We start from the raw sequence: 72,089 nt of genomic DNA, 5'->3' as shown, positions 1-72,089 counted from the left end.
TGAAAACTATCCTTGAATGTGACTTTAGAGACCTAAAGTTGTCCAGCATCTCTAGAAATCTGGCCATTCAGTCTCTGAATATATATGATTGAATGAGAAAATTTAGACCCATATGTCTCTTTAAAAATAAGGACTTTTGTTTCCTGGTTCTCTGCTGAGACTATCTTCAATTTCAGTATCTGTATACCTCCTGCCTCTCTCTTGCTTCCTGTTCACAGTTTTTTTTTTTTAGGACAGAAGTACTTGGTGCACCCCTAGGTTGTAAAGCAGTCCCACACCTGCTGGAGAAAACAATGAGATGCATAAAGCACATGGCTACGCAGACCACCTTCAGTATCTTGAAAATCAAAGTCATCTTCCTGGAAGAAAGAAGAAAAGTAATTATCCACATGCCTGTGCCATTAAATGTGTCAGGGTGAAGATACCCTTGCACTGGGCAGAAATAATCTAATGCAGCAAATTCATCTCCCCACCTTGTGTAGCATGGTACAGCACTGCACATAACTTCCATGCTTCGAGCTAGATGCTATGTACTTGCAGATCATGATACCAGGATATCAGATACTACACAAATGTATTTATACTCTACCCAGATCATGGATACTTTAGGTGTTAGGAAAGTGAATATATGCACCCAGCATCTCCATTTATTGAGTTTATGGAACAAGTCAAACTGGTTGTGTATGTCTGTGTTCCCCTAAGCAGAGCCAAGGTTTTTGTGGCTTTTCTCTATCAGTTACTTAAATCTCTGAAAGAATCACTGCATTTAATAACCATTAGATGCTACAAACCTCTCGATTTTCATTTTGACTGTCTTCCACATTGGGCAGTTAGAATGATTTAATTGTGCATGTGTCATCACAATTACAATCTTTCTCTAAGCTTTTAATTAACACAAATACAATTGCTGATAGTGCATTTATTTTCATTTTACTACAAGTGATGCACATGCTTTTCTGAGTGACCTAGAAAATTTAACGAAACAGATAAGTTTCATAGTTTTAAACCAATCGAATTGTTCTGCAGCTAGATGGGTTTATTTTAAATAGATTTAAAGCAAATTTTACTTTCATGTAACAATTTACTTCAGATAACAACTGCAAATAAATACACAGTCCACAGCTCATTCCCAACAGAATTTCTGTTTAACCAATATCTGATTAAGAAGTTCCAGTTCTGCTAAAAATTGCTAAGTACCTCTGATGAGTGTCTGCCTCGTATACTGGGAATATAACCCTTGGCACTAGCACAGAAATAAACATCTGTTCAGTTTTGACACAAGCACAACCACAATGTTTGTTAGTGTCACTTTTAAAGGCACAATAATGCCAGTCTTGCTTCAGTATTCTGAATTAGCTTGCAATCCTCTGAGCTTCACAGGGATCTAACCATGGGCAGAAAATGGAAGTGAAGATCATCTTTCATCGCGCTAAGTCAGTCTTTGAATAAGGTTTGCAGATTGCAATGTTGCATAAAGTATTGTTCCAATAACACATGAGATTGTAAATGATACCCCACTAGACACTGATGAAAACACTTCCCATAGCTTTCAGTGACTGTACTTCTATGTAAAACATTCTAATAATTTCTTTATTTTTGACTGAATAAAAGCATTGCTGATGTGTTGAATCATTAATTAACTAGCTAGCTAAAACAGACCTAAAATTGCTTATGATTTATCCTTATTTTTTACTGATTCAACTTTAAAGACTGCACCTATACTTTTTGCACTGGAAGGGAGGTAACATGAGATCTGCTATTCAGGAAGGGTAAAAATCCACACTGAAAGTAAAAATGAAACAGTATTATGCAGAATTACCTTAATTAAGATCGTAGGACGCTCATAATTTATTGAGAAGGGACAACAGATCATCTGAACTGCTTATTGTTTTGAATGAGGCTAACTTGTTCAAAATGTTACTCCTGTGCTGGGTTCATCCCACTATGTTTAGCTAGAACGATTCTTCTGAAAGAACAAACAGTGTTGTCTAAGGAAAAGAAGAGATGGAACTGGCAGTATCACTCTCGGTAATTGATTTTTGTGGTTTATTCACCATCACAAGAGGTTATGCTTAATTTTTCCGTTTGAATTTGATTTTTCAGTTATTTGTTTCATTATGCCTTTCTTCACTAGATTGAAGAGCTGCTTAGAGTCTTGTAGTTTCTCCCTGTAAAAAAAAAAAAAAGATAAACAAACCCCCAACAAAATCAAACCTTCTAAGCAAATATCTTTATGAATCCTTAAAATTTTCATGGAATCATTTTGGTTGGAAAAGACCTTTAAGATCATCAATTTAAGAAGGACATTGAGTCTCTTGAACATGTCCAGAGAAGGGCAACGAAGCTGGTGAGAGGCATCGAGCACAAGCCCTATGAGGAGAGGCTGAGGGAGCTGGGGGTGTTTAGCCTGAAGAAGAGGAGGCTCAGGTGAGACCTTATTGCTCTCTACAACTACCTGAAACGAGGAAAGACAGGTGGGGGTTGGTCTCTTCCCCCAAGCAACCAGCACCAGAACAAGAGGACACAGTCTCAAGCTGTTCCAGGGGAAGTTTAGTCTCGAGGTGGGGAGAAAGTTCTTCACAGAAAGAGTTGTTGGCCATTGGAATGGGCTGCCCAGGGATGGGGGTGGAGTCACCGTCCCTAGAGGTGTTCAAAAAAGGATTGGATGTGGCACTTGAAGCCATAGTTTAGTAGTTATGAAGTGTTGGGTGACAGGTTGGACTTGATGATCTTTCAGGTATTTTCCAACCTTATTGATTCTATGATTAAGACCAACTATTATCTAACAACCAAGTTTGACACTAAACCATGTCCCTTAGCAACACATCTATGCATCTTTCAAAAACATTTCCAGTGATAGAGATTCAACCACCTTCCTGGGGAGCCTGTTCCAGTGTTTAATAATCCTTTCAGTGAAGAAGTTTCTTCTAATATCCAACCTAAACCACCCCTGGCACGACTTAAGGCCATTACCAGGTAGGACATAACCTGCAACATTAAAGTTGTAAGTACTTTCTCCAATCCTTCATTAATTTTCTTATGTTGTTCCAAGCATTGTCTTCTTTCTACCACCCTGCCATGCTTATGGAAATGAGGAGTAGATATAATTTCATCTGTCAGCTCACTACAATTCTCATTTTGCAGAAATGATGCTGCATAACAGCACGCTGCTTTGCAGGACAAAGAATACTGTTCTTGTCATAGATCTATTACTTTGCATTTGCTATGCTGAAACATGCTTAAGCATACTTCATTTGTCAAGCACCACAGAGCAGTTTTTCTGATTGCTCTCCTTATCAGCATTTAGCACTTTGTCGGCTCTCTGTCATCTGCAAATATTATTGGACTGTCTTTATGTGCTTATCATCAGTGAGGTACTGAGAGCTTTTAGTCTCTTACCAGGCACTGTAAATGCTAGAAATACATCTATTTTATGATGATTCCCCCTTGAGGATGTAATTTTGTCATCAGTTAATTGTATAAATTTTAATCCACTACATTTATGCTCCATGGATGTTGTCTACTCCTCATTATTCATCAGGCTGTTGCACAGCATGCAGATGAATGTCTTGGTTCAGCCTATATTGTGTCTTTATCATGTCTTTATCCACTGTAACTGAAACCTCCTGTAAGGACATTACATTTGTTCAACAAGATCTTGTTTCTTGATCTTGATCTTGTTTCCATAGACTGTGCTGACTTAGGTTCTTAATTCTTAATTTTTTTATGAGATAATTTCAATTGTTTATACTTTTACAGGCCTAATGGCTGGACCAACAGGCTTACAGACTGCCCACCTGATGAATTAGTAGAGCTAACAAGCATGGACCATTCCAGCTTCAACTGCTTCAAGAGCAGGATCTGGGTTTTCTCAGTAGAGTTCCAGAGCAGCAGTCATTATTCCTCAGGCCGAGACCCATTTGGGCAGCAGAGCACATTCCTTCATTGTCTCAGTTTGGCACATAGATGTCTGGGGAGTGATGGCTGCTTGGGAGTCATTTGAATGCTCAGGAGCCTGACAGGTGCTTGGAATCTTGTGTTGGATGCCTGAGAGCTTGAGTTCTCCCTCCTTTCCTGAGAAAAGGTACTGGCCCAAATGGAAGAAATTCATGGGTCAGCCTGGATCAGAACTGTTGAGTAAGCTGCTACTTCTGGCCACTAGCTTGCCCAATACTCCAGAATTTACTAAAAACATGCATCAGAAAAATCCTCAGCCAGTGCTTTTCTTATCATGGATAAAACTGTCTGGGTTTCCTTAGTTTATATTATTTCTCCACCATCCACACAACCAATTAAAGCCTTCCTTAATTATTAATAAACTGAAAACTACTACAGTATTCATATTTAATATAATATCTCTATTCATCTTTCCAAGTACTAATCAGGAATATTTATTAAACAATACATAGTTTGATATTTAATGATGGTTTTGGTATTTGTTCTTAATTCAGGCACTCTGGCTTTTTTTCTGCTTTCAGCTACTATGCTTTTCTTATATTGTTGACTGTTGATGGCTCTTAATTTTTTGGCCATTTAAGAGTACTTTATATTTATATTTAGTCTTAATTAGGAGTTAAAATACCAGGCAGTATATTGTGATTCTGAGACAATTATAGTAATCACAAACAAGTTTACTTATCCTAACTCTTCTAAAGCACATTTTACATCAGTTAAAATGAAAATCTTCCTTCACAGCAGCAGCAGAGGTTTTGTTAAATCTTTCTTTATCAATAATAATAATAAAAATGTCTTTCAAATCCTTTGTTGATTAAGCAAAACATTGTCTTTTAAAGCTTTTAAGTTGCTTCTTTTTCAAATCTTCACATGACTAATTTCAGAGACCATTGATAACAGAAATGCCCTTGAATTAAAACAGTTACTATAGAAGCTAAAATAAGAGTCTACATGATTTTTATAATCCAGTGATGTTAGCTACTTTTGAAAGTAAGTTTTGGTTTTGTTTTTTGTTTTTGTTTTTAGGTAGAGCTTGAAATAAACCAATAGGTACAGTTGTAGGTTGTATCTATACAAAATTATAGAAAACATAGGTTATATGAAGACCTTAAAACAAAAAAGAAACTAGAACCTTTCCACAAGAACTTTCTGTAGTAAAGAGTCCAATTCAGCAAATTCTTCTATTCCCATCTGAGAGGAGATACCAAAATAAAAATCCTGCCACTTAGCAGTCCAAAGGCAGAGTTACATACCTGTAGTCCCTGCAGTTTGTTTTTCGCTTGATTTGATTCTAGGCTCTTAGTGTCTCTTAAAATACAAGGGTTAACCGAAAAGTCATCTGCTCGTGTATAAACAGAATCTGAATCCACTGGTGACCACTGGACACTCAGTAACCAGCCCTAGTGCCCTCAGTGCTTGTGGAGTGGCTCTCCTTCTAACATCCCATACCTGTGCAGTTTCATCATAGCAAGCAGACACCAATCTGAGAGTTGCATTAATAATACATGAAGTTCTGTCACAGTCCCTAAGATAATTATTTCCTATACATTTGCTGTTGCTCTCATAAATTCAGCTGGCCACCTTATTCTACCTGCCGGGAGATGCTGTCCTATAGAGAGACCATTGCAAAGCCCACATGTATGCGAAGCAGCCACCTGGCTCCCCATATAAAAGTGATGCATGGACATTACTGCGTGTCATTGCAGCCAGGAGCTCAAACTAGGGAAGGAAAACAACTTTCTAAGCTTGAAAACAATTTACCCTTGCCATACTGAGCAGAGACCCTTTCAATGTGCCAGTGAGGACATTAAGGTGCTCTTGCTGACTTCTAGGCAGAGACTCCAACAGCAATCAGGTAGCAGACATGGAGTGACACAAAGAAGGAAAATGGGGTCCAAGCAGTACTTGGGATGGGAGGCTCCAAACTATATCCTCTCAGGCTCAAGCTGCCCTTAGTAACAACCAGGCTGATGTTAGGACTCTACAAAAAAGATAGGAAAGAGCTTGTGAAAATTGGAAGTATTTTATGCTGCTTGAAATATAAAGAAAAAAAAAAGATGCCAAAACTCAAAAAACTTGTAATCCCAGTATGAAGTGTACTAGTTAAAGCTGTTCCCATAAGCTTCTTTCCAGACCCAGCACTTTCACAGTAATAATTTTATAGTCCCTCTCTCTGACTTATAAATTCATAGGGTTATTTTCTATTTTACTAAAAAGTTTTCTCACTTGACTCCAGATAGCTGCAGTACAAGACAGTGATCATGGTTAGAAAATGGCTTAATAACACCCCTGCCTTTTCCCAGTGTCTGTCAAATGGCTCCTTACCACATGCTCCCGCTGTGGTTGTGGCTGCCTAATTAAGATTCTGTGCAGCTCTTTGAGAGTGAAACATGTTTATCTTCAGATGACATGTACTCTATTTTAATGTTTTGTCTCACTCTGCTATTTACTAAATGTTGCATCTCCAGTGCTATATATAGTTGCTAACAGTCTCATAATACTTAATGAGCATATTCACTTAACCTGATCTCTACATTTTTTTCTTGGAAACTGCTAGGAGGGTATTTCATTGTTGTAGCTACATCTAGCAAATGTGCTCCTGTATGTAACTTCTCGCTGAGAGAAAAAGCTATGGAAGATGTCTTATCAGATGTAGTTTTCCATGAAGTATCCTGAGCAATTGCTCAGACACGAGGGAAAAGGTTATGATGCTTCTACTACAGGAGCTTTTTGCTACAAAGAAAATAAGACAAGCCTGGAAAACAACAGATCCACGCTTTGCTGTGCTAATAACTGTATGTTGTGGTTTGCCTGTAAGTATGAGCAGTGATCTGTGGGGAATTGTGCCTCTGTTTAACACATAATACCTTCGAATGACAGAATTATGGATTGTTATCTCTGCCCTCTGCACCCAATCTTTCTTGTCTTGAACTTCAACAATTTACTGTTGTAAGGTTTATTGCTACAGAATAAGATCACCGACATCTTTCATGTGTCATGCAAGAAGTCAGGGCTTTTCAATCACCAGTTCTCCATAAACTGTAGCATCTCCAAACTTCAACAGCTGGAACTTATTTCTTACAAAATACATATTTAAAGAAAGCATACTTCATAAAGGATGGTTGTAGCCTCAAGTGGGTTGGTCTCTTCTCCCAAGCAACCAGCACCAGAACAAGAGGACACAGGCTCAAGCTGCACCAGGGGAAGTTTAGGCTCAAGGTGAGGAAAACATTCTTCACAGAGAGAGTTGTTAGCCATTGGAATGGGCTGGCCAGGGAGGTGGTGGAGTCACCATCCCTGGAGGTGTTCAAGAGGGGATTGAACATGGCACTTGGTGCCATGGTCTAGTAGTCATGAGGTCTTGGGTGACAGGTTGAACTTGATGATCTTTGAGGTCTTTTCCAACCTTGTTGATTCTATGATTAATTGTCATGCCATGTAGTATATGGGTAATTGTCTTAGTATCATAGTATCAGTCAGGGTTGGAAGGGATCACAAGGATCATCTAGTTCCAACCCCCCTGCCATGGGCAGGGACACCTCACACTAGATCAGGCTGGCCAGAGCCTCATCCAGCCTGGTCTTAAACACCTCCAGGGACGGGGCCTCAACCACCTCCCTGGACAACCCATTCCAGGGCTTCACCACTCTCATGGTGAAGAACTCCCTCCTCACATCCAGCCTGAATCTCCCCACCTCCAGCTTCATTCCATTCCCCCTAGTCCTATCACTACCTGATATCCTGAGAAGTCCCTCCCCAGCCTTCTTGTAGGCCCCCTTCAGATACTGGAAGGCCACAATTAGGTTAGGGGGGGCTGAAAGGGACTGCAAAAGATCATCTAGTCTAACACCCCTGCCAGTGCAGGATCACCAAACCAGATGACACAGGAATGCATCCAGGCAGGTTTTGAACATCTCCAGAGAATACAATAGAATAAACCAGGTTGGAAGAGACCTTCAAGATCATCGTGTCCAACCTATCATCCAACACCACCTAATCAACTAACCCATGTAACCAAGCACCCTGTCAAGTCTCCTCCTGAACACCTCCAGTGATGGCGATTCCACCACCTCCCCAGGCAGTCCATTCCAATGGGCAATCACTTTCTCTGTGTAAAACTTTCTCCTGACCTCCAGCCTGAACTTCCCCTGGTGCAGCCTGAGACTGTGTCCTCTTGTTCTGGTGCTGGCTGCCTGGGAGAAGAGACCATCATCCACCTGTTTACAACCCACATTCAGGTAGTTGTAGAGAGCAATAAGGTCACCCCGAGTCTCCTCCTCTCCAGGATAAGCAGCCCCAGCTCCCTCAGTCTCTCCTCATAGGGCTTGTGTTCCAAGCCCCTCACCAACTTCGTTGTCCTTCTCTGGACTCGTTCCAGCAAGTCAACATCCTTCCTAAACTGAGGGGCCCAGAACTGGACACAGGACTCAAGGTGTGGCCTAACCAGTGCAGTGTACAGGGGCAGAATGACCTCCCTGCTCCTGCTGGCCACACTGTTCTTAATGCAGGCCAGGATGCCATTGGCCCTCCTGGCTGCCTGGGCACACTGCAGGCTCATGTTCATCCTACCATCAACCAGCACCCCCAGGTCCCTCTCTGCCTGGCTGCTCTCCAGCCACTCTGACCCCAGCCTGTAGCACTGCATGGTGTTGTTGTGGCCAATGTGCAGAACCCGGCACTTGGATGTGTTATACCTCATGCCGTTGGATTCTGCCCATCTGTCCAGCCTGTCGAGGTCTCTCTGCAGAGCCTCTCTACCCTCCAGCAGATCAACTCCTGTCTCCAGCTTTGTGTCATCAGCAAATTTACTGATGATCTCAAACTGATGGTCACCTCAAAGCAGCCTTTTCTCCAGACTGAGCAGCCCCAACTCTTTCAGTCTGTCTTCATAGGAGAGGTGCTCCAGCCCTCTGATCATCCTCGTGGCCCTTCTGTGGACACATTCCAGCACCTCCACATCCCTCTTGTAATAGGGGCTCCAGAACTGGACACAGTACTCCAGGTGGGGTCTCACCAGGGCTGAGTAGAGGGGGGGAATCACCTCCCTTGACCTGCTGGCCACACTTCTCCTGATGGAGCTCAGGATCTGATTGGCTTTGTGGGCTGCAAGTGCACATTGAAAGCTCATGTTGAGTTTTTTGTCCACCAGCACCCCCAAGTTTCTCTCCTCAGGGCTAATCTCCAGCCAGTCCCTGCCCAGCCTGTATTTGTGCCTGGGATTGCCTCGACCCAGATGCAGGACCCTGCACTTGCTCTTATTGAACTTCATGAGGTTGGCTTGTGCCCACCTCTCCAGCCTGTCAAGGTCCCTCTGGATGGCCTCCCTTCACTCCAGCATGTCTGCTGCACCACACAGCTTGGTGTTTCTTTTCTGTAACTAATAGAGATCAAGAGATTTGGTTACAGTCCAGACCCCTGGCAGTATGATTTCACTCACCTCTGAGTTTGCTTTTCTTCATTTTTTTTCCCCCAGAAAAAAAAAAAAAAAGGCTAAAATATTGCTGGATTTGTAATTATATAATTGTAACTAAATAAAAAAATATTTCAGAGAAGAGATAAAAATACATATCCTGAATCTGGTACCTTGAAGACACAGTAAATAATTTACAGGTTTGTCTACCAGATTTAAACACAAATAAATTATCAATGACATATTAATAATAAAAATGAGGAAATAACATCTGTTTGGGAAAGGTCTATATTGTATTGCTGTCTTCAACTACCTGAAGGGAGCTTGTAGTCAGGTGGAGTTTGGTCTCTTCTCCCAGGCCACCAGCACCAGAACAAGAGGACACAGTCTCAAGCTGCACCAGGGGAGGCTTAGGCTGGATGTTAGGAGGAAGTTCTTCACAGAAAGAGGCCATTGGAATGGGCTTCCCAGGGAGGTGGTGGAGTCACCATCACTGGAGGTGTTTAGGAAGAGACTGGATGGGGCGCTTGGTGCTGATTAGATAGTGTTGGATGATAGGTTGGACTCAATGATCTCAAAGGTCTTTTCCAATCTGGTTCGGTTCGGTTCTATTCTATTCTATTCTATTCTATTCTATTCTATTCTATTCTATTCTATTCTATTCTATTCTATTCTATTCTATTCTATTCTATTCTATTCTATTCTATTCTATTCTATTCTATTCTATTGTATTCCACATCCAAGTGCCGGGTTCTGCACATTGGCCACAACAACCCCATGCAGAGCTACAGGCTGGGGTCAGAGTGGCTGGAGAGCAGCCAGGCAGAGAGGGACCTGGGGGTGCTGGTTGATGGTAGGATGAACATGAGCCTGCAGTGTGCCCAGGCAGCCAGGAGGGCCAATGGCATCCTGGCCTGCATTAAGAACAGTGTGGCCAGCAGGAGCAGGGAGGTCATTCTGCCCCTGTACACTGCACTGGTTAGGCCACACCTTGAGTCCTGTGTCCAGTTCTGGGCCCCTCAGTTTAGGAAGGATGTTGACTCGCTGGAATGAGTCCAGAGAAGGACAACGAAGTTAGTGAGGGGCTTGGAACACAAGCCCTATGAGGAGAGACTGAGGGAGCTGGGACTGCTTAGCCTGGAGAGGAGGAGACTCGGGGTGACCTTATTGCTCTCTACAACTACCTGAATGTGGGTTGTAAACAGGCAGAGGTTGGTCTCTTCTCCCAGGCAGCCAGCACCAGAACAAGAGGACACAGTCTCAGGCTGTGCCAGGGGAGGTTCAGGCTGGAGGTCAGGAGGAAGTTTTACACAGAGAGAGTGATTGCCCACTGGAATGGGCTGCCCGGGGAGGTGGTGGAGTCGCCGTCACTGGAGGTGTTCAGGAGGAGACTTGACAGGGTGCTTGGTTACATGGGTTAGTTGATTAGGTGGTGTTGGGTGATAGGTTGGACGCGATGATCTTGAAGGTCTCTTCCAACCTGGTCTATTCTATTCTATTCTATTCTATTCTATTCTATTCTATTCTATTCTATTCTATTCTATTCTATTCTACTCTACTCTACTCTACTCTACTCTACTCTACTCTATTCTATTCTATTCTATTCTATTCTATTCTATTCTATTCTATTCTATTCTATTCTATTCTATTCTATTCTTTCAAATGCAGCTAGCTAGATGACAGCTAGTTTCTTTCCAGTATTATTGCTTGCCAGGAATAATCAGATAATACTGAATAACTCAGAGGACTCTTTAGTCTGTAATTCTACAGGACTGCTTTGTGCTTATGCAGTGCCTGTTCTCCTCTATTACTCTTTTACTCCATTACACTCTATTACAGAGTAATAAACACTCTCTCCTCTCCAGTTATGGGGTGTGTTTAGCTCTGTAGACGTGTCGACTCCAGTAGCCCTGCAGCATTATCTTTCTTCTAGCTGTCTACTGTTAGGATACAATTAAAATATGATCATTAATTGAGTAAGAACCTTGCTGAAACATATAAATGTTATAAAAATATATAGAAAGTTGCATATGAATTATATATACATATTACAAATATAACTTTGCCTGAGAAATTCAATTATTTGACTGTATAGTGTGACTCACTGTGATTTTTAATCTAGCTTTTATAGGAAGAGGTGGCTTAATGCAGAGAGTACTGTGTGGGAGTGAATGACACTAGGAGAGACTGAAAATTTGAGATACAGTTCATGAGAGGAAATGACTGTTCAGTGCTATATTTCATCCAATTACCTGGCCAGGGCCATTCATTTATTTATTTAAGAACTTGAAAACCAGCTGAGATTCCAACTAAAATTAAAAATCAACTGAAGTGCTTTTCTTTATGTTTGGGGGTTTATTTTTTTTGAGATTTTGTTGTTGTTGTTGTTTGCCAGTAAAGCAGGATTTGCTCTGTAGTGAAATGCTGCTCACAGCTTTAGTACTTTTAAAATGCAATCCGTGCTACATTTAACAGGCTCATTATGGGAAGCCTTGACATTATGACACTTAGCCCTATTAATGTTCAAGGATCAATGAAATAGAACCAGTCTTTCCACATATATGTGATCAACAATTGCAAACAAGGCAAATAAGGGAAGTTTTAGCATTAAGTGTTCAGTTGTAACTGAAGAATGTACATTTGGATCACATTGCTGTGACGTAGCTAGGATGCAGAAAGGCAAGTCAACAAACTACTATCTGTAACTGTGCTGGTACCAAGCTTAGACATTGCTCAGGTGTTCACAGTCCTCAATGATCAAAATAATGACTACAAAACCTAGGCACATGATAATGAATTAAGGATACTTTTGTGGTCTTGATTCAACATTTTTCATTGACAGCAGAGAACCTCACACATATGAGCTCATGTGCTTTCAGTTGCTTAGTGAGAGAAACAGGTGGAAAGGACAGCATGAAAGATTGCTATGGATGGTAGTGTAAGTATCATTTTATCTTTCTGGGGCTGAAAACTTACGTCAAGCTATAAAAGTTTCCAAAGGATACAAAAGTACCCACCAGAATTCTGGCAATGTCTTAAAATCTGTCAGTTAATTGGGAAGATGTTATGAGTGACAGCATAAGCTCAGCGGATATTTGTGGTCAGTGTTTTGTGTTAAAATTTCTGTTGTTGGCAACAACATTTTCTTCACTTTCAGACAATTAATCACTTGAAAACAGTAACAGTAACAGTAGCAACATCTCTTTGTAATACAGAGATGACATATATACAATTTACAAGGTCATTTTCCATCACCACTATGCATTAATTATGGTCAGAAACTGTTTGTCTTCAGAAAACAGATTTATTATAGCTCAGACACTAAAAAACTGCATGCAAAGAGAGCGGCAGTGTTCTACACAAGCTGGTCTCTTAGGCTTTGCTGCGAGGTGAGATGTGAAGAATGAGCTTTGTAGCTGATTTTGGCATGTTGAATTCTCTAGTTCTCAGACCTTTTACTGACATTGCTTGCTATTGTTCAGCTTTAGATCATTCTTACAATATTCACAAAGAGCTTGGTATTACGAGCAGTCAGTGTGCAGGACTACATCTGTACTAATCTGGCTAGATGATATGAACTAGAGACAAAGTGCAAACTATGTCTGGGCATTCCCTTTTGGATAGTTGTCCCTAAGGTAAATTCCTCATGTGAGTAGTGGGGTTCTCAGTATTAGTAGCGTGTAAATCTAGCTTCACAGGCTAACTTTGCTTAATTGATAGTTTGGATATAATGCTAATGGCCTTCAGGAAAGCTTCATATGAGGAGGACTTCAACACAACTCTGGTGCTTATGACAAGGCTGTGTTTCCAAGAATAGAATAAAATGGAATTGAATAGAATAGAATAAACCAGGTTGGAAGAGACCTTCAAGATCATTGTGTCCAACCCATCAACCAATCCAACCCACCTAAACAACTAAACAATGGCACCAAGCACCCCATCAAGTCTCCTCCTGAACACCTCCAATGATGGTGACTCCACCACCTCCCTGGGCAGCCCATTCCAATGGGCAATCACTCTCTCTGTGAAGAACTTCTTCCTAACATCCAGCCTAAACCTCCCCTGGCTCAGCCTGAAACTGTGTCCTCTTGTTCTTGTTCTGGTGCTGGCTGCCTGGGAGAAGAGACCAACATCCGCCTGTCTACAACCTCCCTTCAGAAACACTTGCAGCTTGTGATCAGAGACTAGGGCACTTCCATAGATTTACAGGATGATTTGAAGGGACCACACTAGTCCATCCATTCCATCCTCCTGCTCAACACAAGTCCACTTCCCCCTCCTTCTTCCATTTTATCAGGTATTCTCTTAATCCTATGAAATACTTAGTGAAAGGCTTACATTCTGCTATACAAGTAGAATGAGCCTATCACATCAGGGACTTCATCTTGTCATTCTGGATCCGAGTTTAGTATAATATGACAGTAAAGGATTCACAGAAGCACAATGAAAAGCTGACTCTAATGAGACATGAGATCATTGCATGGAACAAAGCACAAGACTATTTTTAAATGCTTTCCCCCCATTCACACCAACTCAACAGGCAAATTTTTTTTTAAACATTTCTGTATTTACTCATTTAAATTTTTTTTTTTCACCAATCACATGCATGGCAAAAGCTAAACAACATGAAATAAACTATGGAAATGTCATAATTTCTTTTAATAGTGGAACTATAATAATATTGATTATGCAGTGCAAATCTTCTGTTAAAAGCATTTTGAGATAACTACCTGTGAGGGACAGGGTGTGTGCTTTTTAGTCTTTAGCATGGATGACAGATTTTTGTGTTACATTTAGAACTTATAAGAAAGGATAGCTGGAAAAGAAGAATTTGAGACAGGAGGGAAGTAGGAAATAAGATGGGTGCTTTTAGACTTTCTTTAGAAGTAAGACAAAAAACAAGCCCACAAGAAGAGTGATCTAACTGAAAAAGAAAGAAATATATATATAAAAATATTATTTTCTTAATCAAAAGTGCAAGTACTGAAATACTCAATAACTAAGGACTTCACAGCTGGTCTTCCTTGTTCTCTGAGAAATCCTTACCAAATCACTTGGATGTATGCATCTTGAGATAGTGAGTTTGTTGGTATGAGAGCACGAGTGACTAAAATTCCCACTCCCATTTCCTACTACTTATATTCCTTACAGTGGAGTCTTTCCACGTGTCTCATCACTTCATTCCTTTCAAAAGTGTCTTCCAGGTGGATGGAAGGTCTTTGTGTGCTCAAAGATAGTTGCTGCACTGATTTCACTTAAGTCGTAGAAACACAGAATAAGGAAGGTCAGGAGGGGCCTCTGTAAATCGCCTCGTGATCTACACAAGTCTCAGGTTGTATCAGGTTATTCAGGGCTTTTTCAGCTGGCTTTTTGAGAACAGCAAGGAAGGAAATTCCACAGCTTCCATGGTCAGCCTCTTGCAGTGAATGATTATGGGTTTTTGTATTACTCACCATCCCATTCCAAACTTCTTTTGTTTTCTTAACCTTGTTGCAGGACAAACATTAATCTTTAGTAAATCACCTTTTAGAAAAATTATAGAAAACAGAGGAATGCACCTTTTCTCAAACCCTGGGTAGAGATTTGCAGCTAATATTTCTGTTTTTACTGACAAAGCAGCTGTTGGGATACATGGCTTAATTCTTTCCAGTGTTTCTTAGAGCCTTTTTACTAATAGCGCAGCGTCCAGTCGAGTCGCCATCTGGTGGACAAGCGGTGGAATTGCACTCTTTGATCTCTAAAATTAATTCTGTAAATATTCTAATTGGGCTCAAATTGTACATACGAATCCAATTATGGGATATATATCACAATTGTGTGCTAGAATCTGTATATAAACAGTGCTTAATTGGTTCTTAATAAGTTTAATAATTAATAAAAATTAAATTTGATATTTAAATTTCATATTTAATAACCTCTCCATCACATCAATGTAGCTCATTTTTTTGCCAGGTTTGGCTTCTGAGTAGATTCAGTGTGGTTTCCTGGACTAAGCAGTTCCATCAACTGTGTGGTTTGAAGTCAGTCAGACCATAGAGGAGCTGGAGGCAGACCTTCTGGTATCTTAAAATATATTTGAGCTATATTCAAATATAGTTCTTAGATCATGAAGGACTATCTCTTGTGGGAAGAACCCCACATTAGAGCAAGGAAAGAGTTTGAGGAGTCCTCCCACTGAGAGGAAGGAGCATCAGAGACAATGTGTGATGAACTAATCTCAGCTCCCATTTCCTGTCCATGCGCAGAGGAGAAGGTAGAGAATTTGTGAGTAAATTTAACCCTAGGAAAAAGAGAGGGGTGGGTGGAAAGTGCTTTTTAAGATTTGGTTTTATTTCTCACTATCCTATTGTGATTTGATTGGTAATAAATTAAACTAATTTCTGTTTTATCTGTAATGGTAACTGGTGAGTGACCTCAATCCATGAGCCTTTCCTTATATTTTTCCTCTATGCTGTCCAGCTGAGGAAGAGAGTGCTGTCCAACTTTGGTAGGTTCCTGGCATCCAGCCAGGGTCAACTCACCACAATATGCTAATAAAGTGTTTCCCATACTAATGTATTCAAAACTGGGATTATCTTTTAGGTCATTAAGTGTCTCATGAAACTTCACTAATGTAACTGCAGAGACCAGATTGATGTTTTTATGCAGTTTGTTATGCAGTACATGTTAAATCTAGTAAGATTTTCTTCTGGCACACTGCTCTTGGGCCTATTGGACACACACATATGGCAAGGATTTGGAGGAAGAAAGCTATATAATTTGGTAGCACCTACACTGAGGAATCAACTGGTACAATTTATAACATGTTCAAGAAGGGATTGGATGTGGCACTTGGTGCCATGATCTCGTAGTCATGAGGTCTTAGGTGACAGGTTGGACTTGATGATCATTGAGGTCTTTTCCAGCCTTGTTGATTCTATAATTCTATGTTTGCTGTGAAAATCTTATCCTTTCCCTACTTTTGTGTAAAGTGATGGCATGGCCCTGAGTTCTGGCTCCTGAAGAGTATCCTTGGTGCAGGAAGTGGAGGGAGAAACACAGCTCCTTTCCAAAAAAGCCTTGCAGTGCAAACATGTAGGTATATTGAAGGCAGTACCTGGCAATTTTGCCCTATCTCAGACATTACCATGGGGAGAATTCAGTGCATCCAGCTGTCACTACAGCCAGGCTACATGAATTTCCAAAATTGACTAAAAGTATAGCTGTGGGAAATCTGATTGGTTCTACCCATGACAGTGTATTTCTGTTATGCTTTCAGTACATCTGTCACAAGCCACCTACATCTCTAGTTTATCAACATATTTTATAACTCTGGTTTACCAACGTATTTTATACAGGGTCATAGAGCTACCTCATAGAACTTCAGGACAGCACTGGCAGATATTCCCACGCTGACTTCTTAAAATGTATTTTTTTCAATGAGACAACCTGAATGTCAGCCCAGCCCAGGCTGGATGTCCTGAATAAACAATAGTCAACCTTATTGATTCTATGATTCTATGAACAAAACACATTCAATTTTTAACATTTGGTTATCTACCAATTGGTCAAATTAATCCTTTTAAATAATAACCATAATAGAAATACAATGTTTTATGAATTATCAACATAATAAATCCTCAGGATCTCACGATCCTCAGGATCCTCAGGATCTCAGGTAGTGATAGGACGAGGGGGAATGGAATGAAGCTGGAGGTGGGGAGATTCAGGCTAGATGTGAGGAAGAGGTTCTTCACCATGAGAGTGGTGAAGCCCTGGAATGGGTTGTCCAGGGAGGTGGTTGGGGTGCCGTCCCTGGAGGTGTTTAAGACCAGGCTGGATGAGGCTCTGGCCACGCTGATCTAGTGTGGGGTGTCCCTGCCCATGGCAGGGGGGTTGGAACTAAATGATCCTTGTGGTTCCTTCCAACCCTGAATGATACTATGATAGTATATTGTTCTAATTTTATAAATTGAAATATTTAAAATATCTACTAGTAGTTTACTTCTCAAAGTCTATATCTATGCACACATTTTTACACATGCAGGCCCAGGCAATATGAGGGGTTTTAATTAATTGTTGATCCCTCACATTTGAAAATTGGAAGACACTAAGTATTGTTTTGTTCTGTAAAAACCTTTATAACTGTCAGCCTAGTAAGGCCATTTGATATCTTTTGTGGTATAGGGTGACTCTCAATGTCACAAAATTTGTCTTACTATCACTTATCCATCACTACACCAGTCAAATCATTCTCAAGGCAAGAGAACATAAGGAGCATCTTGAGTGTGATTGCACTGAAAAAATATGAGGCTGTTTACTTCTATGCAGCCTATCAGCAGTCTGTAGGAAGTACTTCATTTCCAGACAAAAACAATCAAACAAAACCCCCAATCAAACAAACAAAAAACCCCAAACCAACCAACCAAACCCACCAACCAAACATAAATTATTTTTCTGATATCATCTTTCTCTCTGCCATTAATGAAGCGGAATAGTGAGCCAAGCAGAAAATGGATCACCATACAAACTATGTGAGAGCAAAACTGAAGCACAAATAAATATTGATTATGATTTTGCATACAAATCAACCTCTATGCTGCTGTTACAATACTACATTTTTTTTACCAATTCATAGGCTGATATTTATATCATTTCACTGAAGGAATATTTGTCCCAAATACTTTTTACCAAAATAAAACTCAGTAATCAAGCATAGGATTTATTATTGCTACTTATCCACGTTTTATACAAAGTTTCATCTCTAAATTCTACTCTGGATTCTTTCTCAAATGCAGTAAGCTTCTCAATCAGATTTATTCTGTCTCTGTTAAACCCAATTAAAATTAATAGAAGAATATTTCACATTAAATTTTGTAATGCATCTCTCACAGGTGAACTACTTCAGATTTTTCTCTTTTCCTTTGTGTGTTAAGGTCTTGATATAAGGCACTATGAGAAGGCTTTTGTTAGCAATCTGGGCTAGACCTGCACAGATTTGGGTGCAGGACCTAACTTTAGCTCAGCCTCAATTTAGGTGTCTGGACATTCAGCAGGGGATAATCTTTCAACCAGTACCACACTTGCAGATATTTGTGAGCTTTGGGCTCAAGGTTTAATAACTAAGCAGAACAGGAGAGTAGAATGGTGAAGCAGAAAGTGATCTCATCCCTTAGGCTGTGAACTAGTCAGAGTTAATTGCCATCTTCGAGAAAACCACAGAAGATATGCAGTGCCTTGCAGATGAACAGGTGACAGGTCTGAGATATACCATTAACTTCAAGGTTTATAAACATCTCTGCACAGTCTCAGAAACTCAGAGTGACCTTGATCTTCAGTTTGTGCTTGTATAGAGCTTGATCACACAGGAAGGACCTTAGACATACTGGCTAACAGATACTGGTTGTTACCATAGCAAATGAAACAGATGAAAACAATGGACCAGGAACTTTGCTCAGGCTGTATAGGTAACTATGCAATAGGTAAACAATTTTAGAACCTGTAAGATATATGAGGTTTCTTCATCCCAATAGGATTAAGATGCTGCCATCCCAATTGTCCACAAGTACTTTAACGATAAACCTGGCCAATTACAAATAGATTGACATCAGCACCTCTTGCCCCCCTCCACTGTCACAATGTTTGCCAATATGGATCTCCCTGTCTGTCTGCCTGCAGTTTCGGTTGCTACTTCTATTCACAGAAGTAGTGTTTAAATCACTGAACCAAAACCAGCCACCAATTATGATGGGTGTTTTAAGTGAATGGTAGCAAAAAAACAACCCTTGCTCTAAAGAGCATATGAAATGAACAGTAAAAATGGACAGAAGAGGTAGAGAAAAGACAGGGTTTAAATGCCACCATTCCCATTTTACAGAAAAAAAAAGTAAACAAAAAGTTGTCATAGATCTGGGATTGAGAGATGAATCTCCTGGATTAAACTTCTATTATTTGTCAATTTAATAGCAGATTAATTTTCTGCCTTTCCATTCTGCCAACACCATTTTAGGTTGCTGTCTGTAGAACTCTGTGAGAAGTGAATCTCAAAGCAATGCAGTTAATATTTTTATGGGTGTATATTCATGTGCCTGTTTTCCATGGATCTTATTGCCTACTTCCTAGTTAATATTTTTCCCTGTAGTTTCCTAGAATTAACAAACATCTTATTTGCTCTTAAGAAATAACAAACAGCACAAAGTACAAATTTTAATGTGAGATGGTGCAGGAAAACAAGCACAGTCATCTTTACAGTCAAAAGAAGTACAGTTTTGGATAGATTATAGACATCTATAAAATACATTTCTTATATTTTAGGGTTTTTTTCCCCAAATGCACCTTCCATTGGGACTCTCCTGGCATTGGCAATTTTGTCTTTTATTTTTTAGAGCAATTTGGTTTGCTTCTTTATAGGATGTACAACAAAGATTTCTCTGAGTTCAGATGAATTATAGTTATGTGTCTCTTGATAAAAGCTTCATACATGTAGGATAAGACTGGATCCTCAGAACAGCAACCTTTTGGTTAGACTTTGTTATAGTTCCACACATCTGATGTTAGAAATAGAAATAGAAGTAACCAGGTTGAAAGAGACCTTTGAGATCCTCGAGTTCAACCTATCATCCAACCCTATTTAATCAACTAAAGCATGGCACAGAGCACCCCATCCAGTCTCACCCTAAACACCTCTAGTGATGGTGACTCCACCACCTCCTTGGGCAGCCCGTTCCAATGGCCAATCACTCTTTGTATGAAGAACTTCTTCCTAACATCCAGCCTAAACCTCCCCTGGCACAGCATGAGACTGTGTCTTCTTGTTCTGGTGATGGTTGTCTGGGAGAAGATAACAACCCCCACCTGGCTACAACCTCCCTTCAGGTCTCCTCTGAGCCTCCTCTTCTCCAGGCTAAGCAACCCCAGCTCCCTCAGCCTCTCCTCATAGGGCTTGTGCTGCAAATCCCGTTGTTTACATACCTGCAGGATACTCCACACTTCATAATCCCTGCCTCCGGTGATGATGCTTTCAGATGGATGCCACAAGTGCCTGTCCTGCTGATATGCTACTACCTCCTGAGATGACCTCAGTAAAAGCAGAGACAGTTAGTTGATAACAGTGTAGCTTGGTAAAAGAATATGAGTGTAGCTTTATTCTTGACCTGTGTTTTGGATCTCTCAATCTTGCACCTGCCTGCACAAACCTGTTTGCTTTTCTTGGCTGACTGACTCTTGTGCAGAACAGGTGAATATCTAAGGATGACTCTCTGGAGCCACTGATGTTCTTGAAATTAGTTCCCCATGAGAAGTATATTTCTGGCATATAGTAGGCTTGGTTTTCTCTACCTGCTGGTAATGATATGGCCTAAAAGGAAAACATTTTAACACCTAAGAAGATGAACTAACCTGCATATGATATTTTTTCCCTTTCCAACCCTCGCCCCCTGCCCTGTTTCCCATGAGGTACAAAAAAATTTTGCTTTCTTTTTAACAGTTTCCAGTGAGGATACAGAAACAAATCCACTCTTTGTGTCTGTGAGCAAGACAGCAGCAACAATAAACAACTTCATCCCAGATACGAAGTCTGCTGCCTGGGAGACCAAACTGGGACTTACTGATTCCATTAATTTCCCTGCCTAGGTTCTCCCACCTTAGTAAGGTAGGACAACCTGGATCTCTACAGCAATCAAGTGTAAACGAAGCCAAATCAGGCATTTCTTTTTCATTTTCTTAAAATGAGCAATAGTATGGTTTTCCTAGTGTTAGTCTGAGCTGCAAAATCTTTTCCTAGAGAAAAATTAAGTAGGGCTCTCTATAGCCTTCACAATAATTGGAAATAAATTATTCCTTTGTGTAAAGGACAATAAAGGCCTAATTACATTTAACCATACTGATTTTATTTAGCCATTCCTTGAGACAGACACTCAAAATAGCATAGAATAGCTTTGAAATTCAGACAATATCCATTCTGTACAAGTTGTCTTAGGGGATTTCACTGAGTTTTGGCTCCAAAGGAATGCACCTATGAAATAACAATCCCATGGCAGATTTGGCCCTTTGGTTCTTTCCTGGCTATTTTTAGCTTTTAGCTGTGTTAGTTTCCTTTTTGGGTGCTGTTTTCTTTTTGTATTTGCATTTTCAAACAGCAAGGAAGTGAAGACATTATGCTATTTTTAATTCCTTGCACTTCAGACATCCCACTCATTCCAGCATCTTCTGATAATAAAGTAACCTGCAGCTCTTTTTGGTGCAGAGGATGCTGCTTGGAGGATCTGCTGAGACTGAATCTCTGTTTGGAAGAAACAATTATTTTACAATTGAGATTTGTGAAAGCATATAGCATGTATCCTTTTCCTCTTTCTCATGCACATACATATCATCTGTCCCTTCTTTGACCCCTAGCTCTTTGACACAAAACTAGTGTTTATACCTAAAGAATATCATCTCTGTTTCAGCCACAGGGAATTTGAGATTTCATTTGCTCTGCTTTCAGCACTCTTCCTCTGAGATGTCAGAAGGTAAGCCATTCCAGCAAAAGGCTTGTACTGAGCCCACACAGAAGAGTCAGAAATAGGTGAAAGTTCATACTGCAGTGCTTTAGCATTTGTGTCTCTGAATAGGGAAAAACTTACCAAAGCAAAGCAGGAAATTAATGGGGTAGCTGGTTATTTCCAACAATTACACAACCTGTGAACTGAAGTTAATTATTGTCTTTTGAACTAGTTCCTCTTTCTGATGAGCTCTTCCAAAATGCCAGTTGATCTGTTAACTGACATTATATGGAGGTGAAATGTTTCTGTAGAGGACTATACTGATAAATAGAGTGGGAGAAAAACAGATTAACAACGAGGGTAAAACCAGTTTCGACCCTCTGCAGTTTTGATAGAGACACACAAATTTATTCTTCAGATGAGTGAGCAGTCATGTTTGCCGATTCTAAGAAGTAGTTGCTTTCTTAGCTGTCCTAATAAACTTCAGTAAAAATTTCCTTGTGGATAGGTGAAAAGTGGAGAAATTTGAAATACACATATGTTAATGAGTCTCATTAGAAATTCTTTGCACATGCAGCAATTAAATCACTTGTAGTTGCCTTGATGAAAGTTTAAAAGACTGTCCTTATTACAGTAGTTTTAAATTGCTCTTTACTGTAGAAATGACACAGCTTCTTTTGACAAATTGCCTTTTGATAAAAATGCAATTTGGTAAATGGAATAAGATCAGGCATACTAGGAAAAGAAGGCAGACTGGATATAACAAAAAGTCACATTTTTGGACATTTGAAACATTTCTACTTGAAAAAAACATGGACTGAAGAAAGAATAAAATTTTACTAACCTCTGTAATGCAAATTAGAGATTAAATCATGCATCAAGAAACATTTCCCTGGTTGTGGGCAATTATGGCAATTTTGGCAGATGTTCTGGAGACTGAGAATTCAATTTTATTGTCTATTGCTTGCCATTTACAAGATTCCATAAAAGCAATAATTAAATACACAGAAACAGTCTTACTAGTTTGCTTGAATAACAGATAAACTCTTTTCCTCAGTTTGCTTTCTTCAGACTGCAACACATTATATAATGATCTACTTACGTAAGATTTCGTCCATGTACTTTGTTTTGCATATATATTTGCTTAAAGAGTTGTTTCAGTAGGAACATGTTCATGATGCAAGGATACACATTATTTTTGAGGTTTATGTCAATTATTCAGTAGCCTTGGAAGGACCAGAAATTGCAATACTTCAAGTATGGGCAGAGTCCAACATGATGACATTCAACAAGTCCAAGTGCCAGGTGCTGCACTTTGGCCACAACAACCCCATGCAGAGTTACAGGCTGGGGTCAGAGTGGCTGGAGAGCAGCCAGGCAGAAAGGGACCTCGGGGTACTGATTGACAGCTGGCTGAACATGAGCCAGCAGTGTACCCAGGTGGCCAAGATGGCAAATGGCATCCTGGCCTGCATCAAGAATAGTGTGGCCAACAGGAGCAGAGAAGTCATTGTTCCCCTGTACTCAGCACTGGTTAGGCCACACCTTGAGTACTATGTCCAGTTCTGGACCCCTCAATTTAAGAAGGACATTGAGACTCTTGAACATGTCTAGAGAAGGGCAATGAGGCTGGTGAGAGGCCTCCAGCACAAGCCCTATGAGGAGAGGCTGAGGGAGCTGGGATTGTTTAGCCTGGAGAAGAGGAGGCTCAGGGGAGACCTTATTGCTCTCTACAACTACCTGAAGGGTGGTTGTGGCCAGGAGGGGGTTGGTCTCTTCTCTCTATCAACCAGCACCATAACAAGAGGACACAGTCTCAAGCTGTGCCAGGGGAAGTTTAGGCTCTAGGTGAGGAGAAAGTTCTTCATAGAGAGAGTCGTTCGCCATTGGAATGTGCTGCCCAGGGAGGTGGTGGAGTCACAGTCCCTGGAGGTGTTCAAGAGGGGATTGGACGTGGCACTTGCTACCATGGTTTAGCAGTCATGAAGTGTTGGGTGACAGGTTGGACTTGATGATCTTTGAGGTCTTTTCCAACCTTATTGATTCTATGATTCTAAGTAAACACAATGATGACATCATGTTCTTACAACATAAAACATGATGAAGCATGTCATTAATCCATCCAGGCATCTCACATTTTGAGGTCACCAAACGAAATTCCTAAATTTTGTCATTAGTGACTCAAATCACCTGTGAGATGGTGAAATACAGGGCTTTTTAAAATTAGTATCTCTAAAGAGCATTAGGATCACAAAAGTGAATGGTATATTTCTGGGTAAGGTTGGGTGGCTATATGCAGGCCTGATCTGCATATATACCATTGTATATTGTCAATATATTCAGTGTGAAAGATAATTGAGGCACTCAGAGTGTAATTTTTGCATGTGGAATGGGACATCCAGCTGCAATAAGTTACAAGAGACAAATGCTGCACTCAAACTCAATAAAAGCTCTGAATCCTGAATTGTAGAAATGTATTTAAGAGCATAAGGAAAATTGATGGTTGGAAGATTACAAGCCTTCAGATTAATGCAGAAAAATTATTTATTAGATGAGGCTGTTTCAGAGAGATGTCTTTATAGGTGAACACTGATTTTTGCTGTAAATTTTTGTTGTCATACACACGTTACAACTTTGCAGAAGGGCCAGAGGAGCAAGAGGCTGTGCCAAAATACTGGGCTATTACATCGCTCACAGATGCAAAGTAATTAAGTACATGTGTTGGTTTGAACACTAAGACTAAAACAAGCAAAATGTATTTACAGCCTTGCCAAGACAGTATTAGGAGCCATATTAAACATTTCACAGGAATGACTGAGAATCTGAAGGACCAGAGATATTAAAACAGATGAGATGAAGACAAAGGAAGGATTGGTTCAGAAATTAAGCCTTCTTGAGGTAGCAGTATGTGGTGCATCTCTCTGAACCAGTGGAAACAATCAATTCATTGATTCACAGGTAGGCATATGTAGTCTGGCAGGGTTTTCATCACCATGCCTATTTATATAGAATGTATGATATGAAGGTGAAAGAAACAAACACACCTGTTGCTTTGGGAATGACTCTCCTTTATGTAATGTACTTTTTCCTTGTCTCACTATATGATTTTAAGTGGTTTAAACCACAATTTATTAGTCTACAGAGAAAATGCTGCAGGGCAGCTTTCAAGTTTCTAAAGCAGTAAAAGTTAAAAATCACTGAAAGAGATATTCTGGATTTCTCCAAGTCAATCTTGGTTGAACATAAGGTGTGTCATAGGGAGGGCAGTTCTAAAGACCTTGCAGATTCCTACATTCCTTCTTTACACGAACAGCAGTTTATTCTTAAAATATTTTTGCATAGATAAAGCACCACTTGAATAATGATCTCTCCAAGATTACAAATTCATACAGTAAGGAAATAGCTCCCTTGAAAAGATGAGCAAAGCACCTGTACATTTTCTATGGACAAATCCATTATCCTTCCTCTTACCCTTCATAACAGACACATGCACAAAAGATTAGATGAAAACTGTAGCTGAATGCTTAGAGATTATTTTTCTCTTTCCTAGCCATTTTCATCAATGAGAGCTGAAATCATAGTTTATAGTTCCAAAGTTCCACTTGGATCTCCTACAAAACAGTAATTCAATTCCATGACTCTAAGTATGATGAAGATAAGAAATATTATTCCTTTAAACTACTAATTTTGCAATCCTATATGGCCACATAAAATAAATTGCCAAGTGTAAGTTGTAAAAAAAAATTCTCTCTCAGTCTTCAGGTACAGAGATTACTATTTTAAGACTACCAAAGTAGGAGGTTCTGGTCCTTCTCCTTTAGTTTTATTGGTTTAAGGTACTTGAATTCCAGAGCTACTTTAATGTAGTGCAGGAGAGACCTGCACTTGGCAACAAATACAATTCAGTTGCTTTGTTTCTAGGGAGAGAAGAAAACACTTTCTTGGCTTTTAATTAATTAATTAATTATTTTTCTGAAATAGGGCAGATAAACTTGTCAGGAATAAGTGGAGCTGTGACGTTACTATCATTACACACTAAGCCATTGAGAGGCTGCTGCTGACCACAACATTTGTCCATAAATGTGTGTCTGCATTCTTGTAGTTTCATGTTAACTTTTTGAAATGATAAACCCAAGAGGTGAAAAGACAATTCCAGATCAATTCAGATAAAAGTCACATTAAAGCAAAAGCAGAAATTTCTACAGATCAGTAATTTTGGATTTTGATGACTTCCTGCAATGTCTGGAGATTCACTGAAGAAGCTCAGAAAGATCATGCTAGAGGAGACAGACTTCAAAGGCAGGAGCAATAGGTGATGCATGTCTGGGTTATCAAGGGATTACACATGCTGTCAGGTTGCTAGTTATCACATCCGAGCGTGGTATCAGTCAATAAAATTAGACACAGCTCCTTAAGTTCAATTACTTTACATTTTGAAGCCTAGCTGTAAGGAAGGGAACATAATGGATAAAAAAAAGGCAGTGCTTTGCTTTGAGGGCAAACAAAAGCAGATCTAAACCACTCTAGTATGACCTGTCTAAAAGTGTTTTCCCTATGCATCAAATTATTACACTAAGAATATTTGATAGTTTTGTCCTGCCCACAAGGGCAAAACCTCATTTTACTTGTGTTAGACATTTCAATTTTATCTGAAGCAATACGTGATGAATTGTATTGAAGTACTGTGTATAGTCTGACTATTTTTTATTTGAAGGGGAAATTAGAATGAGTTTTCTTACATAATAAATGATCTTTTTTTCTTTTGTTAGCTTTACAATGGAACATCTCTCTCAGGCAGTACAATCTATAACCTTTTTTTCAGATACATTATTTATGATCACTGTAAAAGTGTGCTTCATTTTTCTCGTACAGAGTTCCAAAGCATGAATACATATTATTCCCATTGCTGACTTATAACAGTTCTTAGGTCAGAGGTGAACACTCAGATGCTTTTAGAAGCAGTGCCTGGAAGGCCTCTTTTGAACCTTAGTCAGTAGGTCAGACAAAATCAGCAAAGAAAATGCAAATGGAAAAGATTTATGCTCAGACCAGAAATGTAATGGTAGAGTGATGATCAGTAGCGAAACTAGAAGGAAATATGCAGGACTAGTTCTTCAGTCTGAGGAAAGATAGATTTTTTTGCCACTCAAAATTCAGACCAAAGTTCTTTTGAAGTTTTGTAATTCTGTGTAGTTTACCCATTACACAATTCATCACTTAAAGGCTAGAACTGAATATCTTAAGAACCATTGGAAAAGCCTTTTTATTTTGCTACTGACTTACCTAGCATACAGAGCTAAACCTTGTCAACGAATTTTTAATTTGCTTTCTTTATTTTCTGCCCTGTCATCTCACAGTAAACCAGGAGACACAATCTGTAGGAAGCTATCACTGTTCTCACTCTGGACAAGAGGTAGCATGGAAATCTAATGTTCTCCAGCAGTTAGCCTAACATATTCTTCAGATCTGTGTATAACTCAAAGACTTACTGACCTGGCCCATCTCAAACTTCAGTAAGACACCCTCAGGTATGGCTCCTTTTTCATGCTTTCTTTTATATCCTGTTTCTCCAGCCACATCCCTGTTTTGGATGTAGAACTATTAATTAAAGTATGCTATTTTTTCAGGGTTGTTTTACCAGCTTAGCATTGATGTCAAATACTTTCTAGAACATTCTTTCATTGCTTTCCCTGCACAGGGTCATCCAGACACTGCATCATCTATTTCTGGTCAAAAAAAGTCTTGGTAGAATCGTGTACTGTTGAGGCACCAGAGCTGGCTGTCTTTCAAATGAGTTTAAAGAGGATTGGAAGTGTCTTGAATCATATTTGAATATATATCCTGGACTTTGTTATTCTTGGTGTGTTGGTTAGTTGAGTGGCTTTTTATTGTTTTCCCCTGGATCTCATTTTAGCAGCAACAAGTCTTGTCATTAGTTAGAAACATTTGGATAATAGGTATTCCTTTGTGAAGGGAGAAAACGATCTGACGTTATGAAGACAATTATACTAACAATGGCAGGTAGAACACAGTCCTGCTTCTCCAGCCACATCCCTGGAACTAGCTGGCCAGAAAGAGCTCTCTTCTCCAACTTGTCCCTGGCACCAGGCCCCTTGCACCAGGTCGCAGCATGGCAAGTGCTCGTAGCGTGGCACCAAAACCAAAGGTTCCCAGGCATGAAGGAGTACAATAAACATACATGTTCCTAAACAAAACTTGAACCTAGCTCCCGGAGCAGAACCCATGAGCATATCACCTCATTTATCTGAAGCATTTCTTAACCTTATCTTTTACTGAGGAGTGAAAGGGGAACTGGCACACTATGATAAACAAGTAGTAGGACCACAGGTGAAAAATACCCTGAGAGGAAGACACTTACTTCATCCCCAATGACTACCCAAACAACCACTGGAAGGCGGAACCTGAGTGGAGAATGGGAGGATATATACATTAACGAGTTCCTGTAAATAATTTGCATTAATTATGACTATTCTCAGAAAACTAATGAATATGTATGTTTTGATCACATAAATATCTGTGTGTACTGGTATAGGTTGTACAGGTTTGGTGGAAAGTTTCCCCCTGTACCCAGTGCTGTAATAAACATATCTGCTTCATAAGTCTCTAGAGCTGTGGGGTTCATTTCTGCATATCAGTAGGAATGGTTGAAGATCAGTATTTGGAAAATTATAGAACCCAAGAGCAGTATATTGGACCTACTAACAAGAGTAGGTATTCCCTGGAGTCTCAGGCAGGTGTCAAATATACTCACAATGCTGGTTCCAGTTGTGGATAATCCTCCTAGTGTCTCCGTTTCTCAAGGAACCCTTCTGGACTGCACAGTGTGGTCCACACGTGTGGGGAGAGAAAATCCCAGGAAGAGCCTTCTGCGCTATCAAACCCATTTTATATCAGCTCATGGCCCAAATGTCCTGTGTCTCTAATGCTACAGATCATATTCCACATGCCCGAAAAAGGGTAAGAAACTGACCAGCATCAGGTTCTGTATTGTGCTGGCCTGGGGCTCTGTCCTGACATATGACTTGGGGGAAGGGGCCCAGATGCCAGCTGACACATCCTTGAAAAGGTGGAGCTGCCTTCCTCCTTACCCCTCTTCCCACACTTCTGGATCTTCGCCCCCTTCCCAATTCCACAGGGTGGGGAGGGGTTTTGGATGCATTGCCACACTGCTGTAGGAAATCTTTGGCATACTCTGGTGGAAATAACTTTTTCAAACACAGAAATCATCAGTTGTTTGAACAATGCTGTACCTAATGAGATCAATGCCTTCACAACACTTGCTCCTCCAGAGTCCTGTCAGACTGCCTCCAAATTTGGGATGGTACTCTCCAAAGTGAGAAAGTGGGCATAGTGAAATGCATGGGAACTCTATGCTAGGAATGTTAACACACATAGCACAATACAAACCACTTTGATCTGATAATCACATCTGGAGGCCTGCTGAGCAACTGCAGACTGAAAATACTCTTAGTCGTTGTAGTGAGAATATCAGTTACCCTCAAAATACAGATTGAGAATATTGAATTTTTAAAAGGGTAAATTGCAAAATTATTAATGGATTAATTGCATAGATTTAGACATATAAATACACTCTCTTCAATAGATATTCCATATCACCTAATTGTACTGAAACATGCTTTGACAGAATCTTTTAAGGTATTTTTTTTTCCAAACCAGAAGTTTAAAGTAGAACAGCTAGTCTTACATTTTGAATTGTGGGGGTCCAAGACCCAAGAAGCATTGATTATTTTCATCTAAAGGTAAGATTTCAATGCTCCAGCTTCAGGTCTACTGGTATCACAGTTTATGAAGGAAACTTACATTTGTGATAATAGATCTGTTAGATTCAGTACTGCTTTCATTTGTAACTGTGGTAAAATTGTGATGAATGAAATTACAGAAGAGTAATTTATACCTGTTAGTATTTAGTAATTATTAATAATTATCCTACTAATAATATCTTATGGGTCATAGTAAAACATTCTACCTTTACGAAAAGAAAGTGTTATTAGTTCCAAGATGGTCTTAATAATAAATTATAATTCAGCCTGCTTCTATAAATTGCAATAAGCTTGGAGAGGATGGATCAGAAATTATTTAATATTTACAACAAAACTGTAATTAGGCTCTTGCATTGTAGGCGTATTGAGATTGATAGCCTCAGTGGAATACTTCAAAGGAAACAATATCTCACACACTCCTTCTGTTGACAAGAGTACAGGTTATGTCCAAACAATCAAAGCACTCATATCTTAGTAAGATGGCATTCTATTCCACCCAGTTTATTTTTACTTACATGTGCAGCAACCCCAAATACTTATCATGGGCTATATCTTATTTCAGGCTGCAAAAATATTCTGAATCAAATAGTAATTGATGTCTCTTGGTCTTGGCTTCATTTCAGTTGCCAGATCAGTGTAGACAGATTTCTTTAATAATGGTTTTTCTTTAACAGCTTCTAACAGCTCCTATTTTGTTCCATGTACATTTCCTCCTTTGTGCCTCCTCTTTTATCTATTGAATGTCTCCTAGTCATGAAGCAGCATATCATTCAGGCCATGTATTATTATTCATTTTTCTTTTGGCACAGTGCAGAAAGCCAACATGACAATAAAATATTACAGCAAGCATTCATCTTCAAACCTGTCTGTTTAAAGTAGGGATCACTAGTGTACATGCTTACTTTAACTATGCAGCATCTGTTTTCTGGCTTCATAACACAACTTCCTAGGGTAGTGCAACTCAGTTGTTCTCTTTTCTCTGTAGCTTCCTATTACAGTACCAATTAGCAGCTTAATTAAGTAAATAACAAAAACCTGAAAGACTTGAATAAATAAATTTCTACATCTAAACAGAGTAGTCCATTACTTCTAATGAAACAGAAGTGTAAGTTATAGATTCTTTTGATTTCACATACTTTACTGTAATTTTGATCTGTTGCTTAAATAAAATGTCTTCTTTCACAGTAAAAAAAAAAGAAAATAAAGGAATTTACCAAATTTTGAAGATTAATAAAACACAAAGCTTGTAAGCACAAGTTACAAAAATATAAGGCAGTTTCTGTGTTACATTTTGCTGAAGATAATGCATCATTTGGCTAAGTTTTGGATGTAGAACTATTAATTAAAGTATGCTATTTTTCAGGATTGTGTTACCAGCTTAGAATTGAAATCAAGTATTTTCTAGCACATTCTTTCATCGCTTTCCCTGCACAGGGTCATCCAGACACTGCATCATCTATTTCTGGTCAAAAAAAGTCTTGGTAGAATTGTGTACTGTTGAGGCACCAGATCTGGCTGTCTTTCAAATGAGTTTAAAGAGTTTTGGAAGTGTCTTGAATCATATTTGAATATATATCCTGGACTTTGTTATTCTTGGTGTGTTGGTTAGTTGAGTGGCTTTTTATTGTTTTCCCCTGGATCTCATTTTAGCAGCAACAAGTCTTGTCATGAGTTAGAAACATTTGGATAATAGGTATTTCTTTGTGAAGGGAGCAAACGATCTGACTTTATGAAGAAAATTATACTAACAATGGCAGGTAGAACACAGTCCTCCAGCCTGTAGTTCACTTGCATGTGCATACATAAGCTTTCTGAGAAATATCACTATGTATAAAGCTACTTACAAAATTGTGAGTCCCATTTCTATTCCAGATATTTCTACCCACTCAACCGTGGAAATTTGCTTCTGTATTAAAAGGAAGGTTTTTGCATTGTGAAATAATCTGCAAATTGATCCTACAAGAACCACTTATCTGTGTAGATGCTTTAATTTAAGTAGGTGCTTTAAATTACTAAAAGATATTGTAACAATTCATTACATATTAAGACAATTCAAAATCAATATGCAACTACACAAATAATCAAATGGAAAATTATTGATTGCTGAAGGAAGAAAAAAAACCCCAAAACACAACTGTTTTACAGACCTATGCTCTGCTGAGACTTTAGTTAGCACCAGAGAAAGCCAATCAACTTCAAAGTAGATTTTACATTTCTGTAACACTGAAAGCCAGTACAGCTTTAAGAGATCCATTGAAGCATGAGTCCCTTTAAAAGTTAAAGACATTTAGGCAGACAAAGTTTGCTCAAACGCAGGCTGATATATTTCAACAGGTTGGGGAAAATATAGGGCTATTTTCTAATATCCAGCCATAATCAAGGAAGTTATGGCAAATTTGCTCAAGTTTCACTGTAAATTTTAATGAATCACTTCAAAAACTGTAACAGTTAAGGTGAAAGCCAACAGAAAAAGTCACTAGATCTTGAAAGCAGTTGCTTTATCAAATAGTGGAAAACTGTAATATGATGAAAGTATTTTCAAGAAAAAGGAATATGTAACCTTGCTCCCAAATAAGCACCATGCAGTAGCTGAGAGTCATAAGACAGTTAAAAGTATTAAAAAGCAAACCAGGGCAATATCCATAAATACCAACCACAGTTTCACCTGCAAACTGGAAACCACATTGCAGTGAGCAAAAATGACAACGTAAAGGGAATACTGATTGCTGATAGGAAGGATATCACTTTGCTGATGCTGGAAATCTTGTGATCTTAACAGATAACAGAGAAAATATTTCCATAGATGGTGTTGGGTGATAGGTTGCACTTGATGATCTCAGAGGTCTTTTCCAACCTGGTTAATTCTATTCTGTTCTGTTCTGTTCTAGTCTAGTGTAGTCTAGTCTAGTCTAGTCTGATTCTACTCTATCATTCAAGTAATTGAACATGCTAACTGGAAGATTGCATCAGAAATATCCTGTGAAATGCTTAAGGTAGTCACATTCAGAAATACTTATATATTTATGATCCCACATCTATTCCAGTTCTGCTTTTCTACTCATCAATCTTACATAAACAATCTTCTTATTATGATCACGCTGATTGATTAAGAGTTTCCTTAAAGGAGTATATTGAGTATATTAAATTCCATACATCTTGAACTAGTGAAGAACAATGATGAATATTGGATTCTTCAATTTACACAACAGTTTCATAGTTTCATAGTTTCATTCAGGGTTGGAAGGGACCACAAGGATCATCTAGTTCCAACCCCCCTGCCATGGGCAGGGACACCCCACACTAGATCAGGCTGGACAGAGCCTCATCCAGCCTGCTCTTAAACACCCCCAGGGACGGGGGCTCGACCACCTTCCTGGACAACCCATTCCAGGGTCTCACCACTCTCATGGTGAAGAACCTCCTCCTCACATCTATAGTTTCATATACTGCCTAAAATATTTGGATTTATGTTCCTTACATGATCTCTCTGAATAATTTTATTAAACTGCATTTCTTGGTATTATTGACCAGACTGTAGGTGTTAATTTTGAGGGAAAAAACCAGCAAAAAGCTTCTGCACAACCTTGCTCCCCTCATCTAGATCAAATCATACAGAGTGGCAAATATGGAGCAATTAATTTTGATTGTTTTAATTCATTTGGAAAAGATTGATTGGGTTGTCATAGGACAGTAAAACTCTAGGATGGATTATAAGGTGCTTTTGTCTCCAAAATTATTAACAACAATGCCTGGAATTAAAATGTTAAAGATTATGTACTATTGCTACCTGGAAAGGGGAGATGCAAGTGTAATGTGCCACTATACAAAAATTGTTTAAAGGATGGCAGAAAAAGGAAAAAATTCAAAAGTATGGATCAAATAGGATCTGTTGGGAGCAAAAGCATATTAGAGAGATTGGTAAGAGCCACCTTCCTGCCTAACTTTAGATTTAGTTCTGTTTTTCTGCTCTAGAGGGATGGAAGTGTGGTAGATAATTAAGTCTATGAGATCAGAGTGATATATCCATCAGGGATAATATTATTATGTGACACATTCACTTCCCAGATACAGTTTGATAAATGAACATGAGTAGTAGTGCTAGTGCCCAGTAATTCTCAGATGAGTTAGCTAAAAGTTTTCTTTATCAAATAGTCAGCAAACGAGTCAGAAGAGATGATGGTATATTGAGTCTAGCTTTAGAAAGAAATGAACAAATTATCGAGGATCGATGATACAAAATTGGAAAAACACAATCACAAGGAGTTTTAAGTAAAGCATCAAGTAAAACTAGATTTGCAACTAGAGTTCTGATTCTGGAAGAATAAACCTGAATACATTTAAATGGCAAAGCTAGTGAAACCAGCCAGATCAAGATACTTAGGTACTTGAGTATATAAAACATTGGGAATTTCACCAAAACAAAAGTGGAAAACCTGTTTGAAATAAGGGGAAAACATTGTCTGAAATCTATATTCCAAAAAGGGAAATTGTAAGAAAGTGACAGCTGTAATGCCTCAATGATTGTATTAAGATTGAAATCTTAAAGTCAAAAGCAAGAGGAGTCATTTGCAAGAAAACCAATCACAAGGGAAGTCCAATAAATACTTCTGAAAAGAGTTAGACTAAAGTTTCAGAAGTTATTCAGACAAATTACAAATGTATGAGAAAAATACAATACTCTAAAGTTAAGATGGAAGAGAACTAACTTTAGCATGGTCTCAAACCTGAGCACATGCAAAGATTTTAGCAGAGTAGCTCCCCATCTTCTGCAGCTAAATTTGAGAAAACAGGTCACTGCTCAGTCCTTACAGGGGACTTGGGACATCATCATCATCTACCTTTCAGTCCACATTCCTTGGAGCAGTACCTTCATGTGTCATCCCACAAAATTCTAGGACTTCTCTTTATTCCTGTATGTCTTCTCTTAGCTTTGAAACTAAGCTAATCTGCTACACATGCTCTGGCTAACTACATACCCAAATGTTTAGACCTTACATGTGTTTTCTACTCTGAATTTACAGTCTACAAACTTGACTTCTGCTGTGATGTGTTAGCGTTTGATTTGATAGGAAACCATTTGCTTATATAAACCATTTGCATATATAAACCATTTGCTTATTTACTGCTTGGTGTTGTAATGTAGGAAATGGCAAATTTGAAGAGAAATACCTCCTCTTGTAGCATTAGTGGAGAAATTGATGCAGGTACATGCCTTTAAATATATATACGTATTTTAAATGATGTAATTAATTTCTTAGGAAGAAAATTGGAAATAGGCTGTTTATGGTATGGATGAAGTTTGGTGTTTACAATGCACTGGAGGCGGAGTATGGAACTGGCTGGAAAAACCATGGATATGCCTACTTCAATTTAGGGAAGAGGTAACTCCTCATGTGTGACTGAAATCACAAGATCTGAAATAATTTTAGAATCTGTAACTCCTCTCACAGCTTGTTTCTCTCTTCCTTGTTACATAACAATTCTCATTTCTTTGTATAACAGAATAGAGTCTCTGTAGGCATATACCAGAGGAAATTCACATGCCTCTTTGCTCTGAAATCTTTTGGAAAGTCTTAGAAACAGAAGTCCCTTAAATTAATCTCTACATGCAGAGGGAACACATCTTTTTGGTAGCAGTAGAAGTCTTAAACCCAGGATGTGAAGAATTTAATCTATTTGCTATGGTAGTTTAGCTCTGGCCTAGGGGCCATATGCCCACCAAGGCTGCTCTACCACTCCCCTTCTTAAATGGACAGGGGAGAGGGAAAAAAATATACAAAAGCCAGTAATAAGATAGAAGCAATTTAACAACAATAATAAGCAAAATCAATAGACTGCAAGGAAGTGAAAGCAGAGAGAGAGATGTTAATCTCTACTTCCCATCAGCAGGATGATGGTCAGTCTCAGGAAGCAGGGCGCTCTAAGCTTGATGGCTGCTTAGGAGGATAGATGCCAGGGACTAATCCCTCTACTTCCTTCTTTCACTTCATTCTTATATGTGAGCTGACATCATATGCCATGGAATACCCCTTTGGTCCATCTGGGTCATCTGGCTCAGCTGTGTTCCCTCCCAAGATCTTGCCAACTCTTGGGGGGCGGGGGGGGGGGGAATGTTGAAAAGACATAGCCTGAATACTTACCCAACAGTAGCCAAAACACTGCCGTGTTATCAACTGCTGCTGCAAGATACAGCGCTAGAAGGATGCTTTGAGAACTAACTCCAGCTCAGCCAAACCCATTACCCTTACTCTCATGCTTGTAACTGCTATTTTTCCACATTAATTTCTGAAGGTAAAGCTGTATCTTTTCTGAGAATATCCAGGACCACAGTTACAATATATCACTTATTGTTGTGCTAATGCAGTTGTTTGTAATAGGAACTTCCTTTCCCATACTATTGCCAGCTAAGAACTTGTCTGAACTGCTCTTTGACTCATAAAGTATGGTTCAGTGGTATCATTATGACACCCATAAATCCAGTCACTTGAAAAGAGGGCAATTAATAATGTGCCCTTATATTGTCAACAACAATACTTGTCAACATCCTTTTTTCCTTCTTCCTTTTATTTTTTTTTTCCCAACTGCACTTCATAAATCATCTTTCGTAGCAACTGTCCTGATAATACTTGCAGGAAAAAAATATTCTATAGAAATGCCTTTCTCTCTCAAATAGAGATGGCAGGATAAAATTCTGGCCAGAAAATTGTTTAGATGGACTAATTCCAGATTAGAAAGAAATTAAATGGAGTGGCTGTATTTGGTTGAGTGGATGAATCTTGGGAATATGTACAAGGACTGTATGCATTTATTTCTTTTTATGTTCTTTGTCAGAAAGCAGGTTGTTTCATGGGGAGATTCTGAAAGGATGAAGCACGGTTTCTGTGACAAATACGTGACAGAAATCCTTAAATTAAACACTTATCTCATCCCTTTATTCAGCTGAGTATAATTGCAATATTTCTATTAATAACGAATCTACTGCAATTCAGTGTTATATGAAGCCAAACTGATGCTACCTTTGATAAATATTCATTAAAAATGGAGATAAAGATATGTGCTGAAACAGTTTTCTTGTAAAGTAGCCAAGAATTGTCTGACTTATAATAAATGTCTTCAGCTGTGTTTTGAAATATTACTTTATAATAGTTTAATCAATTTCTAAAGGGGAAAATTTACTCTTGACTTAATGATATAATGGCTCAAAGAAAACCTGGTCAGAGAAGATGAAGCTTTATTTTAATCTTAAATTATACCCTTTTAAGTAAATACAAATCCTTTTATTGAGATAAAATAGCAAATGAAATAATCTTTCTGGAACCCTTCCTGGATTTAAAGGCAGAATATTGATATACACTGTCTTACTCTGCAATCAATATTCAGCTATCGTTTTCTTGATCTTTTTCAGAAACTCCTAGAAGAAATTATTTCCTTTAATCTTCACGTAAAGATCTTTTATTATACATGATATATTATATAATCTGAAAAGACATGTAACATTCTTAAATAATGCATTCTTAAATAATACACTTAGAGATATTACTAGATGTTTTACCCATGTACTTGCTTGAAAATTCTCAGGGGGCTGTCAGCCCATGGCTTGGACAGCAGCACTCTGAGCGGGGTTAGGAACTGGCTGGATGGCCGAACCCAGAGAGTAGTGGTGAATGGTGTCACATCCGGCTGTCGGCCAGTCAGTAGTGGAGTCCCCCAGGGATCAGTGCTGGGCCCCATGCTCTTTAACATCTTTATTGATGATCTGGATGAGGGCATTGAGTCTATCATCAGTAAATTTGCTGATGACACCAAGCTGGGGACAGGAGTTGATCTGCTAGAGGGTTGAAAGGCTTTGCAGAGAGACCTCGACAGTCTGGACAGATGGGCAGAGTCCAACGACATGAGATTTAACACATCCAAGTGCCGGGTTCTGCACATTGGCCACAACAACCCCATGCAGAGCTACAGGCTGGGGTCAGAGTGGCTGGAGAGCAGCCAGGCAGAGAGGGACCTGGGGGTGCTGGTTGATGGTAGGATGAACATGAGCCTGCAGTGTGCCCAGGTGGCCAGGAGGGCCAATGGCATCCTGGCCTGCATTAAGAACAGTGTGGCCAGCAGGAGAAGGGAGGTCATTCTGCCCCTGTACACTGCACTGGTTAGGCCACACCTTGAGTACTGTGTCCAGTTCTGGGCCCCTCACTTTAGGAAGGATGTTGACTTGCTGGAACGAGTCCAGAGAAGGGCAACGAAATTAGTGAGGGGCTTGGAACACAAGCCCTATGAGGAGAGACTGAGGGAGCTGGGGCTGCTTAGCCTGGAGAGGAGGAGACTCAGGGGTGACCTTATTGCTCTCAACAACTACCTGAAGGGTGGTTGTAAACAGGCAGAGGTTGGTCTCTTCTCCCAGGCAGCCAGCACCAGAACAAGAGGACACAGTCTCAGGCTATGCCAGGGGAAGTTCAGGCTGGAGGTCAGGAGGAAGTTTTACACAGAGAGTGATTGCCCATTGGAATGGACTGCCCGGGGAGGTGGTGGAGTCGCCATCACTGGAGGTGTTCAGGAGGAGACTTGGCAGGGTGCTTGGTTACATGGGTTAGTTGATTAGGTGGTGTTGGGTGATAGGTTGGACGCGATGATCTTGAAGGTCTCTTCCAACCTGGTCTATTCTATTCTATTCTATTCTATTCTATTCTATTCTATTCTATTCTATTCTATTAACAGAACTTGAGATGTTTTGGAAGCTATTATTCCCGGTGACTCCATGGAGTCAGAATCTTCTGGTGTGGCAGGAATTAAGTGACAATTCGAGTAGAGAATAGGGAAGTTATTCAACCATTGTACTGAATCCGATTAATTCTGACAGAAAATAAGGTAGTGTGAAGACTTTTCTATATGTACAGTATTGTCTGATAAAGAAAAAGAAAAATCCATATGAAGGTAGCCTATGATTTTAGAATATTAGATCAGATATCATAGAATCACAGAATCAATAAGGTTGGAATAGACCGCAATGATCATCTATCCAAACTTGTCAACCAATACCTCATGACTATTAAAACTATGGCTTCAAGTGACACATTCAATCCTTTTTTGAACACCTCCAGGGATGGTGACTCCACCACCTCTCCGAGCAGCCCATTCCAATGGTTAACAACTCTCTCTGTGAAGAACTTTCTCCTCACTTCAAGCCTAAATTTCCCCTGGCACAGCTTGAGACTGTGTCCTCTTGTTCTGGTGCCTCCCTTCAGGCAGTTGTAGACAGCAATAAGGTCTCCCCTGAGCCTCCTCTTCTCCAGGCTAAACAATCACAGCACCCTCAGCCTCTCCTCGTAAGGCTTGTGCTTGAGGCCTCTCACCAGCCTCGTTGCCCTTCTCTGGACACATTCAAGAGTCTCAATGTCCTTCTTAAATTGAGGGGCCCAGAACCGGACACAGTACTCAAGGTGTGGCCTAACCAGTGCTGAGTACAGGGGCACAATGACTTCTCTGCTCCTGCTGGCCACACTATTCTCAATGCAGGTGAGGATGCCATTGGCCCTCCTGGCCACCTGGGCACACTGCTGGCTCATGTTCAGCCAGCTGTCAATCAGTACCCCCAGGTCCCTTTCTGTTTGGCAGCTCTCCAGCCACTCTGACCCCAGCCTGTAACTCTGCATGGGGTTGTTGTGGCCAAAGTGCAGCATCCAGCACAAGTAGTTGCAGAGCTTGTGTTTACCATTTTGTTGCTGCTGTTCTTTTAGTTTGTCTTATTCAGTTTATTTTGGGGTTTTTTTGGGTATTGTGTTTGTTTTGTTTTGGTTTTGGGGTTTTGTGCTTTGTTTTGGTTTGGGTTTTTTTTTGGGGGGGGGGGGGGGGGGCTTGGGGTGGTGATGTCTTTCAAAGCCTTCTTTCTTAAAATAAATGAAGTTGATTTCCATATTTTATGGAAGCAACACAGATTCATTATTCTTCATTTCTAGTGGTCCAGAACTGACAGACAAAATAAATTCTGCTGTACGTTGCTTTGATGCAATAATGCAGTTTTGTTTCCTATCTGTTTTGAAACTATGATTTCCAACACAAAGAAATGTGAAGATACACATGGACTAAAGAGACAAAGGAATGAGAACTGGTCATGTTTGTGGCCCAGAATAAATGAAATACTGAAACACGTCATTTTACACTGTAAAGTTAGTTAAAAAAGAAACCCATGTCTGCTGTTAATAAAAAGGAGGATTTCTAACTTTGACAGATACAGACTTCATGGTCTGCAAAACTTCATAGTACAGAGCTCCTAGGCCTTTTAAATTCTGTTTCTACTGGGATACCTTGCCTCTTCTCTCCAATCACTTCTATTCGTCTATTGCCAGCTCTCCCTCTCAATGGGGACATGATATCCTTGCAAGATGTAGCTCCATGACAGAATGGGGAATGTGGTAGTTTTAGGCTGTGCCTAGAAAATTTTCCACAGATCTTGAACTGAAAGTGATAGAATATAAATAAACTACCATTGGATGTAAAAAGGAAAATAGTGATAAGGTCCAAATAAATCCATTGGACAGGTATCTAACATAAAGTTAGTTTTGTACACTAACACTTTTTTTTTTGACTCCTTTGTGCTGGTGGATAGCTTTTCTGACCTTGGCTGCATTGCTTTGTTGTGGCTAAGTACTAACAAGTGACTTCCTGCTTTTCTCCTTTCTTCTCTTGTATCACAGTATCACAGTATAACTTAGGTTGGAAAGGACCTCGAGGATCATCGAGTCCAACCTATCAACACAGACCCCATGACTAGACCATGGCATCAAGTGCCACATCCAATCTCCTCTTGTCCCACGTACATGGGGGAGGGAAGGGAGGAGGGAGGAGGATGGTGTTGGTAACTCCCTGTTTTTGTTCAGGGGGGTTCTTGTGTTGTTTATAAATTGTAAATATATGTAAATATTGTCTATTCTGTACATGTTCATTGCATTTCATATTTCTAGATTGTGGTTTTGCTTGCAAATATAGCTTCATTTTATTTTCAGCTGAGCTCGTCTGGCAATTTTATGTTGGGGGGTAATCTCAACCCACCACAGGGAACTGTGTGACTCAGAGCTGTAGAAAATTCATACTGATTTCATACTTAGGCATGAACATTACTGTTTGTTTTTTATTCTTTTTTTTGTTTTCTTCTGTGATTATATTATCTTGAGGCTGACAAAGAAACCCAGAGTCATGGTGGGCGATGTGTTATACTGTCTTCATATTTTAAATGATGAAAGTAAGTTTGTATTACCAGCTTCTTACCAACTCAGGTTGGTGGAACTTTACTGCTTCCATCTTTTATCTTTCCTAGAGAATGAGGCATATAACTTTTTTACTTCACACACAGGGAAAAAGTCGATGTAAATCTGGGTGGAAAATGAGGCTTTTGTAACTTTTAACTCTGCATGTGGTTGTTTTGCTATAAGAGTCATCGTGATAAACATAAAAATAAAACTATTATAAATCAAGAAAAGAGCAAGTTTTGCCATCTTTAGCTTGACTACAACATGTCCTGAGGATGTAGGCTTACAAAAAGAAAATCTCAATTTTTATTTTTGTTTTTAGAGTTTATGTAAGCTGTAAAATAATTAGCTCTAGTGCAAAGACATCATGGATTTAGAAACAGCTTGTGGGAAATCAGTAAAATTCTGTATTTTATTTCCTGTTTGAACATGGTATAGAGCGTGATTCAACAGAAAATACCACTATAGCCATTTGATGAGTATTTGATATGCCCTTGGAGCTATGCATCCCAGTACTTCATCACAGCTAAGACAAGAAGCAATCCTTGCTGTCCTTCTGTAGTCTTTAATGACTCAATTGAAGACAAGAACAGGATCTGTGTTTCAAAAGCTGGTGACAAGGACAAAGGCAGATTGGAGATTGAATTGATTTCATCCTGGAAAGATCAATATAATTACTGCTTCCTCTGGTGATCTCTACTACATGGCAACAAAATACATTGAATTGACTGAACTTCTGAACAGACTAATTCTTAAGGCACAAATTATGCCTGGTGGAAAATGAGACCTCTTATGCTACAGATAGCTCTGGAAGAGATACAGTTATATCTCTCTTTATGCAATTAAAACATTTCTAGCATTTACCTGTGTACAAATTTCAAAAGCACCCTGTGGTGGGTTGAAAATTGCCCCCCCCAACATTAAATTTGCAAGACTAGCTCATTTGGAAGCAAATGAAAGCTATTGAATAGAATAGAATAAACCAGGTTGGAAGAGACCTTCAAGATCATCGTGTCCAACCTATCATTTACAAGCAAAACTACAATCTACAATGGAATGCAATGAATATGTACAAAACATACAGCATTTAAAATATTTATAGGTATTTACAATTAATAAACAGCACAAGGATCCCCCTGGCCAAAGACCAGAGGAAGCTACTAGAGTTTCCCTCCCTGTTCCCCCTTACCCTTCCTGTACACAAAAGGGACAAGAGAAAGGACAGAGAAGATTGAACTTAGCAAAAACAATGCAGCTAAGCTCAAGTAGAAGCCAGCAGAAGCACAAAGTTAGTATCTCCCAGACAGAGGAAACAAGAAGAGAGAGAGTTTGTTTTGGTACAACTAATTTAAGTCCCTTATCTCTCCAATGGGATTGTTTAGGACTATCATTATTTTCCTTTTTATGCCAAATAGAGATTTATTTACATTTTACTACTTTCTGTTCAAGATCTGTGAAAAATTTTGAAAGGCATAGCCTAGAACTAACACACCCCTCAACCTCAATGAAAACATCTGTGAATGGATTCATTCTGAGTAGTTACAGTGAGTTCTTAAACTGTAATGCATCTCCAAATAAACTGCTCTGCAAAACTAGCTGTGTTTCTCAGTAAAAGCTGAAAAGCATGTTGTGAAAGTATTTATATCTAGTCAGAGTTTCACATGTGATTTTACACAAGAACAAAAACCCACCAGGCAGTGCAGAACTAGTTATTCTATTTTTAGGCAGAGGTGAACATGACCTTGAAAATCCAATCTGAATTTGGATTAAGAAGAAAGATCTTCAGATTTTGGGTCATGAAGAAGATATGGAAAATGATGGAGTTCAAAAGATCAGTTTCCCATGATAGGTATTTTCAAAGCTTTAGCTTTACTTTTAATTATGAAACTCAGTCCTACTGCTTCAAACTGACTGTTGCTTTGCATTGGTTTTGCTTGTTATTATTGCTGCTTAAGAAGAATGGAATAATAATTTTAACTGTTGTGAACCAGGCAAGTTGTTTTATATTAAATTTATTTCACTCCTTCCACTCCCATCTTTCATTCTTTCAAATATGATATGATGTTTCACATAGCTTATATATTTTATCTACTTTCTGTCCTCAGATACTGTGCTGTTTCTTTTCTTCTTTTTCTTGTCTGTGTCTCTGTTTACCTGTTAATCCTGTTACATGCTACAAGAAATAATGAGATGCAGATAAACCTTCTGAATGTGGTTATTCTAAATGTCACACTCTGGCAGAACTCATACACCCATGCCCTTATGGGGGATCAACTTGTTGATAAACTTTAGCAGGGCATCTGTTATAGCTGCACTGAGACAGATGAGAAGTGCAGCGCCCAGGCTGTCCTTCCTGAGTGTCCCTTGTACTGTGTCCCAGGACCCTATACTTTATCTGTTCCTAGTTTGACCTCTTTTTCTTACATTTTTTTCCCCTCTAAGGCACAAATAAGTGAAATATCACAAAAATGCCTTTTAAGACCCCCTTGTTCTGCTTAACACCTGAACACAAAGAGTCAAATAAGAGTAAAAATTCTATCATAGGACAAGAGAGGATAATACAACAAATGTTCTGCTTCTCCTTGGCACCAGGATTTTGCTGTGCCTGTTTCCTCAGAACAAAGCAAGCGCCTATCACGATAGGGTCATTAACAGCCTGCCATCCGCTGAAGCCAGACTAGCCATGAATGACCGTGTGGCATTCCTGCCGGCAACCTTCCGTGCCTGGTGCTTGAGTGCCCCAAAGCCTCTAATACACAGCAGCAGCACTCCCCGCTGGGGTACAACCAGCTGTGAGCACTGATGGTACCCTGACACACACACAGCCTGCCCGGATAGCCACATCACCTGCCTGCCTACAGTGCCCCAGGGACACATCTTTCACAGAGCTGCAGGGATGAGCTGTCCTCTCCCAGCACAGCAACGTCTGCCTGCAGACACCACCGCTGGCCAGCATGAATTCAGATGCACCCCATATTCTTGGGATTATAAATGCAGCAAGTGAGTATACTGGACTAAAGTGATTTGCAGTGAGTAATCCAGCAAATCTGATTTTTATAAGCATCTGTTAAAAGGTCTGTTGCTCTAGCGAGTTCTGGAGTCCTCTCCCAACCTTGTGAGCAAAGCCAGCATGTTGCTGAAGTTCTCTTTTCTCTTTACAGTTTGAATTACTGTTTGTTGATTCTGGGATTTTTTGCTAATATTGTTTAAATTGCTACATGTTCCTGCTGGTGAGATACCTTCTCCATGACCAAATATTTTGAACCAGTAAATAGTTTTTATTAATCTTTTCTGTGGGATTTTTTATTAATAAAGCTATTAATATTTTATTAATAATCCCACCTATTAATAACCATAACAGAGCCCCACTCAGCCTAGCCTTAAGAACTTCAAGGGATGGGACTTCCACCACCTTCCTGGGCAACCTGATCTAGTGTCCCACCAACCTGATGGCGAAGAACTTTTTCCTAACACCCAATCTAAGCAAAACTTCTTGATTTGCTCCATTGCCTCTAGTCCTGTCACTTCCTGACATCCTAAAAGGTTCCTCACCAGTTTCCTGTTGGTCCCCTGGAAGGCCACAATAAGGTCTCATTGGAGCCTTCTCTTCTCCAGACTGAACAACCCCAACTCTCTCAATCTGACTCCATAGAAGAGATGCTCCAGCCCTCTGATCATCCTCGTGGCTCTTCTCTGGACACATTCCAACATGTCCATATCTTTCTTGTAATAGGGGCTCCAGAACTGGATGAAGTACTCAAAGTGGGATCTCACCAGAGTGGAGTAGAGGGGGAGAATCACCTCCCTCAGCCTGCTGGCTATGCTTCTCTTGATGCAGACCAGGTTATGATTGGCTTTCTGGGCTGCAAGTGTGTACTGATGGCTCATATTGAGATTCTTGTCCACCTCTGCCCCCAAGTCCTTTTCTTCAAGGCTGCACTCAAGCCAGTCACTGCCCAGCCTATATAATTGCTTGGGATTGCCCTGATGTAGGTCAAGATGTATGACCTTGCTCTTGGTCTTGTTGAACTTCATGAGATTGATTTGGGCCTGTAGTATTTATAAACAAAAACCTTCACACATTTATAAACATTAATGAGATCACCCCACAGTCTCTGCTTCTTCAAGCTAAACAAATGCAGCTCCCTCAGCCTTTCCTCATAAAGAAGATGTTCCACACATGATTTCTGCCAGGTCCTGCATAAAAAGCAGAAAATCTCAAGAAGAGGTTCCAGATTTTACAGCACTTGTGGTGCTGGACCCCATCTCTGGACCAGCTTCCACAATGCAGATGACGGGATGTGAAATAAGACTGAGGTGTAGAAGAGATGTTTCTATGCTGCTCAGAGAGCCTGTGTGGCACAGAGAGTTTTTCATCTCTCAGAGTCTTTTCATTTCAGCTCAGTAACCTGTGGTGCTTGCCATTTGCCTCTCATTGCTATTGTCATACTGAAAGACCCCCATGAGGAATGAATCTGACAATATGTTGTCAGTCTCTGATGCCTCCAAGATGACAAATTCAAAAGAAGCTTTGTTTGTTTACACAGAATTAACAGATTGGCATGAATCATATACATGAATCATATGGTGTTCTCCCTCTTTTTGTGCATTAACTGATTGTGAAATCTGCAGTTAGGAGGTTCAGTATTGATTACTTTCTCTCCATTGTGATTTTAACATGCTGGCAGTTTAACATGGAATTTCCTGCATTGCCTTAGCACTCCTCCTCTGTCAGAAGGAGGCAGTTCTAAAGGGTTAAGATGCGCCCAGCCACAACTTGTAGATTTGCCTTATAGTATTCAAGGCATTATGTAGGTATCATATGCTTGCAAGTGAGACATCAAAGCATGTATTCCTGAAACCTGACAGCAGTCATTTTTCTAATCTTGAATGACACTGCTTTTAAGATCCCACATTCCAGTATTCCAGTATCAAGCTATTCCTGTGCTTAAAAAGCTTTGCCTGTTTTCTGCTTTACTGCATTTTAATCCTCTTGCTTCTTGCTATATCCAGAGTGGCTATGGAGATAGCACACTCATTCCTTTTCCTAGTCAGTTTTTATGTACTTGTCCTTTGCAACTCACACTAACCCACCTAATGCCTTTACCTTTTCCTCTAGGATTGTGTATTTTGACCAGACTTGATGATTACTAGGCTTTACTCCCTGCTGTCTTGCACCTTTGCTTTAAAGGCAGGCTCTGAAACTGACAGATGAAGCTGGCCAAATATAAAATCCCACCTCAGAAGTCTCTCATATAATACATCATTTTTTTCAGCAATGTGTTCCTTATGTCTCCAACTCAAGCTATGATCCCCTCACTGCTAGGGTGACACAGAAGGAGAGAGGGGCCACAAAACAGGGAGGCAAGAATGCTGCAATAAAAGTAATATGCTTTTTTGAGAGTGGGAGCACAGTCAGGGTGTGATAAATGGATACAGGCTATGATGTCAGTCCAGCAGGACTAAAAGCATTCTGCTGCCATCTAGTATTTTGTATTAGTAGAAGTACTGCTCTTTGGAAAAGCACTGATAAGAAGAATAGCATTCAATAAGAGACTGCCAGCTCTAAATGTGTGACATCTGGCACGTGCTTCACATGCCAGAAATGGAAGAACAAATCATGCAAGCCAATGTCTCAGTGTGGGATACAGGGAAAGGAAAATCAGAAACTTCTGTATGGAAATTAGATCCATAACATAGCAGTGTTTCTGTGAATGGTAATATGGCTTTCCTAACTTGTTCTAGAGCTGTAAGCATAGGGGAGTAGATAATTGCTTACTGCACTATCTTTAGAGAAATGCAATATCAAGAGCATAGATTATCTAGTCCATGAATTTTTCTCAGGTAAAAAGCCTCTCATTAACACATCATGGATAGTGATGTGGCTAATCTTACTAGCTATAGAGGAAAAAAAAAAACAAACAACCCCCCAAAAGCCCCCCAAACCAAAACTAAACCAGTTAATAAACTCTCTTCCTCACTTTAGTAGTCACTGAACACCTCCTTGAAGACACTTTATTCTATCACATTTGTACTACCCAGAAACATGCATTGCCTGTCAAAATATAAATGTTGTAGTTTCAGGCTGTACCTTTAAAATTTTTCACAGATCTTGAACAGAAAGTAATAAAATGTAAATAAATCTCAATAAACAAGTATCTCTCTCCTTTTGTCCATGGGCAGAGATGGATACCAATCCTTATGCCAATAGGGCAACATTTTTTTAAAACAATTTTACTTCACCAAATTTCTTTAATGCTGTTTAAGTATGATTCAGCAGACTCATGAATTATGTCCTACCATGATGCACTTTCTTGGGTCTTCTAAAATGGACTGGTTTTGTCTTATGAGGGGCAGCTGAAGTATCATAGTATCATAGTATCATTCAGGGTTGGAAGGGACCACATGGATCATCTAGTTCCAACCCCCCTGCCATGGGCAGGGACACCCCACGCTAGATCAGCCTGGCCAGAGCCTCATCCAGCCTGGGCTTAAACACCTCCAGGGACAGGGCCCCAACCACCTTCCTGGACAACCCATTCCAGGGTTTCACCACTCTCATGGTGAAGAACCTCCTCCTCACATCTAGTCTGAATCTCCCCACCTCCAGCTTCATTCCATTCCCCCTAGTCCTATCACTACCTGAGATCCTGAGAAGTCCTTCCCCAGCCTTCCTGTAGGCCCCCTTCAGATACTGGAAGGCCACAATTAGGTCACCTTGGAGCCTTCACTTCTGCAGACTGAACAGTCCCAACTCCTTCAGTCTGTCCTCATAGGAGAGGTGCTCCAGTCCTCTGATCATCCTTGTGGCCCTTCTCTGGACATGTTCCAGCTCAAGGAATGGGGATTGTTTAGCCTGGAGAAAAAGAGGCTGTGGAGAGACCTTATTGCTCTTCATAACTACCAGAAAGGAGGTTGAAGTGAGGTTGATGTCAATCTCTTCTCCCTAGTAACAAGTGATAGGATGAGAGGAAATGGTATGGGGAGGTTTAGGTTGTATATCAGAAGAAAATTCCTCACTGAAAACTGTAATCATCTCCCCAGGGATGTGGCTGAATCTTTATCCCTTCAGGTCATCAAAAGACACATAGGTGTGATGCTAAAGGGCATGATGTAACACTAGACTTGGTAGAGTTATATGGTAATTGGACTTGATCTTAAAAGTCTTTTCCAACCAACATGGTTCTACGATTCTAAAATTAGTGTTCCTCAGGTAGCACTTCTGTGTTACCCTGAACACTTAACATGGAACCAAGAGTCCTAAATATTACTTTTAGAATCCTAAAAACCAATATAAGCATTCATCCTCTAAACCATCAGTATGGAGAATTGCTGTGCTTTTCTACATCTGCTTCTCTGCAATTAATAAAGGCAAAACCCCTCACATATATCTGAGGGACATGATGAGGGTATGTAAGCGTACTGTAAACTATAAATTTCTTCCCTGAAACTTAACATTTATGAGACCCCTACATTACTTAACACAGCAATTACACAGCTCTTCACACCATTTTTTATCTGTCTTGTGGCTACATGACCAACCCCAAATGTCTGGCAGTCTACCACATGAAAGTCCTTCATCATGATATTTTTTACAGATGCTTGTTGCTATTCCATTAACCTTGATATATACACTTAGAGTCAAAGATAAGGTGAGATATGCCTGAGTGGATGAACAAACACAAATCCTAGTGAGAGATGTTTTTTTTGTAGCTTTTCCTCATGGAGAGTGAGTTGTGGTGTTTGGCAGAGTTCTGCTCATCTCTGAAGAGTAATGAAAATTCTGGGATTATCATACAATGTATTTATCTTTAGAAGATATGAGCAATTTTTACACATTGAGAGACTTTGACCTTTCAGATAACTTGCCTTCAGCACAGTAATATCGAGTAAGGACTTTCAATTTAGTTCCACACTGTGATTCCATTTCTGAAAGCTGTCATTCCCGGAAGAAGCTGTGCAACCTGTCTGCATCTAGAGGCAGCAGAATGTAGAGGGACTTTATTTATTCTCCATGACCACAAGCCTTGGCTTTGTATTATATTTATAATTTAAATCCTGTGAAGTGTATTGTTTTGTTTTGCCTTTATTTTTAGTTCTCATTTGGAAGTTTACACTCTTGCCACAGGGGTTTACAACATCTGTTGTTTTTTTAGCACAAGAAATGATGGATACTTACTGCTTCGTGTGAGAGAATGACAGGATAAAATGATTTATTAAAACTGACTGGGCTACATATTAGAACTAAGTTTAAAATTCAAATGCCTCTATGTATTTCACATAAGATGTTAAAGGAATAAATGTGAAACATTTGTCTTAATAGAAATTAGAGACCCCTCTCATTTAAAGAACTGCCCCTCAACTTCTGCTTTTTTATGTTTGGCTTTTTTCTGACATTGCAGGAATTTTGTTGGACTCATGCAATCCAAACTGTTCATGGTTTTGCCAGTAAGAAATTCTGAGGTGGCTGGCATTTGGCATTCTGCAATGGGAGGAAGGACACACTTCAAGGAATTTATATACCTGAGCTTTCAGCATTCTCTCTTCACATCCTTGTGAGCTTAGGACAACCTTTAAACACGTACTAATAACGAACGCATGGTATTGTTAGTGTTGCATTTTAAAAGAGATTCCCATTAAATCATCTGAGTTAACATTGACAGGAAACTGCTATGAATTATCAGACCTTGCCAGAAAGAATTTCATTAACTAAATATAGATGTCCCAAGGAAGCTCCAGGTGGATTCAGGGAAAAGTTAGACAACACATCTGCCTTAAAATGTCTTAACCTATTTAAATCCAAAGTAGTAAAGCCTAAAGTAGTAGTAAAGAAGAGAAGGCTCAGGGGTGATCTCATTGCCCTCTACAACTGCCTGAAAGGTGGTTGTAGCCAGGAAGGCGTTGGTCTCTTCTCCCAAGCAACCAGCACCAGAACAAGGAGCACAGTCTCAAGCTGCGCCAGGGGAAGTTTAGGCTCGAGGTAAGGAGAAAGATCTTCACCGAGTGAGTTGTTCATCATTGGAATGGGCTGCTCGGAGAGGTGGTGGAGTCACCATCCCTCGAGGTGTTCAAGAGGAGATTGGACGTGGCACTTGGTGCCATGGTCTAGTCATGAGGTCTGTGGAGACAGGTTGGACTTGATGATCTTTGAGGTCTCTTCCAACCTTAGTTATACTGTGATACTGTGATACTGTGATACAGATGTTGACAAAATATGTGTTAATTTATGCATAGAAACAAATATATGTGTCACTCAGGAAAATGTGGTATGTACCTATCCATCCTACAAAGAGAAGAGAAAATAACATATGTTTTGTTTCTTGAAAGAACAGTTTGAAACTAAAATAATCTGCCTCATATCTCTTAGATTCATAGAATGATTTGTACTGGAAGGGACTTTCAAGATCACCCACTTCCAACTCTTCTGCCAGGATCAGGGACACCTTCCACTAGACCATGTTGCTCAAGGCCTCATTCAACCTGGACTTAAATACATACAGGGAGGGGGCATCCACAACATCCCTTGGCAACATGTTTCAGTGTCTCACCATCCTCACTGTGAAGACTTTCTTTCTATTATCCAGTCTTTCTATTATCCAGTTAGGAAGAAGTTCTATACAGAGAGAGTGATTGCCCATTGGAATGGGCTGCCTGGGGAGGTGGTGGAGTCACCATCATTGGAGGCATTCAGGAGGAGACTTGATGGGGTGCTTGGTGCCATGGGTTAGTTGTTTAGGTGGGTTGGATTGGTTGATGTGTTGAACGCGATGATCTTGAAGGTCTCTTCCAACCTGGTTTATTCTATGTATTCTATTCTATGTATTCTAAATCTCCAATCCCTTGTAAAATTTATCTTCCCAGCTTTCTTGTAGGCCCCTTTCAGGTACTGGAAGGCTGCTCTACGGTCTTTCCAGAGCCTTTTTTTCTCCAGGCTGAACAGCCCCAACTCAGGCAGCCTGTCTTCATAGCGCTCTGATCACCTTCATGGCCCTCCTCTGGACCTGCTCCAGCAGTTCAGTGTCCTTATGCTCAGGGCACCAGAACAGGATGTAGTACTCCATGTGGGGTTTTACAAGAGCAGAGTAGAAGGGGAGAATCACCTCCCTCATCCTGCTGGTGACACTTCTCTTGATGCAACCTTCTCTTGATGATCCAGTTGGCCTTCTGGGCTGCAAACACACAATACTGGCTATGTTGAGTTTATCATCAACTGACACCCCCAAGTGCTTCTCCTCAAGACTGTTCTTGAGCCACTCCTCACCCATTTTATATTTGTGTTTGGGATTGCCCCGACCCAGGTGCAGGACCTTGCACTTGGCTTTGTGGAATTTCATGAGGATGTCATGGGCCCACCTCTCAAACCAGTCCAAGTCCCTCTGGGTGGTGTCCCTTCCCTCAGCATGTTAACTGGAACACAAGGTTTGGTGTCATCTGCAGACTTGCTGAGGGTGCACTCAATGCCACTGTCCATATACTGACAAAGATGTTAAACAGCACTGGCCTCAGTATTCACCCCTGAGGGATGCCGCTTGTCTCTGGTCTCCATTTGGACATTGAGCATTGACTACAACTCTCTGAGTATGGTCATCCAGCCAATCCAGTGAGTGGTGCACCCCTCAAGTCCATCCTTTTCTGATTTGGTGACAAGATGTCAGGAAGAACAGTATCAAATGCTTTACACAAGTCCTTCCAGGTAGATGACAACATTTGCTCTTCTCTTATCCACTGATGCTGTAACTCCATCATAAATACCTACCAAGTTCATGAGTCATGATTTGCCCTTGATGAAGCCATATTAGTTACCACCAATCACCTCTTCTTCATTTTCCATATTATTAGCAAAGCCTTCAGGAGGATCTGCTGCATGATCTTGCAGGCACAGAGGTGAGACTGACTGGCCTATAGTTTCTGTGGTCTTCCTTTTTTCCCTTTTTGAAGATGGAGGTGATGTTTCCCCATTTCCAGTCAGCAGGGGCTTTACCATATTGCCATGTATTTTCAAATATTATGGACAGTGGTTTGGCAACTTCATCTGCAGAATCATTTTGGTCGGAAGACAAGATCATTAAGTCCAACTATTAACCTAACACTGCAAAATTCACCACTAAACCATGTCTCTTAGCACCACACCTGTATCTCATATCTATAGGGATGGTAACTCCACTACTTCCCTGGGCAGCTTGTCTCAGTGCCTTACAACCGTACTGGTAAAGAAATTTTTCGTAATATCTAACCTAAACCTTCCCTGGTGCAACTTAAACCCTTCCCTCTTGTCCTATCACTCATTACTTGGGAGAACAGACTTGACACACCTCGCTTGCTACAAAATCCTTTCAGGTAGTCATAGAAAGTGAGAAGGTCTCCCCTGTACCTCCTTTCTTCTATACTAAAAAACTCCATTTCCCTCAGCCATTTCTTATAACACTTGTGCGCCAAGACTCTTCTCCTGCTTTGCTGTTCTATGGACATGCTTCAGCAACTCAATGTTCTTATTGTACTGAGGGGCCCAAAGCTGAACAGAGTATCAGAGTTCAGCCTCACCAGTGCTGAGTACACTTCTCTAGTTATGTTGGCCACACTATTCCTAAACAAGGCAGTAATATTACATTATATTTCTAATACAAGAATGAAGCATAACATGCGTAAGTCTATGGGACCTGATAAGACTCATCCCAGAGTCCTGAGAGAATTGGCTGAGGCAATTGCTGAGGAGCTCTCTGTAATATTTGAAAAGTCCTGGCAGTCAGGTGGTGTGCCTAGTGTTAAAATGTACTTCAAACATGACAAAGGCAAAATGCTTCCCTTTTTAATGAACACTTGAAATATGCAAGGTTTTGTCTGGGAATGCAGCTGCAGCTGGAGCAAACTGGGCAGTGTGCTGTGGCCACATTGACTCAGATTCTCCTTGCCTTCAGAGTCTCCTTCAGGACGAAGTGTTGCACAGGCACTGGCCTAAAATAGCTGTCAGTGTAAGCATGAAAAAGTTGCTCCTTCAAGGTGTCAACAGGACAGTAAATGAATATAATAACAGTAGTTTGCAGCAGAAGATACACAAGACGGTGCAATCTTCCAGCATTTCACTATCCAGCCCCAGCTCCTCCTGAGTTCTGAATTAGTAGCTCCTTTTTACCTTTTCATCGCCAAGCCACTTGGTTTTAATAGTGTAAATAATTCACTTGCTCATTCCACCAGACCTTGCTTGTATCAACATATATCACAGCAAATTGGTCTATAAGATCATAGAATCATAGAATCATAGAATCATATAATCAATAACATTGGAAGAGACCTCAAAGATCATCAAGTCCAACCTGTCACCCAAGACCTCATGATTACTAAACCATGGCACCAAGTGCCACGTCCAATCCCCTCTTGAACACCTCCAGGGATGGTGAGTCTACCACCTCCCTGGGCAGATCCTGTCAGTCCTAAGCAATATGGATATCTGCCCTTCAGACTCAAGCTGTGCTTGTGCTTGGTGAATTCCCATTACTCCCAGACTTCACTATACCCTTATAATTTTTTGCAGATTGACGATTGTTTAGTTGTTCTCTATTTGAGGCCAGATTTTGATTTCCAGGGCTGTTTTCATCTGAAATTCTCTCCTCTGTTTTGCTCTGTCCCTTACCATCTTGGCAAGAAGGGTTTACTTGACACAGCTCTTGAGCCATAATTCCAAGATCATTCTCTTCTAAATAGTCAGAAGGAAATCACAGTATGCTTCCATCATTTCATCCATTTATTAACAAATGTATGCTTGATTAACTGATACAATAAACACCAAACTAATTTGTGTGGCTGTATGATGGCAAGATCTTCAGGACTTGCATTATACAAGATTCTTCTCCCTCTGTTTCCTCTTGGGAAGCTGACATCGTCAGTGACCTAACTAGGAAAATGAAAACTTCTGCTTACTAAAAGCAGTGGGAGATTTGATGACCTCTTAGAGGGCAGTAAATTTTCAAATGTTGTCGAGTTCTGATAGAAAAGAGATTGAAGTAAAAGCATTTGAAAGAAACCCTTTACAGCCACCTCAAAATTGGCAGTATTGTTTTACTTTTTCTATTTCATTTTACTTTATTCAGCTACCCATTCCATATGGGTTAAGAGAGAAGGAAGCCAACTTCTTTGCAAGCGTAATTTGCAGCGGCCTCTAAGGAAAACCAGAGGCAATTACAGACTGTTTAGAGTGTGACTAAAAGTGTGATGCACCTTGACAAAAAATAGAATTAGCAAGACTTCAAAAAGCTTCAGTTGTTTACATCAATGTATGGCAGTTTCAGTAAACAATTCTGATTAAAGCAAAACAGTTCAGTGAATCCTGTGGGTATGGTACAGCCTGTGAACAGTGCTCATTGTGAATGCAGTAAAAATGACAGATCTCATGGCACTCAGGAAATTAAGACACTTGTAGGAAAAGATTCTGGAAATGAAAAATACAGATCAATAAAATCTGTTATCACTTACATATCCCACTAGATAGAAGGCTGGAATTTAAAAATTTTAGAAAACTAATTGGTTTAGTTCATGAAAAGTCCCTAAAAATTTCAAGAGTGTAACTGCATGTAGTTTAAAAACTCACTGTTAAGGCTCAAGATGCTGTTACTTAAGTACTATCACCCATATTTGGAAAAGTCTTCTTGAAATTAAATTGGTGGAGGAAATGTTATCCTTCTGCAAGGATTACTCGTGTGGAAGAATCAGACATTGGGGTGATCAGTGAAAATGTTGAACTATAATAAAGATTCATGGTTTAAGAAAAAATTGGTATGAAAAGTATTTGTATAAATGTTGAACATTTATCAGACTATTTTGGTAAATGAAAACTAAGGTTTGTACAGTAAAGAAAGCTCATAGCTATTTAAAAAATTATTACTAGGAATGATTTCCATACGTGTGAGACACTTGAGAAATTTGGACAGATGGTGTTAATTTTACCTGGTTGATGGAAATTTCACCATTCTCTTGCATTACCCTGTGAATGTGACCAGGACCTTCAGCAGAAACCACCCCTCAGACAGGTTTGGACTCTCCTGAAGGAGAAAATACCCAAACAGTTTTGCCTCACAAATTCTTTTCTCTAACAACAGGAACTCCATCAACTTCTACCTTTTGTAGAAAATCTGAGTGTGCAGGTCCAGCTCAATTCACTGAACCTCTACCATTTACCAGCCAGGTTGTTTGTGCTAAATGTTTCTCCCAGTTTTTCAAAGATCCATCCCACGGCTTTGAGAGTGGTCTTCAGCAAACCGCTGTAGCATTCAATCTTTCAATCTCCCTGTAGCTGGTGCATAGTCAGGAATGTGGAATATCTACTCAATGCCATGCTCTTTGGCCTAGTTATTTTACAAGAATCTCAATCCTCTCTGGAGTTCTGTGTTGCCACAGGATTTGTCATTCCAGACCAATAATGGTGTTGCGTGCAGTTGCGTGTCTCAGGCTGTGCCAGGGGAGGTTTAGGCTGGAGGTTAGGAGGAAGTTTTACACAGAGAGAGTGAGTGCCCATTGGAATGGGCTGCCCGGGGAGGTGGTGGAGTCACTATCACTGGAGGTGTTCAGGAGGAGACCTGATGGGATGTTTGGTTGCCTGGTTTAGTTGATTAGGTGGTGTTGGACGATAGGTTGGACATGATGATCTTGAAGGTCTCTTCCAACCTGGTCTATTCTATTCTATTCTATTCTATTCTATTCTATTCTATTCTATTCTATTCTATTCTATTCTATTCTATTCTATTCTATTCTATTCTATTCTATTCTATTCTATTCTATTCTATTCTATTCTAACCACCCAGCGTTTGCCTCTACTAAGCCCAATCTTTGGTTTTAATGAAGCCTGTATGCCTAAACTATATGTGAGCTTCACAGTATCACAGTATCACAGCATAACTAAAGTTGGAAGAGACCTCGAGGATCATCAAGTCCAACCAATAAACACAGACCCCATGACTAGACCATGGCACCAAGTGCCACATCCAATCTCCTCTTGAACACCTCCAGGGATGGTGACTCCATCACCTCACTGGGCAGCCCATTCCAATGATGAATGACTCGCTCAGTGAAGAACTTTCTCCTCACCTCGAGTCTAAACCTCCCCTGGTGCAGCTTGAGACTGTGTCCCCTTGTTCTGGTGCTGGTTGCCTGGGAGAAGAGACCAACCCCTTCCAGGCTACAACCACCTTTCAGCTAGTTGTAGAGGGCAATGAGGTCTCCCCTGAGTCTTGTCTTCTTCAGGCTTAACAATCCCAGCTCCCTCAGCCTCTCCTCATAGGGCTTGTGTTCAAGGCCTCTCACCAGCCTTGTTGCCCTTCTCTGGACTCGTTCAAATTAGAGCATGTGATTTAGAGTATTTAATGCTCCTGAGTACTTGCCAGCATAAACTGAACTGTCTTGCCATGGTGGCGAAAACACAGACTTTTCCTGAAAAAAGAGCTAAAAAACTGCTGATAAGCATTTCTAATCTTTATGCATCTCTTCTGGAGATTAGTTGCTGTAGAGACAGAATGTCTTTTTGAGGGGATCAAAAGAAAAAAAAAAAAGGAAAGGCAACCCCCAAACTCATACTTTCTTGTTGAGGCTGCTGGTTTCCTCAGCTGAAAGTAGCAACACAGTAGCAAACCTTACTGGACCATACAGAGGTAAATTATCAGTATTTATTGTCCAAGAATCTCATCTTTATGTGTGATCTCATGGCATTTGGAAGTCAACTAAATAAGTGATGAATTGTGTTTTTGGATGCTCATCTGAATGTATAAAAGCCTCAGCCTGAAAGATCTTTTATTTATTTGTTTGAACTAGTGAATTATGATTAATTTTCTGCTAATGATTTTAGTTCAAATACTCTTAACCAAAGGATATCTTAGAAGGAAAAAAACCCACTCTTTTGTATCTTTAAAACAAAGACTGTAAGCCAGTAAAATGCATTCATAAGATTTTTAGACATCCACTTAATTTTCTCTCAGATTGCAATATTACAGATTAATTTATTCAGCTAGATGTCTAGATTTCTTGAGAAGGTAAACTGCTGTTTGTTGGCTTGGTGAAGCAAATCTAAAAAGTGCACTGTGCACTCAGGGTCTGAAACTGAAGGGATGGATGTGATGTCTACTTTGTGACACAAAAAAATTGTAGATAAATATATGCTTTTCTTAGGTTCATCTGTCTCCTATAATTTTGGAGAGATATTTCTTGTTTTACTGTACAATCTAGAAAGTATTAAATATTGTTGAATCCTCAAGATAATACTTCCTGAATTCTGGATATAAACTTCATTGATGTCATGACCTTGGTGTTACTTGGAGTACTACAAAAGAATAAAATATTATTTTTAGCTCATTATTTTGAGTGATTTTAACTGCAAAGGAGATGAACTTGTGTGGTAGAGGTCACATAGGATCAAAACCAAGATGGAATAGCTTGGAGACTGTTGAAAGTTTGAACTGGAACCTCTAATACTGCTCCAGAGTTGTTGGTTGATGTATTTGGAAATGTGCTGAAGTGTTAGCATCAGAGAAATTGAAATGCACTGCATGTATTTCTCAAAGCATTTATGTCTTTTTTCCCCAGCAAGTTCATGACATACAGTAGTACAACATAGTGATCTGCTCAGGGGCTGCTGTTAGGACCCCCACTAGGCTATCTTTGCCCCAGGCTGTACCAGCCCAAATTCTTCAATGTCTCCTTGCAGTTGCTGTCCAAAGGAATCATTGTTTTATTTTGTCCAGAGACAATTGAATGATAGAATGATAAAATCACAGAATCAATAAGGTTGGAAAAGACCTGAGATCAAGTCCAACCTGTCACCCAAGACCTCATGACTACTAAACCATGGCCCCAAGTGCCATGTCCAATGCCCTCTGAAGTTCCTTTAGACTAAGCCCCCAATTACAGGTTCAAATTCATGTAACATAGTAGACTATTTCCTAGGAAGACTATATAACAGTAGATTATACCAGGACTTAGTTTCTGCCATAAGGTCTCTGTGCTGAATGTCCACTGCTTTTGCAAAGTCAGCTAGGGTGAAACAGATCAGAACCAAATAAAAGAGAAGAACAGAACAACAACAACAACAACAACAACAGCAACAAAAAGCTATCATTAAGGTATCTAAGTATCACCTCCAGGAAGATTATGGTATTAAATGTGGGCCTAAACCTCACAGTTAGATAGCAGGAAGGGTGGTTGTGGGCCAGTCAAATGCCCACCCAGTCAGTTACTCCTCTCTTTTCCTGTGACAGTTAGATTTAGGTAGTGAGAAACAAAGGAAAACATTAAAGCAACACCTTTGGTCCCCCTTTCTCAGCTAACCTTCAGTCTTTCACTCCCCATTCTCTTTGCCCCTGACCCAAACACTGGAGGAGTGAATATGGCAGGGTGTTTCAGTACACAGAGGGCTCCCTCTACTGCTCCTTCCCTCACACACTTTCCCCTTGATCCAGCATGGGCTCTCCACAGGCTGCAGTTTTTCCAGGAAAATCCACCTGCTGCAGTTTGAAGTTCTCCACATAGCAGCCTCTAGCTTCTCATCAGACCCACCCCTGCAGTCCCCTGCTGACAGAATATGAGCATGAGCACTCTATACACGGATAAATATACCAAATGATCCATTCAACATATTCTCAGCTGTCATGTGCTCATTTTTCCCTCATACAAGAACTTTGGAGGAAAATTATGAAAGTTTTAAAAATCAGAAAAAGATTTAACTCCAGTTTAAGTGAATAAAGCTTTCTCAGGCATATCAATATTGGAACCCATGCTTCTCATTGAAAGCTCTTCTGCTAACACTACTAAATTCTGTCTCATTCTTTTAAAGAAAAGTATCTTAAATTAAACAAAATTATATGGTAAGTTAAAATAATCATTGTGTCACGTCCTAAACTTTGTAGTCATTCATTCTCTGTTTTTGGCATATAAAAGGAGACATTCACTAAGGAAAGTGCAAGGAAAATGTTAGCAGCAGATCCCATTAAGTAAATGAAGGAAAATAGAAAACCTGATCTGAATGAAAATACATCCTCTGACAGATAATTTCCAATGGAATATAGCAATACCACATACAGATAAAGTAATGAACAAACATGTCTTATCTGATTGTTTCTCATCACACCTCCATTTGTTTAATTCCCACAGGTCTATTTTCATAATACAGCCACGATATTGTGCCCTCACCAAAGGAAGGGAATATTGACTTTCTAGTTCTTTTTTTTAAAACAAAAATGATTTTTGTGGGGTGTGTACACATAGAGGTAAACCAGATTTTGACAGTGTTTATTCTGGCATTAAGCTGAATAGAAAAATATTCACCTAAGATTCCATGATTCAAAAGAAAATATGCCAGGGTCTGGAAGAATTTTTGCCCATTTTTTTTTTTTTAAATATTTTTATTTTCAGGGCCAGAGAAAATAAAAGACTGGATATTTTCACAGTATCACACTATCACAGTATAACTAAGGTTGGAAGAGACCTCGAGGATCATCAAGTCCAACCTGTCAACACAGACCTCATGACTAGACCATGGCACCAAGCACCACGTCCAATCTCCTCTTGAACACCTCCAGGGATGGTGACTCCACCACCTCTCCAAGCAGCACATTCCAATGACTAATGACTCTCTCAGTGAAGAACTTTCTCCTTACCTCGAGCCTAAACTTCCCCTGGCGCAGCTTGAGACTGTGCCCCTTGTTCTGGTGCTGGTTGCTTGGGAGAAGAGACCAACCCCCTCCTGGCTACAACCACCTTTCAGGTAGTTGTAGAGGGCAATGAGGTCTCCCCTGAGTCTTGTCTTCTCCAGGCTAAACAATCCCAGCTCCCTCAGCCTCTCCTCATAGGGCTTGTGCTCAAGACCTCTCACCGGCCTTGTTGCCCTTCTCTGGACACGTTCAAGTGTCTCAATGTCCTTCTTAAATTGAGGGGCCCAGAATTGGACACAGTACTCAAGGTGTGGCCTAACCAATGAAGAATACAGGGGCACAATGACCTCCCTGCTCCTGCTGGCCACACTATTCCTAATGCAGGCCAGGATGCCATTGGCCTTCTTGGCCACCTGGGCACACTGCTGGCTCATGTTTAGGCAACTGTCAATCAGCACCCCCAGGTCCCTCTCTGTTTGGCAGCTCTCCAGCCACTCTGTCCCCAGCCTGTAGCTCTGCATGGGGTTGCTGTGTCCAAAGTGCAGCACTCGGCACTTGGATTTGTTAAATGACATCCCATTGGACTCCGCCCATCTGTCCTGCCGGTAGAGGTCCCTCTGCAGAGCCTTTCTACCCTCTAACTCACCAACATCTGTTCCTAACTTGGTGTCATCTGCAAATTTGCTGATGACTGACTCGACCCCCTCATCCAGATCATCAATGAAGATGTTAAAGAGGATGGGGCCCAGCACTGATTCCTGGGGGATGCCACTGGTGACTGGCTGCCAGCTGGATGTGGCACCATTCACCACCACTCTCTGGGCCCGGCCCTCCAGTCAGTTCCTAACCCAGCACAGAGTGTAGTGGTCCAAGCCACGAGCTGACAGCTTAGACAGCAGTTTGCTGTGGGGGACGGTGTCAAAGGCCTTGCTGAAGTCCAAGTAGACCACATCCATAGGCCTCCCCATGTCCACCAGATGGGTCACCTGATCATAGAAGGAGATCAGGTTGGAGAGGCAGGACCTGCCCCTCCTGAATCCATGTTGGCTGGACCTGAGCCCTTGCCCATCCTTCAGGTGCGCAGTTATTGCCACCAGGATAATCTGCTCCATCACTTTCCCTGGCACTGAGGTCAGGCTGACTGGCCTGTAGTTTCCAGGTTCCTCCATCCGACCCTTCTTATGGATGGGGACCACATTGGCCAGTTTCCAGTCATCTGGGACCTCACCGGTGAGCCAGGACCGGAGGAAAATGATGGAAAAAAAAATGTTGGCGCCAGTGCCGACTATATTTCAAGTTGTCATGGCGGGGAATTGGGAAAAGTTTTCAACTAGCAATAATTGCACCTCGGATTAACCTCATTGGCTACGACACTGCCACTGCACAAAGATGCCATAAGGGCAGAATTATTCTGAATTATTAGCAATTCAAAATTGAAGCTGATTCTTTGGATTTAGACTAGAACAAAATAAGCTTGTTTCAACTTTCCTGCTTCTGGGAGCTCACAGATTTTTATGTACAATTGTTACTTATAGAAAACATGCAGCATAATTAGCAAGCAACTGGAATGTCAGAAAATTTGTGTATAAATTTATTAACCAGCACTGTGATTACCTAATCAGTTAATCCCCTTCTGCTCTTGTTTGCATCTTTGACCATTTTAACTCCACTAAAAGCAACGCTTCTGCCATAGAGTTTCTCAACATGAAATGAATGAATTAGTGATTCCAGAGGAGCCAGTGCTCCCTGACATCATAAACAAAGCTAGATCTAACTGCAGGAAGGGCTCTGAAGGTGCCAGTGTTTTGAGGTCTTGCAGGTCCAGTGCATAGACACAGCCACCATCATATGCAACATTGAATCACGTCTCGCTGTGCCCTTGATGTAAAGACTTCCTTGAACTTGAGATAAATTCAACTCACCCAGCAGTTAAAATGGAAATGGACTCTACATATTTTTGATGTACTGTCTTTTTTGTTTTTCATCTCCTTTCAGCCTTGTTTCAGCTATGTTTTGATGTGCTACAAAAGAGTGCAAGTCTACTTTCTGTAGTGCATATTATGTTGTGTTAACTGCAGCAATAAGCAGATACTTCAATAGTAAATGTATTCAGTTCTTCACCATTCATGCATAGCAAAACTAAGAACAGTTTGAATTAATTTAATTCAGCTCTACCATTCTAGGAAATATCTTTGTGATGAGTACAGTACAGCTAATAAGCAGATAAAATATAGAGTATCTTCTACAATAACAAGGAGTTAGCTGTGTCTTTTTATAAACAGATTGGGGTTTTTTATACATAATGAGTATACTGGTAATAAAAGATATTACCATGATATATTCTTCACATGTTAATTTTTTAAAATGTGTTGGTAAAGACATAAAACAGAGCTGTAGGTTTCTCTCTAGTTTTACTGTCCTGAGACTGGGCAATATTACATAAAAACGCTGAGCCACACTGTGGGGACCAGGTTTGCAAAAGTCCAGGTAGCTTCACGTTCACGAAATAAAGAAAACCAAACCAAGTGTTACTAACTTCGGATGTCCTTACCAATCAGCTCTCAAAGAACTCCCAAGTTCAGCTGCAAGTTAGATTTTATGCAGTGCTTATTCTAAATGATAATTGCAATTGATTCATTACATGCTGTGCAGGATGTTTTGTGAAATTCAAAAGAGCTTTTTTCTATAGTTTGGTGTTAATTGTTATGAGCCCTCAGATACACGACTGCCAACTCACCAAGTTTTAGGCAACAGACACTAGGTTTTATAGGCCGTAAAACCAGAAAGACAGTCACAATACCAAATATCATAAAGTTATAATGAAGAACAGTGTAGAGGTTTATTCCTGCAATGCACATTTCATTTTGTAGCAACACTGTTTTAAGAATCAGCAATTCAGCACTCTTACTTTCAACTTCATTACACTTCCAGGCTAACTGAGTGCCATTTGCTGAAATTTAGAAATGAGTAACCAGGCTTATCGTGAGCTATTTTGTTAGGAAGGCCAAATGAACACTCCCATATGTAAATCCATTTGGTATAATTTGGTATAATTCAATTCTGAAAGAATTATGTGAGGATTTCAATGTAATCACAGGAAACACTAATAACATGAAGGAGTTTAGAATAGAATAGAATAGGATAGGATAGGATAGGATAGGATAGGATAGAATAGAATAGAATAGAATAGAATAGAATAGAATAGAATAGAATAGAATAGAATAGAATAGAATAGACCAGGTTGGAAAAGACCTTTGAGATCATCAAGTCCAACCTATCATCCAACACTATCTAATCGGCTAAACCATGGCACCAAGCTCCCCATTAAGTCTCTTCCTAAACACCTCCAGTGATGGTGATTCCACCATCTCCCTTGGCAGCCCATTCCAATGGGCAATCACTCTTTCTGAGAAGAACTTCTTCCTAACATCCAGCCTAAACCTCCCCTGGCACAGCTTGAGACTGTGTCCTCCTGTTCTGGTGCTGGATGCCTGGGAGAAGAGACCAACCCCCACCTGGCTACAACCTCCCTTCAGGTAGTTGTAGACAGCAATAAGGTTTAGAAACTGTTTTACTTGTCACCTTATGTAACACTGTCTTAGAAAGAAGTACAATCAATCATTTGTTCTCTTCATCTATTTAGTTATGAAAAAAAAATCCATAATTATCAAAGAGTACAGAACAAGTTCATACATTAGTGAGTGCCTAAGATCTAGAAATATGTATAGGTCACAGGATTTTGACTTATTTGTGTCTTCAAATGCTATCTTTACTTTCAGTAGTAGTGGTATATTTAGCCAGCATAGGGCTCAGTTGGTAGCGCATAAGACCCTTAATGAGAAGGTTGTGAGTTCAAGCCTGCAGTGGGCAGTAGTGTCCTCCCTACTCTAGTCACGAGGTCTGTGGTGACAGGTTGGACTCGATGATCTTTGAGGTCTCTTCCAACCTTAGTGATACTGAATGTATTCTGTGGTAGGAAGCTAAGAATAAAACACATTAGTTGTCTGGCTGTAAGGCTACTACATAGGATTATTATATAAACACAAATAGAATCTTTTAGAAGCATTGTCTTCTTCAGAGGAAGAAGTGCAGATGACTGTTCAAAGTGGTTGCTAATTTAAATAGAAGTGGTATTGACCTATCAAATTTTGGAATATGACATTAAAATGACCCATGGAGAAAAAATGAACAAAATGGGACTCAGGAAGGAAGTAGAGAAAAATGAATAGAAAGATGAATGGATAATACTCTTTCAAAGCAGGAAAAGCCACTGTTTGTTCATCTGAAATATCTAAACTACACCAAAGGAAAGGAAATTCATCTGAGATGTGGAAATAATTATCTGATGCTAGAGACTAAACCACAACTACAGTTCATATCAAGAGACTGCAACATCTCCCACAGTTAGTGTTTATGTTAAGAAGCTTACAAATGCTTCCCAATAATTCTATACTTGGTTAATCCTGCCTTAGGCAAATGGTAGATTCAAAGGGTCTTGCAAAGATTCGGTCATAAGAAAGTCTTCAGTTTATCCTGATTAGAGTTTTTTTTTAATGTTGGGACCTCTATCTTCCTGGTCTTTGTGTGCTGTAGCCTTTACAGGCTTTCTTCATGTAAATTCAATAGTTAATAGATCACTCTTAGCTTCATGAATCAAAATTGTAGGAGTCAATAATGTTTGCCCAGCAGGGACTTTGGTAAAGAATTTTTACAAAGGGATATGTGATGATAAAAGGGAGTAATCAGTACCATGATTCTATAGACCAGTTGGCTTGACATGTAGATGATTGGATGCAAAAGACATCTGCTTTATATTCACTTTAATTTAATTTGATACCCCAGAGAAAACAAGCTCAAGTATACAAATGGATTAACAAAAGTGTTTTTTCCGTTTAGTCTTTATATAATGACCAAAATGTCTGATAAGAGCCATTGATTTGCTGCCAGCTGTGTTAAAACACTGCAAAGGCAGTTGTGAAGGATGATAACGCTAAAACTGCTTCATGATGGCTGTGATTTATTGAATTAAAGATATGAATCTAGCAACAAAGCCTGATGAGGAGCATACAAAGAATAAATCCCAGTTAAAATCAACGAAAGTCAAGTCAAAGTTCTAAGACAACAACCACCCATCCCCCACCTCACCCAAATAAACCCAGAACTAAAGCTCCTTCCTGAGCATGAGGCTATGGAATTGTTCTGCTTTTTATACTTTGACGAAAGCTGCATAGCTGCATATCTTCTTCTGAATATTGTCATAACATTTGTGGTTAGCATTTTTCATTCCTGTTAACAAATGAGAGCAACAGCATTTACAGCTCTGAAAGGAGAATGTGTGGAAGCGTGTTTCTCTGGAGTACTTGTTTCCTGTGCTTTATCTTGCTACTCAGGTCTATGGGACTAAAAAGAACTTTCCGGTGTCTATATCTCCTCTAAACAACAGAGATTTATTGTGGAAAAATAAAATGAAAAGTAGACATTAATTGATTTTGTTGTTTAGTGTTGGTTTTTATTTTTTATTTTATTTTTATTTTTAAATGAGATGATTGTAAAAGTGGACAATTACATTAAAATTGCCTGTTGCTGACCTTGGCTGAGCTCTTGTTGTGGCTGAGTACTAACAAGGTACTCTGCTCTGCTCTTCTCTTTTATCCTTTCCCTTGTACAGGGCGGAAGGGTGCAGAGCAGGGAAAGCTATTGGTAACCTCCTGGTTTTGTCCAGGGGGGTCCTTGTGTTGTTTGTGATTTGCAAATATCTGTAAATATTGTATATTTTGTACACATTCATTGCATATCATATTTCTAGATTGTAGTTTGTTTGCAACTGTAGCTTCTTCTGCTTCTACCCAAATCTGAGCTAGTCTGGTAATTTTATTTTGGGGGGTAGTTCTTGCAAGATTTTTCATCAGCTAAATGAGACAACAGGCAGGAAGCAATTATATGAGCACAAGGATGAATTTCTATACTTAAGATGCATAAAAGGCAGTATTTTATTTTCTGTCCCATTTCACTTGACTGATTGAGGTAAATGCTAGCTGTCCTCTTTTAAATAATTGGAATAGTGCACAGAACACAAATCTATGTAAAGAAAAATAATGAGGATTTCTGGTCTAAATTAAAATAATTCATTCTACATGTGTCGCCTTTTCCTCTGATTCTTCATGCTAACAGCTAATAATTTTGTATAAGTAATTATATATTGGTAAGAGCATGGCCCCAGTATGTGTTCAGTTAGTGCACTGGTCTATATTCTAATCTGCCAACCTGCGCAACAAACGAAAAAGAAGAGTGTTAACATTACTTAGGGCAAATGCATTTTTTTGCATGAGCAGTTGATTTTTATTTTCACCATCTCTACCATTAGTAGTATTTCTTGCCAGCTCAAATAACAGAGCCATAGAGTCATTTAGTTTGCAAAAGACCTTAAAATCAATGTTTCTTAACATCACTATAATGTGAACATAAAATGGGAAATGGCGAATTACAAAGACTTTTAAAACATGAGAAAGGAATATCTAAAGTCATAAACAAAAATCTCACATCACCTCTCACTGAGATACAAATTGGAACTGTTTTGAAGCATTTGAATAGCATCAAAGATCTGTCTCAGAGTAAGCAGGGTCTATTACAGCAGTCAGAGATTTTTTTTCTGAAGTTATCCACATCTTACTTTTGTTGTAGACCATTTTTTGTAGTTCCTTCCTTCCTTCCTTCCTTCCTTCCTTCCTTCCTTCCTTCCTTCCTTCCTGCCTGCCTGCCTGCCTGCCTGCCTGCCTTCCTATTGTCATAATAGTTATTAAAATGTATCACATACTTCTTGCCTTGTTAAAGAACTTCAGATTGTCAACCCTCTAAGACAAGTTGTACCACTTATTGACATTTCTCTTCCATTTTTATTGCTAGGGAAAGGTCACTTGCTACAATCATGGAAGAACATAATGTGTTATCTCTCTATCAGCTGCTTAATATTCTCTGTGTTTGTAAGGCATTCAACACAATATAGTAAATGTTAGTGCTGGTCATTTTTCATGGCGCTAAACCTCCCCTCTTCCAGCTGATAAAGAGAGGAAGGAGCAAAAAAGAATGGTTTGTTGTAAAGCCTTAGCATATACTTTTCCCCTGCACCTAGCCAGACTTTGCCTGGAGATGATGAATTAAACCGTTCCCTGGAAAATTGCTGTCAGACTGACTGAATGAATCAGAGCCTTGAGAGCTATTGCCAGTCCTGCCGTTTCTCTTTTGGCAGCCTGCACTATACAATATGCTGGCTCTTCGTCTTTCCTGGCTTTTACCTAAAAGAACAAGAACTCTCTTTAACTCCACCATCCCTTTAGCCACAGTAATACTGTTATGACTGTTGATCCATGAGACACCAGAATGCTGCCACTGGGACATAAATGAAGAATGTACTGCACCAAGTATTACATAAAATATTAAAGATTGCTTCTAATCAAGACATTTTATATCTAAGTATTTTGGAAATAATAGGGGAACTGACCTTTCAAAATTATCCCAAAAGCTAAAATAACATAATTTTATTGCATTTTGTCCAAGTGCAACTTAATGCTACTCTGTGAAAACACACACGGAATTTTTAGGTCCTCAGAACAAATGCCAGAATTCTGATCAGAGTATGACTGGAAGAGATTATAATTTAAAGCTTGTTCCAGTCTACTTCCATAATATTCACATAGATGCAGTCATTTCAGTAGCTCCAAAACAGACCTCAGCATAAGTACTTGTATGGTTATCTGAATCGTAGAATAGAGTAGAATAGAGTAGAATAGAATAGAATAGAATAGAATAGAATAGAATAGAATAGAATAGAATCAACCAGGTTGGAAGAGACCTTTGAGATCATCGTGTCCAACCTATCATCCAACACCAATCAGCTAAACCATGGCACCAAGCACCCCATCAAGTCTCTTCCTAAACACCTCCAGTGATGGTGACTCCACCACCTCCCTGGGCAGCACATTCCAATGGCTAACAACTCTCTCTGTGAAGAGCTTTCTCCTCACCTTGAGCCTAAACCTCCCCTGGTGCAGTTTGTGTCCTCTTGTTCTGGTGCTGATTGCCTGGGAGAAGAGATAAACCCCCACCTGGCTACAACCTCCCTTTTCAGGTAGTTGTAGGCAGCAATAAGGTCTCCCCTGAGCCTCCTCTTCTGCAGGCTAGGCAACCCCAGCTCCCTCAGCCTCTCTTCATAGGGCTTGTGCTCCAAACCCCTAAAAAGATTTCTAAATAATCTAAAATAACTTGAACAAAGCAAAGTATTTTCCTCAGAGATGCTGTAAACTAAAATATTTTTCCGTAGAAACAGATTTTATGGTTCAAGCATTCCGTTCATATGAAAGAGGTAATTGTTATCCCTGACTGGCACTAACAAAGATTTATCCAGAATGAACTCTAATTTAGGCTTGTGTTAGAGAATGGCTCCCTTTTTGTGCCTGTAGCTTTCCCTGCTCTATATGGCATCTCAGTAGGTATCATTGTTTGCATTTATGGCTTGGGCCAAATACCTTGCAATGACTTAGAAGCAAAAAAATGAAGCAATACTGATTAAAAGTATTTAATTTCAAATGTGTACCTGAGCATTCAACTTTTCTTCTTGAAACTCCACTCAAAAAACACACTAAAGTCCGTCCTACAGATTTCTGCAGAGCCAAACAAAGTGTATTCTGTCACTCTTTGATGCTTGCCATGCTGTACACCCTTTACTGATCCACGCTGTGGCAGGACTCTCATCTCAGAGAGATTAAAGAAAGTATCATGGTATCATAGTATCATAGTATCAGTCAGGGTTGGAAGGGACCACAAGGATGATCTAGTTCCAACTCCCCTGCCATGGGCAGGGACACCCCACACTAGATCAGGCTGGACAGAGCCTCATCTAGCCTGATCCTAAACACCTCCAGGGACGGGGCCTCAACCACCTCCCTGGACAACCCATTCCAGGGTTTCACCACTCTCATGGTGAAGAACTTCCTCCTCACCTCCAGCCTGAATCTCCCCACCTCCAGCTTCATTCCATTCCCCCTAGTCCTATCACTACCTGATATCCTGAGAAGTCCCTCCCCAGCCTTCCTGTAGGCCCCCTTCAGATACTGGAAGGCCACAATTAGGTCACCTTGGAGCCTTCTCTTCTCCAGACTGAACAGCCCCAACTCCTTCAGTCTGTAAGTAAGTAAGAGGTTTTCAATTTTATTTGCCAAACTCAGTGATTCCATCCTATATCTGTGGGACTGGAAGCTTACCTTCCAGTCAGTGTAAGTAAAGGCTTAGCTATGTGACCTTTGGTTGATTATTGTTTCAAAATAAATCCAGGAGTTTCTAGCAATATTTCAGAAGACAGAGTATAAACAAATGTAAGTCCTGAAATAGTTTGCTTGTTTCCCTGTTGACAGTTTTCCATTGTCAGATGTCTCACAAATTTTTTTCCTTTCCAAAAATGTTGGTTTGGATGAATTTATTATGGAACACTATGAGCTGTAGCAACCACTCTGGAGCTAGTTCCGAAGTCACATGCTTGCAGATGATTCATTTTTTTGAGAATATTTCTGAGCACTGTGAGTATATTTCAGCAAAAAGGCTTGATAAATTCTTTTTAATGAAAAATGCAAAAATAAACCTTAAGATTTTAGAGTTTAATTTAAAAACACATTTTTATTGATAAGATAAGAAAATTGATGTTTCTGAATTTCTGAGATACTATGTAAACCCCAGGAATTATGTGGTTCGTCAAATAGCTGCAATCATTTTACCACATCAGTAGCTCAGAAAATAGTTATGTTTAGCTGGTATATTTATTCAGAGGGGAACATGTCTTCCCCTCTGCCCACTGTCATCCTGTTTATCATGGAACCAGAATTACAATTTTGAGACAAATGGATTCACTACTTCTGAGTAATTTATTTATTTTTTTCTCTCCCCAAATGGTATTTATGATGTGTTGCAGATATAAATGTGTTATAGAATAAAGCAGAAATTGAAGGAGTTCTCATACAAGAAAAACATTGCAGGAGATGGAGACTGAAATGATGGCTTCATTACAGTACAACCCAAACTGGAGTAATCTTTAATTGGTTTAGGATTTTACCATGAGTCCAGCATAGAATGGGACAGGAATGCAGGTTAATTAAATGCATATTGGGGGCAAGGCTGAGATGGTTAGAACCAAGAAATGTCTAAGTTATCTCTGGAAATGGATATCCAGATGGATGTTACCAGGGATTTATTACCTCAGGCTTACTTGATTAAAGTTAGTGCGTTTATCATTGGCAATCCCGAATCCACTGTCTCTGTCACCTTAATAAATTAAACCTCTCCGTTGTTCTAACTTTTTAAACCTATTTCAGTGCAAGTCCTCATAGAGGCCCCAGAAAAGAAGCAAATGTTAATTTTGCTGATTGGTTTTGGTAAGTGTATTGGGTTGAACTGAGGTGGAGTTAATTCTCCTCACAGCATCATTTTAGTGCTGTGTTTTTTTGCAGCAGCAGTTGATAACACAGCAGTGTTTTGGCTACGGCTGAATTCGGTATCCGAGCTGTGTCCTTTCAACATTTCCCTGCCCCAGGAGTACATTGAGGGGTGGGCAGGATCTTGGCAGGGGACACAACTGAGCCAGCTGACTCAGACTGGCCAAAGAGGTATTCCATACCATACGACGTCAGCTCAGGTATAAGAAGGACGTGAAAGAAGGAAGTGTTGGGGATTCGTCCATGGCGTTTATCCTCCCAAGGAACCACCAAGCTTAGAGAGCCCTGCTTCCCGAGACCGACCACCGTCCTGCTGATGGGAAGTAGAGACCAACATCTCTCTCTCTGCTTTCTTTGCTTCCGCGCGGTCTATTTGCTGTTTGCTTATTAGTGTTATTAAATTGCTCCTATCTTATCCCCGGCTTCTGTTATATTTTCTTTCCCTTCTTCCCCTGTTCACTTAAGAGGGGGAGTGATAGAGCGGCTTGGTGGGTGTCTGGCCTCCAGGCCAGAGCCAAACCACCACAGTAAGACTCTGGGACAGGGGCTCTGAGACAGGCAGATGTCAGGATCTTGCTCATGACATAAGTCCATCATAAATAAAACCTGAAAATTAGTTGAAAAAGCTGAAAATATTTTAGTTCCATTAAACAAGAACAACTACATCCAGTATCACATACACTTTGCAATCATGTGGGTAAAGTGGATGTTGGACTAGATGTCTATTGATACTAAGGTTCTGTGATTCTGTGATACTGCGACATTGCAGAGAACAGGCTACCTACTCGTTATCTTAGGCAATTTAAAGATATTAACATTTGTGAGGATAAGGATGGAACTCCTAAACATTCATTATATTAATATTTTGCCACTCAGATTGTTCAATTATCCTTTTATAAAAATATTTACCTTAAATGGGTGTTTTTGTACAGCTGGCCTAAAAGTTAAGTTTCTACTTGAACACTGGACTCTATAGAGAGACAGAGAAAAATAAACCACTTCAGTCCTGCAGCAACCTATCAGTTATTATTTGGAACACCTTCAGTGGTAATTGCTGGTAGAAATTCTACAAATGAATGATAGCAACTCTGGAAAGTATTTGGAAAAGGGAGTTACAGTTTAAGCCCTTGATGACAATTAGGAGAAAAAAATTAACTGGTTTTTATCACCAACAGATCCCAAACACAAAAGTAAATAGAGTTGTTGAAAGTACCACAGCACTAAGCAGAGCTGAGTAATAATTGTGGGTTAGGGTGGGAAGATACTCTTCAGATGGTACTGGAAGGCCAGATAAATGTATTCACTATAGATATATATGCAATGCAATGCTTATCAACACTGGCAAACACATCTGAAGGATGTCATATCTCCAAATAGAAAGGATGCACTGGGATACCTGGAATGACTGTGCATTTTCACAGGTGGAACCAGCAGATGCTTGCCACCCTGTGGTAGGAAGGACTTAACCACATTATGGTACAGAGGAGAGCACAAAAGGCATACAGATGATATATTTAACTTTCAGAGAAAACATCTCTAAAGAGACCCAGGAAATGACTACAAGCTTTTCTTACAGTACAGTCTTCAGTGCTAACTTGTGATTCTTCATGGTACACTTTCCCTCTTGGCCGATGAAAAATCTTGATGACACCACACCTATCAGGGAGATGGTAGATTCTAGGATGTGTATTCAAAAATTTTTTCTCTACAGCTTCCTCTGTTGCTATCTTCCCTATAAAATGAATCCACATGAGGAAAGTAAATCCAGATTTCCTGTCTGTTACTGTAAAATACTGTCTTTATGTAGCTGGTTGATATAAGGTAGTTATCAAGAGAGTTTTGTAAAATTCCTTGTTGGTCCATTTCTCACAGCAATATTAGAAACTGTGAAGCAGTAAGAAGTTTGCTGATTAAGTCTACACAAACACCAAATTTTACAGTGTCCCTCACAGTAAATCAGGCTATCATGCCTTTGAGATTTCTGGCTGCTTCTTGGAGAAGGTGCTGAGGGTTTGCTTTATTGAATATGTTGTTGCTAATTGGGGTTTTGGTGAGTACAATTTTTACATTTTATTTCAAATATCTAGAAATAGATCTGAAGTGTTAAGATACAGT

At 39.9% G+C, this 72,089-nt stretch overlaps 1 non-coding gene across 1 annotated transcript; it reads right to left on the bottom strand.

Annotated features, from left to right (window-relative positions):
• Positions 1-60,755: 60,755 nt before the first annotated feature.
• On the bottom strand, positions 60,756-60,887 carry LOC137454118 (U4 spliceosomal RNA). Its single transcript, XR_010990546.1, has one exon. It is a non-coding gene; the product is annotated as a U4 spliceosomal RNA (small nuclear RNA).
• Positions 60,888-72,089: the final 11,202 nt, after the last annotated feature.

Source organism: Melanerpes formicivorus, unplaced genomic scaffold, assembly GCF_026170545.1.
Source record: "Melanerpes formicivorus ecotype bairdi unplaced genomic scaffold, bMelFor1.0.p_v2 SCAF_2, whole genome shotgun sequence".
Lineage (NCBI taxonomy): Eukaryota > Metazoa > Chordata > Aves > Piciformes > Picidae > Melanerpes > Melanerpes formicivorus.
This window is presented reverse-complemented; position numbering and strand designations above follow the sequence as displayed.